This window comes from Blennius ocellaris (assembly GCF_963422515.1).
Source record: "Blennius ocellaris genome assembly, chromosome: 21".
NCBI lineage: Eukaryota > Metazoa > Chordata > Actinopteri > Blenniiformes > Blenniidae > Blennius > Blennius ocellaris.
In genome coordinates this window covers 11166117-11227064 of record NC_137670.1, presented here as the reverse complement: position 1 = coordinate 11227064, position 60948 = coordinate 11166117, and the positions used below count along the sequence as shown (strand labels likewise).

General features: G+C 40.9%; 5 protein-coding genes across 5 annotated transcripts in view; 4 read left to right on the top strand and 1 right to left on the bottom strand.

Moving 5' to 3' along the window:
- Positions 1-618: 618 nt before the first annotated feature.
- Positions 619-6069, bottom strand: LOC308145586 (alpha-N-acetylgalactosaminide alpha-2,6-sialyltransferase 1-like; the record flags this gene model as incomplete). The annotated part of the gene is made up of 8 exons (XM_080517051.1): positions 619-822; positions 913-1012; positions 1668-1751; positions 1993-2096; positions 2179-2317; positions 3884-4046; positions 4233-4395; positions 5845-6069. 8 exons carry the CDS (start codon positions 6067-6069, stop codon positions 619-621), a joined length of 1182 nt encoding a protein of 393 aa, XP_080373177.1.
- Positions 6070-17157: 11088 nt separating this feature from the next.
- On the top strand, positions 17158-33595 carry LOC308145584 (uncharacterized protein; the record flags this gene model as incomplete). The annotated part of the gene is made up of 18 exons (XM_080517049.1): positions 17158-17261; positions 17360-17582; positions 17730-17892; positions 19685-19847; positions 20309-20447; positions 20544-20647; positions 21464-21547; positions 22234-22333; positions 22713-22915; positions 26810-27029; positions 27225-27387; positions 28890-29052; positions 29690-29828; positions 29922-30025; positions 30133-30216; positions 30430-30529; positions 31627-31748; positions 33532-33595. 18 exons carry the CDS (start codon positions 17158-17160, stop codon positions 33593-33595), a joined length of 2442 nt encoding a protein of 813 aa, XP_080373175.1.
- Positions 33596-37141: 3546 nt separating this feature from the next.
- LOC308145583 (alpha-N-acetylgalactosaminide alpha-2,6-sialyltransferase 1-like) lies at positions 37142-44651 on the top strand (the record flags this gene model as incomplete). The annotated part of the gene is made up of 10 exons (XM_080517048.1): positions 37142-37150; positions 38627-38695; positions 38928-39090; positions 39652-39814; positions 40447-40585; positions 40679-40782; positions 40890-40973; positions 41473-41572; positions 42670-42791; positions 44588-44651. The coding sequence occupies 10 exons, from the start codon at positions 37142-37144 to the stop codon at positions 44649-44651; spliced, it is 1017 nt and encodes a 338-aa protein (XP_080373174.1).
- Positions 44652-45912: 1261 nt separating this feature from the next.
- On the top strand, positions 45913-57603 carry LOC308145582 (alpha-N-acetylgalactosaminide alpha-2,6-sialyltransferase 1-like; the record flags this gene model as incomplete). Its single annotated transcript, XM_080517047.1, has 10 exons — positions 45913-45921; positions 51234-51302; positions 51535-51697; positions 52259-52421; positions 53033-53171; positions 53265-53368; positions 53476-53559; positions 54067-54166; positions 55260-55381; positions 57540-57603. 10 exons carry the CDS (start codon positions 45913-45915, stop codon positions 57601-57603), a joined length of 1017 nt encoding a protein of 338 aa, XP_080373173.1.
- Positions 57604-58865: 1262 nt separating this feature from the next.
- The window catches only part of LOC308145581 (alpha-N-acetylgalactosaminide alpha-2,6-sialyltransferase 1-like), a gene marked incomplete at both ends in the record, with an annotated part of 6450 nt that continues 4367 nt past the window's right edge, over positions 58866-60948 (top strand). The window contains 3 exons of the mRNA XM_080517046.1: positions 58866-58874; positions 60280-60348; positions 60581-60743. Of these exons, the coding sequence (XP_080373172.1) occupies positions 58866-58874; positions 60280-60348; positions 60581-60743 (241 nt within the window). The remainder of the gene's footprint in view (positions 58875-60279; positions 60349-60580; positions 60744-60948) is intronic.

Sequence of the window (60948 nt, the reverse complement as noted above, 5' to 3'; positions counted from 1 at the left end):
AAATCATCGTGCATATATTTGCATCCATGCATGCATCCATTAATACTGTATAAACAATAAACAGTGTATCTATAGACACTATAACAATAGAAAGGCTGCTGCATGTGTGTCACAAAGGGACTACAAATACATTTCTTTGTCGTCGTAACTTCAATAAAACAGGAGGTGGTGCTGTTTTTCTGGATAACTTTTAATAATGAACCACAACCCCATGTTAAAATACTGATTATATATGCATTCAGGTTATAGCATGAATTAATTAAATTGATTCACTGGCTTAAATAATGATAATAAAAAAAACCCTTTGTGATTGTGACGCTTGATCATTGTCTTTAATTAATATTCTATACATTTTGCATCGTGCATGTATTTAATTCATTTAAACCCTGCGCCTGTTTGAATTGTGTGCGGTTTATTTTTGATTTGAGGAGAAATTATTGCAAGTATTCATATTACAATCAGCCACACAGACTTTCTGCTACAACAGTGACATAGATCCATCACTGTAAAACTAATTGATCACACACCAGCCCCCCTAAAAACCTTTTCAACTTCCTAAAATGCATGGAAACACACTTAGATTGATCTCAACGGTATCCAAACAAAAGCTACTCCAAGTTACTTTAACTTCTCTGTCCCTGTGTCTGGTTCATCTGCCTTATACAGTCTTATTATTTTTCTGTCATGAAGTTGTTTCCATGTACTTTTCTCCATGTGGTAGTCGTGGTTGGCGTAGAAGATGACTCTGGTTTTGACCAGCTTCTCCACGTAGTAGTTGGAGTATTTCTTGTGGTCTTCAGTGATGAATCCGTACGCGTCCACCTGGGCAAGAAAGTGGAGAGAAATATGACCAAAAAAATTATACAGACAATAACAAAAACAGTATTTTCTTTGTTTTCACAAGTAACTCACAGTGTCGCAGGTGTGCAGTGCCAGGAAGAGGGTGAAAGCCCCGTTTGTCGGTCTCACTATTGCCCAATAGGTACGATTCAGATTCGGGGACTTTAAGAACCTGTGAGCAAAGAGGAGACGCGCGAAGCTTTCATTTAAACTGAGCAATCCACCTTCAGAACCCCATTTGTCCATATTCAGGTCACAGCGAGTACGAGCCTGTCCCAGTTCGCAACGAGTCGTTTGTCTTTTCCACAACTTACTGTCGTCTTTTTAGTCGAAAGATATGATCTTTTATTTTAGAGATTGGGATCCGTCGGCAACTCTCCTGCTGTTTAGATGCTTTAAACATGTGGTGAGCCTTTATTTAACAGTCTGTCATCGCTGTTATACTTAATAAGTTATCATTTCTGATTTATCATCATTGCACTGCTAATGACGTCAGTTCTAAAGATGTGTTTGAAGGAAATAACAGTTGAAAATGGTAGCTCCTTGAGCTCCTTTTTTTTAAAGAATTTTTTTTGTTTTGTTTTTAGATTTCAAACCTTTTTCGTGCTTTTCTTCAGACTTCAGCTGACATGCTTGTAAATTGTTATTGTGCAAATGAACAAACGCCCTCAAAAGAATGAAAAGATTTCCTCTTTTCTTGCTCATCTTCGATTTAGAGATACTCTTGATAAATATACATACATACAAATGAAAGTACAGGTGATAACAGCGCTCAGGTTTTTCTTTTTGCCTTCATTGCTCGTTTGGGATTGTGACACGACGCTCACCTGTTCCTGACGTATCGGAGGAAGTCCTGGTGGAGAACGTAGAAGCGGCTCTCGTTGTATTGCCCCGAATAGTATTGTCTTGGCCTTGGAGGATTAAAACGCAATCGATAAACACAATGGCGGGGATTTGTCTGCCAGCTCTATTTACTGTCGCTGTCAGATGTTAATATGTTGCATCAGACGGTGGATAAATGTGATTGATCACATTCACGTGACTTTTTTTGAATAAACTAAATGGAGTGCATTCCACACATGCAGACACTTGCGGTGTACTGCACCTAAAAACAGCAATATTCCATAAACCTGATACGACATTGATATTTACTCTCTGTTGCGGTATGGGCCAGCGGACACTTTCTGATCTTTAAGAAGACCTTCGAGCCACTGGTAGTCCCTCATCGCCTCGGGGATCACCACATACTTTATGCCCTGAGAAAGAAAGAGAAAAGGATGGAATCGACGCCAGTTCGTCAGGAATATAAACAATATAAATGCTGTTCGGCTTCAGTACCTCGTCGTGGGGCGCGGCTTTGTATCCGTACTTCTTGAGCAAATAGAGCGAGGAGGTGATGGAGTGGGCTGTGTGGACGTACACCGATGTCTTGTTTCCTACGTCCTCCTCGTAGCCCCGGGTGATCGCCCCGTTCATCCTGTCGCACATGAGAACAGGAGACTTTTCAGGAACGTGTTTGCAGGAAACAAATCCCTCTCTCACCGGATCTCCATCTATGAATCGGACATAAGTGATCAGCAGCCATCTTTGTTTAAATTGTGGCTTCATCCATCTAGAAAGAAAAGCAACTGTCACAACAGTAAGCTGCTTGCAAATGTTCCTGCCGATGGTTTTATTTGACAAAGGAATAACCCGGAGTTTGTTGGCTGCTGTGTCATCGATCACAGTGGTGAAGTTCAGCGTGACTCCCTCTGCAACCGTGTGCGGCTTTTTTGCGCCGTGCCACTCGGTGGGCAACGACACGCTGTTTCCGAGTTTCTGTCTGGAAAAAGTCAACTGACTCGTCTTTGTGCTCTGGATGTTTTGTCTCCATGGCTTGCGAGGCTTCAAACTGTCAGGGTACAACACACTGCGGCCTCTCCTCATTACCCACTGTTGTGTAGGTGAAGCCAAAGGCAAGATACGCCTGGTCATATGTTCTACTCTTTGGCTTGGAAGGAAGTTGGTTTGGAAGCATATTTGGCAATGCTTCCCTCTCTGCTTCGCGTTTACGCCGGAGTCCAGTCAAAAACCCAGTCTGTTATGCGAGCAGGGAACCACTGGTGACTCTGAATTCACCCCCTTGATATGTATAGAGGTCTAACGTTCGGAGCACCACAAAAAAAAAAAAAAACATGTTTGAGGAAACTATGTACAAAAATCTACAGAATTCCCGACAAGAGCATTTCTGTGACATTAGCAAGAAGTCATTTGAAGTATTTTCTGCCCTCCATCCAGGTCTCACCCTCCAGTCAGTCCTGATTATCCAGTCTGACCAGAATCCCCCCCCCCCCCCCCCCCCCCCCCCCCCCCCGTCTGATCTCAGTCTGGTCAGGAGAGGTTTGGGCTTTGGAGGAATGCAAGTAAAAGGAAGCACAGAATGCAAGAATACCGGCAAATCTGATTGAAGTTCCTGCAATGCGTACACTCATAGTGCAATCGTACTAAACGTTCTGCAGATTTCGACCCCAGTTACATTTACACAGCAATAATACTGGTGTTAAAGGTTTGGCATCGGAGTGTTGGTGTTACTTTAACAACATATACTGCTATAAAATAACATTACTGGTGTTCTTCATTAATTTTTTTGCATTTTCATGTTGTCAAACTGGAGTGTTGAGTAGCTGGTGTTTAGAATAGAATAGAATAGAATAGAATAGAATAGAATAGAATAGTTCTTTATTGCCAATCTTAAAGCAAAGTGAAGACAGTGTTGCATAGTGGAGCAGTGGTTCATGCCTATGAGAAGTTCATGGGTTTGAATACCACTTGGGGTTGGTATTAATATGATATTAATACGAATTTATGAAATGTGACTTTAACACCAGCTCGTCTGGACATATGAAAACACTTTTGTGGTGTTAAAATTAACAATATGGGTGTTAAATGGGTGTTACAGAAAACACTTCCGTGGCCTCTGCAGCCACAACAGCTGCAATGCAGATGGCCGGGTGACGCAGTGTGTTGGTTTTGGAGGTTTATTGTATAGCAGGTGTGCTCTTACCGGAAAACGTAATCATGTGCATCAATCTCTTCCCCCATTCTGGAGCCATTTAGGATCCCTGACGTCCCCACCACCGCACAGCGGATGCAGCCATCGCCGCCTTGTTTTGGGACGAGGAGGGGCTCATTTGGCTTCGGAATGTGTTTGAACGAGGCTATAACATCTGTGGACACGAGTAAACGCACAGTTACGCAATCTACATTTGGTGAAGAGCGATACGTTATTGCCCTCGGAGCAATTGCAGTGAATGATGACCATGAAAAAGGCAGTTAAAGAATAATATTTGTACCACTGCCTTAAAAACGGAAGCCGGTCCACCCTATCAGCTAAGTTCCACGGAGAAACCCACCATCATACTTGTAACCCATGAAACCAAAAGGATTGTTGAAATGTGAGAGTCGGTTCCACTCGCTCATGTTGAAGTTGTCTTTGTGGAGATACAAGCGGATGTTGGGGAGAAAATTCTCCCTGAAATGTTTGTCTTTTGTGTTCCGGAGGCTCTGGGCACATGTCTGAAAGTGATGGAGGCAGATCACAACAAACACACAAAAATGAACATAAATCATTTTGTAGAATAACATTACGTCAGGCAAAGAGGAACGCACCGAAATCACCTTTCGGAATTTAAAGTGTCCTAAAAGCCTGCGGGTCATTTGTTAATTACATCGTCTGCTCTGACTTCAGTCAGTCAGACGGTGGAAACAAATACTCATGTTTGTCAGTGAAGGCATCAAAGAGGAAACTTGTTTACAGGGCGGGAACTGTGGTCGCATATTTCAGAGTTTCACCATGTAGGATTTGTTAAAAATTTGTAATTATATAGTCTTCACAGAATACAGCATTTGTAATTAATGAATTCATTTGTAATTGGTTTGATTGGATGATATTTGTCAATGGAAAAATAATGGGGTGAGAAATATACACAACTCAGCAGGAACTTTCAAGACTTAAACTCTAGACATTTCCCTCTGTACCTTTAGGTTCATACTTTGAATTTCTGCCAGACGAAGGCACATAAATACTAAAAGCACTGCCACCAGCCACAATAATCAGCTATGAAGCAACACAGAGGAGCCCGGTTCACACACTAATGGTAAATCAAACTCATTTACTGGATATAATTACATCAATGCTGACTGTTCTTGTATTTGCAGGGGTGGAGAAAGATTTTTAGACATTTTATTTATTATATTAATACATTTGCAGGTGGTCTATCACCCGACAGGTAGCGTTGTAGCCCCTCTCCCAACAATCATGTGATATTGGATAAAAAGCTTAATTAGCATCAGACAACATGCATAGGTTACATGTATTTACAATTGGGTGAATTAGACAATTGTCAAACAAAGATCGTTTAAAATAACTCAAAATATAAGCAATATGGAGTTATGAAACAATTATAAGCAAAAAGTCAAACATAGTTATTTTGTCAATATGGGCAGGCTGCCAAGTCTGTTTAACAGGTTTTTTGCATGAGAATGCAGCCACTAATTTTTTTTTTTTAGGTTAAACTCGTCAAACGGGCTTAAAGTCAGAGCAAAAGTTTCACCAAACCTCGAACAAAAGGTGGGAAACTGCTGCGTATTTAGGAAACGCCTTCTGTCACACTGAGTAAGGATAATTCAACTAAATCAAATAATTAATTCAATCAAATGGAAGTCGTGAAAGGATGGGAATGACTTTATTTTTGACTTTTAAATCTTTTCTTATTAGAAGAAATATCAACACGGTAAAAACGCAAAATAACATTTTTTTTAACACAAACGTTGGGTAGGTGAGAAATCAAATTATTCAAATGACGCACGTGATTTGTTCTGGGCGCAGTCGAATGTGGGATTCAATCAAAAGCAACTGGCACGTATTCCCACTTTTTAATTAAATAAAAAAAAAAACGCACATAAACGTAATACACTTTACGATTTCATCCAGTTTGTTTGTGTCTGATCCTGAGGATGACTTACTGTTGGTCGAGGTGGAGCATCCTGGTTATAAATGTCCTCAAAGTCCCACACGGGAAGCTTCTTGAAGGACTTGACACTGAGGATGGGCATGGGGGTCTCCTGCTCACGTGCAGGAGTGGTCTTCTGCCCTTTCTTGGGCTTTGCTCCGCGGCGTGTTGTGTTCACTGGACGTGCGTCTGTGCGCGCGGCAGAGGATCCACTGAGGTTCACCCTCTTTCCAGACATCTCCTCAACACTGTCTTCGTTCTTATGGCTGTGAATAATCACCAGGATGAAAAAAACGTAGAAATTGATTCATTGTTATTATTAAATTTTTTTTAACTCCAAGGAGAGAATGCAGCTTACCTGATGTCTATTGACAGATTTGTCCATGATAACATAAGGACCACCAAGCTGACTGATAAAATAATAAACAAATAGGATTTCATTTTGCATTTTAAAAAGTGGAATACTCTGGAACCCATTTCTGGAAAGAAAAAAATATATATATATATATTTTTTTTTTAACTAATTAAAACGCAAACAAGTGTTTGTTCTCCTCTCTGGAACTTGAAGTGACTTGAAATCCACCTGAAGTGAGGTGACCTGTGGGGATGGGCCACACCCCACTTTTCTTTTTTCTTTTTCTTTTTTTTCCCAAACTCAACACACGTCTCACACGCACGCGCGCAAGCATATTTTTTGAGCCATCTAACTAAGAGGGGCGTGCACAGTGATGTAGCGGCGAAAGCTCCGTCTCGCCATGACGTCACTGGTTTGCGGGCGAGTGCCTTTTTGTGTACGACTGTCTGCACGCCGGGCAGTGGGGCAGTAGTAGGCGCTCTCATCTCACAGCAAGAAGATCTTGGGCTCAGACACCGTCTGCGGGCAATTCTAAGGTTGAGTTTGCTTGTTTTCACCACGCATAAATATTTATACATACAGTTGGGGGTTAAATAGTTGACTTGGAAAAAGATTAAAGAAAAAATAATTGGTCTTTTTTTCTGTATGGCCTGTGATTTACCAGTCACCTGTCGGCTGAGTTGAACTAAAATAAAGTATAGATGAAACGCTCCATGAAACAAATCAAACGTTTTACAGATAATAACATCCTCCATCAGATGGAGTGTAAACACTCTATACTCTCCAGACTCTTTTTAAATCCTTCACGTCATCCTCCAGTTTACTCAAAATCCTTCGATTTTGAATTTGTTGCTTCATGTATATTTGAGATGGGCAAATTATTCACTTGTGAAATAGAAGGGAATTCAAGCCACTAATCACGGGAGCTGATTATAAGAAAAATAGCAAAAAGGTGAAACGCCCCGCATTGTAAGACAAATGAACGTCAGTTTGTGGTTACCAGGTTAATGAAAGTGCAATCGTATGTTTCTGTCAGTGTGGATCAGCCCAGCCTTACGTAAATACAGCCATAAAAGGTTGTGTCTACATACTGCAACCACACCTGCAGGATGTCTTGTCATGGAGTGGGATATGTAAAAAAAAAAAATTATATATTCAAAAGGAGGGGCACGTTCAAGTGTTAAAGGTACGAACGTTAAATAAACAAGAGGTTTGTGGTTTGCCCTGAAGTGCAAACCACAGCAACAAATCACAAAACGCAACAACAAATTGAAAAACACAACAACAAATTGGAAAACACAACGACGACATTAACTTTAAAGAAAGAGGTAAGCACCTGTCGGCAGCAAGAGATATGGCAGTACATCTTTTGAACTGGAAGTTATTCTGAATTGTCTTTATTAGACAGTGAGCCTGTAATGCCACACATAGATATTCTCAACGTTGCATTTTAATACCAATACTAGTGTAATGCTAATGTGACACCCAGTAGCATTGGATGTCAAGAATAACGGATATTACTGTAAGTCAACAGAAAATGGATGTCAATCTTTTCACACTTGAGGTGATATGTCTTTATAACCAGCTCGTGCAGACCCATATAGACACTTTTGTGATGTTTAAGTTAACAATAAAGGTGTTGAATAAACAAAGGCATTTTTTAATATGAAGGATTGGATTCCTGAATAAAATAATTTTCTTTTTGCTCAAGGAATTGTTGTTTGTGCGTTGAGTGGTCTCCTGTGATAAAGTTTGCTGGAAAAAACTACACCCTTTAATTATATTTTACCATAGTTGGTACTGTCAATAAACAGGGTTCACGTCCTTGAAAACTTCCAATGGATGGATTAGATTATGGTGTCAACAAATTCTCAGGAACTTGTGATTATTTATTTAGATTGTCCGGAGGCCCCGCGGTGGGTCAAGAAAAGCTGTGGACCCCTTCTCCAATACAGCCAGAACAAATGAGGTAGTTTGTGATCTCTGTTGGAGGAGTCAGAAAATATATTATTGTGGTTTTCGTTTCTATTAAAATGTAATCCGATAAACTCAAGAATCTCAACTCTTTGCTCTCTGCTGTCCCCTAGATGCAGTTCTCCTCCACAGGTTTCAATCCACTGCATTAACTGTCTCTACCACATGGTGACACTGTAACACAACAAAATGACTGCGCTGCTGTCAACTCCACCCCAAACCTGTTCGCCATCACTCAGGAACTGCAGGTGAGGGAAAACTGAAAAACTGAACAAATCTCATCTCGAATCAGATTATTTTTGCAGCACAGACACATTTCAGTGGAGAGGCGCTGTGATTCTCACTCGTTCCGTTTTGTAGTTTTTTTTTAAAAAGATAGATGGACTGACATATTTGTAAACATTGTATATACATTAGATGGATTACGTGTAATGAAATCAACAGACGTGATGTGTACAAGTCTAATCACACTTAAGCACCTAAATCCATATAAAACTAAAGTAGAACGTTGATTTTATATATTTGTATTTTTATATAACGTGCAATGTGTCTGTCAAATTTGCTGCTGTGAACAGTCGACCTAACTGCAGCCATGACTAGAGATGTACTGTGGAAATGCAGAGAGGAAAAATAAATGAAATCTGTGGAGTCGTGGGAAGCAAACATTATACAATGCATGTGTGCTTTACAACACTGCTAAATGACTACTAATGTAATCACTTACCTGTTAAACAGGGTTTATGTGTATGATTGCTAGTAGTGTTGGGTAGAACACTACTGTATGAGTCTCTTAGCCGGAGGTAGCAAAAGTACCTTTTTTATCTTTTGTTGTTCTTGAGCTAAACTCACACAGGTCCGTCTTAAGGAATGTCTACAGGCTGTCAAATCAAAACTGCCTTGATTATTTTTCTGAGCTGCTGTGTAGCACCTGTGTTTACTATGTTGTTTGGTGATTTTACGTTTCATGTGGTCAAATTAACAGGGATACCAACAAGGTACATCACTGAAAACACCACTGATCAGTTTATTAATTTCACTTTACTCATACGTTTGGTCCGTATACAGAGTGTAGATGAGGTTTCCATCATGTAAAATATCAAACCCCGTCCAACTAGTTTGACTCATAATGAACCAGGTGTTCCTGAATGTAGTGGATAATTTCTGCTCCTCAGTGACGGCCGGAGGTTTGGAAAGATGACGTGAGACACAGGGTGAGATGCTAAGGGTGGAATTTATTCAGACGTAAAGCTGGAGCACTCCCACACCTGACAGACAAAGACACATTCCATAAAACATCTTCACACACACACAGACATGCACATTCTGACCCCCACCCTCTGACTCCGTTGTATATAAAGTCGTTTCCCTGTAATCTCATCCCCCAAGGCCAGTTGCTGGCGCCACCAGTAAAAACAACCTTGATTAAGGGGCTCAAATCAAACAACAACGTAACCGGCCTGGGGTGGCAGTGACCTGGCAGATGGCGTAATTATCAGTGAATACGTAGGCCCGAAATCAAACAGATCTTAGATATTCTACAACACTGAAGGAGAAGATTAAAAAAAAAAAATTACACAGATTTCTGGCTCAAAGAAATTCCTTCGATGTCTTTCAGTCAGGGTTTCGTTCACACAGTAATACACAGAAAGCGCTTCTTAAAGTGTTCAATCACAGACTGACGAAAAGGAGAATCTCAGTTCAGGTTTTACTTGATCTCAGTTGGTGTTTTTGACTCTATTGATCATGGCATTGTGTCAGACTGACGAGAACACTGGAGGGGCTTCTCTGCCACAGCACTGGGCTGGTATCAATCCTATCCAGAGGATGGGGAACTTCTGTGTGACAACCGGTCATTTCAAGTCACAAAGCTCAACAAAGTGACATGAGGAGTTAATCAAGGCTCTGTCCTGGGGCCACTTCTATTTAACATCGATATGCTGCCACTGGCGAGGATTTTAGAATTTTAGATCAAATGTGCTATCATAGCTATGCAGATGACACTCAAATTTACACCACTCTCTCATCAGGAGGCCACGGTCCAATGAAAACACAGCCTGAGTGTATTGAGCATGTCAAGTTTTGACATCTCAGCTCAGCGGAGACAAAGGTGAAGTCGTGGCATTAGGAGCTGAGGAGGAGCGATTAATAGCTAGCGCTCTTCTCTAATCACTCCAGTCCAGTTCTCACGTTTTGCACGGGCTTCTTGTCCTACAAAAAGAATAGATTTCGAAATTGTTACTGCCTACAAATCTCTCTACAAATCTCTCAATGTTTTAGGCCCAAAATACATCTCAGATCGTCGGTTATGTCACGAGCCACCCAGACCTTTCAGGTTGTGTGGATCAAACATGCTTTCTGTGCCCAGAGTCAAAAACAGACACGAAGAAGCTGATTTGAATTTTTACGCGCCAAATATTTGGAACAAACTACCTGAAAACTGCAGGACTGCTCCTACTTTAAGCTTATTGAAAGCCAGGGTGAAAGATGGTTTGCTGCCGGTAAAGACATAATTGGTTTTATGTGGCATTGTATCTTTAACCCTTGTACAGTTTTCTTTATTCTTGTTTTTATCAAGCTGTACAAGTTGCATTGTTGCCGAAATGTGCTATGCAAATGAAGCTGCCTTGCCTTTTACTGAGAAGAATGCAGTTATATGGTGAACATATTTGCATGTTTCAGAGACAGAGGGATATAATAAGACTCCTACAGTGACAACAGGAGGCACCTTGAATCATCTGTGACCTGGTCACAGGTCTTGTTCAAGCTCAAGGTCAAAGTGGCCATCAGTCATCAGTCAAAAAAACGCTGAAATGCATAATTTTTTTTAGGACATTCCTCTCATGCCTTGTTCTAGTTTTGGACTTACACTTCTCTTTGTAGCTGTTACGATCTCCAACTTTTCATATTTTCATGCCACGCTGATGAATTCTCTCTCCGTGATGGACGTGTCACAAAGTGTCCTCCCGACTTGTGTTTACAAACGTCCCTGTCGTTTCACTCATCTGCTTCATATTAGAACAAGTTTGAATGATTTTAGTTAAATCAAGTGTTCCAGTTTCCTTTTGTTGTTTGAAGAGGCGGCTCCACCGGTTCACAGACTTTTTTCCTCACCATGCTCTTTTTTTTTTTTTGTGAGGCCTTCTCACATTTGCATGAAATCATTTTCTTTACTGTGCTGCATTCTTCACTGCTTGTGTGCAGAGTCACTTTGATCACGATTTGACAATGTAGGAAGAAAAAAAAATGCAAATAGACCACTTAGATAGTCACTTCAAAACTTTGTGTATTCTTTGAGAGTGACTTGAAAAAGATCCAAAAGTTGTTTTGGTTTTTGCTTATTCATCTATTTATTTATTTGCAATGCATGGAATATTCTCCATGCAACTTGATTTGTATCATATATTTCAGGCATTTTAAAATGCTTCACATTAACATACATAAACACTGAGACAAATACAGAACAGGAGGGGTGATCATGAGAGATGAAAACTTAAGAATGGTTCCGTTTACTGAATATATATGTGTGTAACGGTGTCAGTCGATAAATTATCACTAGATAATTTAAAACATTTGTGAGCAAATGTTTTAATGAGGTGTTTCAGAATCAGCTCACAGAATGAAGATGAGCACAACCGTCGAATCTTTCTTCTTTTGCTCTAAAAACACCGACGTCGTCAACCTGATGAACGTTGTTCTCTTGCCAAAGGTTGAGCTCTTCACTACATTCAGTATGTTGACAAATCATTCAATGTGTAATGTTTATTTTAATACATTTTTTTAAGCCATCCTCAACGTTATTGCACTGGAAGTGGAGGGGCTCCTCATCCAAGATGGCGGTCATGTTGAAGTTCCACATATTGAAGAAAATGCATGTGTTTTTCTTCTTTTTGTGCAGAACCAACATACTGTTGGTATGTGCCTTTATGAAATATTGGTAGATTTTTCAAGGTTGTCTCAGTTTGAGCCATAATTTATCTCTTTTTTTCAAACGTGTGATGTCGTTCTGATTATTCACAGTCTGACAGCAAGAAACCATCAAAGGAGAACTTGTGTGGCGTTTTTAGCACACCGGTGTGGATCCTTGGAAGACTATGTACCGCATAATTCCCAATAGAAGCGCAATGTGCGAATGCAAGCCACTTGGGTGTGCGTCTATTGGGAATGTGCATTGTTTTAGGCAGCGAAGCCTTTTAAATGCAAAAATTATTATCACAATATTTGGCCACTCCAGCCCACTCAAGAATGAAACTGGACTATATGTGGCCCCTTGTAGTAAACTTTTATGATAGTTTAAATAGTGTGTGGATACTGATACAAGGTCTTCATGTGGAGAGCTCAGGTTGTAAATCAGGAGTGGCGGCTTTACCGTTCTCTCAAATAACGTGCAATCTCATCGCATATTCAAAGGTGCAAGAGCTTTTTATTGTTATTGTTCCACCACAACTACCAGGAAAAACAACAAAAGAAAACGCAGGACAAAATAACGTGGCAACTTTTCCAGTGACTGGCTGCACCAAACACTTAGTTGAATTCATTGGTTGATAAACTGAATGAGCCTGTGAATAAGCTGTATTCATTTTATATTGTTTGACCATGGAACAATATAGGAAAAACATTTGGGGTTGTCTGACATAATCACAGAGCTTTTAGAATTAGAAGACAGGTCAGCATGTGAAATATGTATAGCAGTATACCCTTTTCACCAGAATTGAGAAACATTGCCCAAAGGGGCAAACAGAGGGTGTGGTTTGAAAACATCCCATAATGAGCTCTGACAGCCAATGTACCACAAATATGCAAAATACAGGAAGTTATTGCAAAACTTGACAGATCATTACCTACGCTTTTGTTTAATCTTTGCAAAAGCTGTTGAAGGGTGAAAAAGTTGGACAAAATGACAAAAGTTGGATTCAAAACTTGTTTTTTCATCCAAAAACCATCCAAAGACAAGATTGCAAAAATATATAAATTTTCAGCACGTATAGTCAGAAAGGTTTAAGTTTAAAGGTTATTGTAGTACTATTTGATCAATCAGTTAGAATGAGATTGGGTTGTATGTGACATCTGACCTAAAATGTTTTTGTTTGTTTTTTTGTTTTTTAGCAGCTTGGGCATAACAAGACATATAACAAATGATATATTAGACTAGAGTTTGCGTAGGCAGACTGGGCCAGTTTAGGAAATCTTATAGTGGGATTCTATCGTGTTTTATTGTGTTTGGAGGGTTAATTAAAGAGTTTGAAGTCAGATCTTACACTCTCAAGTCCTGCATTCCTTTTCAGGTTTTTGATCCCTCTTTTTGGAATACAAGTACAGATTCTTACAAAAACACCATCAAAATCTTGTAAATCGTAGTTATGAGTACCTTGCTAAGAAGGCTATGCCATCCCCAGCAAATTGAATGTCTTAGGTTAAACTGATGGAAAATGTGCTACTATGAGTCAGCTCTATTTTCTTACACAAAGGTTTTCCAGTAAATCCAGTTTTGGCGTGTGGAATCTTCTCCGATGACCTGTGAAGTGTTCAGAGCACAAAGAAACGTACGTAACTAGAAGAAAAGTGGCGTGTGGTATTTGGGATGACGTTTCATCTGAGTGGGCTGTGAACTAAAATAGACAAGAAGATGCTCCTCTGGCCCCCAGGGCCTTGCTGCACCTAACTGAAGAGAAAAAGGTTTACTGGAGTACGGTTGTGAGGTTGAAACACGGCTTCAACTATTTACGGCTTTAATATGTTTCGTATTTCACATCCGGAAATGTGTCCGCAATGCGATTTTTTTCATTTTTTGCTCGGGGCCTCAGTTCAACCAGTGGCAGGCCAGAGGTTCACACACATCTTGTTGTCTTTTTGACTGACAAAGCAGTTTGTACAAATATGGAACACATTGTTCCCGTACATAAAATCCCACACTTTAGGGCAGGCCATCCTCCAATGGCGGAGGCTGCTACTTCGATTCTCATCTCCACCTGTCCACGAAGCAAAATGACCTCAGGCAAGGCAACAGTGTTGAATGTTTGTGGCGACTTTAGAGGGCTGTAGGGACGTGGAAAACATTTGTAGTTCCACTGTGAATGGTTTCCATATAGTATGGAGCCCATGATGAAATAATATTGGACCCACACTGTTGTCTCACAATCAGAATCCTTTTATTGTCATTATGCATATGCTTCCATAAACACGATGAAATTGCAATTGTTTTCGAAACACAATAAAACACAATAGAATCCCACTGTAGGATTTCCTAAACTGGCCCAGCCTGCCCACGTTTTGGTCCACGGGCTTTATGTTTGACACCCCTGATCTACTGTAAAACACCCCACATTTTTACATCTGAAATTCCAACATGTGTTTCCGCGCGTCATCTCATCTTGTCTTTGGATGAAAAATAAGTTTTGAAAAATTCAACTTTTGTACTTTTGTCTAACTTTTTCACCCTTCAACAGCTTTTGTAAGGATTCAACAAAAGCGTAGGTAATGATATGTCAAGTTTTGCAATAACTTCCTGTATTTTGCATATTTCTGGTACATTGGCTGTCAGAGCTCATTATGGGATGTTTTCAAACCACACCCTCTGTTTGTCCCTTTGGGCAATGTTTCTCAATTCTGCTGAAAAGGGTATACTGCTATACATATTTCACATGCTTACTTGTCTTCTAATTCTAAAAACTCTGTGATTATGTCTCCGTGGAAACAGAATCTGTTTATTCCTATATCCAGTAACTTTTTACTTTAAACGACTGACACCAATTTCTGCTCTTATAATCTTAAAATGAATTGTTTTGATATAGATAACATATAAATACACACACAGACTTCAATCATCCATCTTCATCATAGATCAGGATTAGAAAAATTGCAACTTATAACCTTCAACTTAAGACAAGTCCAAATGTTTGTCCTATATTGTTCTCTGTTCAAACAATATAAAATGAATACAGCTTAATTAACAGGGTCATTCAGTTTATCAACCAATGAATTCAACTACGTGTTTGGTGCAGCCAGTCGCTGGAAAAGGTGTCAAATTATTTTGTCCTGATTTACAACCTGAGCTCTCCACATACAGGCTTTTTATCAGTATCCACACACTATTTAAACCAGTGGCGGCGTTGGAAACTGGCGACACTTTTGTCAATTTCACCTCTTCAACCAGGAATAAGTTAAATTTGTGAGCGTGCTCAGTGTTTGTCCTTTTCCCACCTGAGAGAAAGAAGCATCCTGAAGCAGATTTTAAAGCGCAAAACATGTTCTGATTCCTAATTTCTCAAACTTAAATCATGTTTCTTGTGGATCTCTGTAGATGCATTTCTCTGCTTAGATTTAGCAACAATAGTCGGGAAACCTTTTACACTGCATTCCTGCGCCTGGTATGTATAAATTCTGGAAGGCATTAGCTTGAAAAAAAAAAAAGCATGAAATGCTGATAACAATGTAAAACATGTTACCACGGTGTACCCGGGGCCCCTCAGGGTAAAAAAACAAGAGAGCAAAGCTGCTTTGAATATTACTGTCATTTATGGCTAAAAAAAAAAAAGGTTGCTGTGGTTTAAGGGTGTTTTGTCTTTAAATACATCGAGAGAAAAATGTTGAATTAACTTTCTTGATCTAAACGAATGTCAAAATTTATTTGAGAATTGTCAAAACTGTGAAGTGACTGAGGAGTCGTGCCAGAACCTCTCCAGCATGACAGGATCCGGGTGAAAAGTTTGAGTTTTTATGATTTCCACTAAAAGACCAGGATGCCTGAGCAGATTGAGTAATGTTCTTGTACTGTGTGACTTTCACTCATAAAGAAAATCTACATTTTGTCTTTTGTGTTTTTTTTGTTTGTTTTTATATTCAAATATATAAAAGATAAGCAAATGATCTCATATTAGTTATCAGTAATAACAACAACAACAACAACAACAGCAATATATTGACTGCATGTGAGTAAAGGACTGGGAAAATGTCCATATGTTTCAATCCCACCACTTCTACCAACACTATTAATTCTCCTCTGGAGTCATCAAGTCCCATTGAAACCACATTTTTAGATCTCATGGACATTACAAAAAAATAATCATACATTCCTGAAAAGTTAAGGTTTGTGAATATTAGTAAAATTGATCACTTGTTTCCTCATTATAGGCCTGTGCAATTTATCTTTCTGAAGAATATATATATATGTATGTAAAGGTTTATTTCACACACTTCCCTAATGCTTTCAAACACAACCAACATCCAAATTCCAATATTTATCATTTAATCACAAAGCAACATGTTACTGATGTAATAGCATTCTTAAATGGGATTTTGAGGGGTTAAAAGTGTTAAGTATTTTGTATGGCTAGTGAGATTCACAAATGGTTTTGATGAAACACAAAAAACTCTGAATTATAATACATTAATAACATTTGTTATACAGAAAATAACACAAGATCGGCATCAAACTGACATTTTCAGGATTAAGATTTTGATAGTTATTCAATATTTGATCATTTTTATCTGGAATTAGATCCCAAAAGATAACACAAAACAGCAGAAAAATATATATTTGTACTATTTTCAGGAATAGGAGGAATGCATTAAGAGGGGGATCATTTTATTCCAGTGTTGTATTGATTTATTATAGCATTAATTACAAATTAAAACACAGACACAGTGATGCTGTGAAAAATAGGGGGAATATCCCAGACGACGCCTATCCATCATTGTTATTCTATTTTAACAAGTTAATGTTGAGAAATTTAATGTGTTAATACGAAGTTTAAAACAATTTTGAGCATGGATCAGTTGCTTCTGCATAACTTCTCTTTTCATTGGACAATAAAGCGTATTATTGTCAGGATGCCTGTGTGGATAAATACTTTTCATTCTTTACCTCTGCATAGCTGTGCAGAAGCCACACCTCTGCATTTAAGTTGAGGAGCTTCCCCCCTATGCGAGAGCACATTTCAGGAGGGGAAGCAAACACCCGTTGGTGTTTACAAGAGCAGCAAAATCCTCCACTTCTCAGTTATGGTTACACAAATCTCAAAGATCTTCTCTCTGCTCACTGTGGTCTCAGTCAGCATGATGCTCTGCGTCATATCATGGGAACACTTGTCATCAAAAGTCATCAGGTGAGTGCCGCTTCTGTGCTTCTTTTTTTTTTGCCCCGAGAGGCGAGGAGGGGAGGGTGAGATTGTTTGGCGTCACATTGGTTGTTCTGCTCCAGCAGGACGGCATTTCTAAGGACCCTAACGGAAGAGAATCAGTTGCATAAAAGCAGCGATACATGGTGGGAGAGGGAAGAAGACAAGAAACCATCAGGTGTGACCGCGGGGAAGCCGAAGAACGAAGATGAGACTCCTATACCTCTCCTGTCCAAGAAGGGTTTCAAGACTCTTCCGTTGTGGGATTTCGAGGATATCTATAATGAGGATGCCGACCCTCTACCTGATGTAAGCAGGCACGGCTGTGCAGAAGCCTTCATTTGTTCTGGTTGTGATCAATCGTCTTGTCTGTACTTTAATGTGTAACGGCATGCTCGCTCCTCAGTTCCACCAAACCACCTCGTCTCACGCGGTGACATTTATTTGTTTTCCCAGACGTGCGCCGCCTCCCTGCGAAAGTCAAAGGACAAGAACTTCACGAAGGCCTTCCTGCCCAACATCCGCCTGTTCCTGCACAAAGACAACATCAACATGAGCGAGTGGAACCGACTCTCACATTTCAACAATCCCTATGGCTTCATGGGGTTCAAGTACGACGGTAGGTGCACGTCAGAGTCTGAGATAACGAAAAAGTGAGAAATACATATAAAACTAGCAGTGATGGACATTCATTCAATACCTTTATGGATATGGACTCAAACACAAGTGTGACTGGGGGGCCTGTTCCCACCCAGAGACCCTCAATGGGATACAAGCAGTACAGAAGCTGGATGGATGGATGGATGGATGGATAGATAGATTGGCACGTGGCACAACTTTTCCACAGCCTTGATTTCTCAGATTTAGCAAGCGAACCTGTCATTGTCATCGACTGTATTGACAAGGAAACTTGTAATTACTGGAACCTGCACTATATAATCATTTTTATCCCCTATTATGTGTTGAGGCTGAGCTGGTGCTCTCCCATTTCAACCAGTAATTTTGTCAGTGTCCATGGGAAAGATCCTGAAGCCCCAGGTTGGTCCCAATAACCTGGCAGCAGTAGCCATTACTGTGTCTTCTACCTTCTACCATGCTTTGCACTACTACTTTATGTGATTCTGGTAGTGAAAAAGTGTGAAAAACAAACAAACAAACAAAAAAAAAACCATGACTTTTGATCAGAAATCTAAACTTACAAAGAAAAATCCTTTTCGAATGAGTGACATAGTTCTTTTCACCCTGTTGGGACCAATTATTTCAAGGAAAGCACATAAATGTGTGTGTTTCTTAATTGATTTTCCAACATCGCGTCAACACCACGGGGACAATTTTCTTTTATTAGCAACGCAGCTATGACAAACTTTTAGACTGAAAAGACTCCCCTGGAGGAACATGCAGCTGTACATTTAAACCTGCCGAAATGTAACAGCGAATGAAGTGACAAAAACAACCGCAACAATTCCAAATTTTACACCTCTTAAGTCAACAATTCCTCACATTAAAAAAACCAGACACATTTGACGTTTTTATTGAGTCCTTGTAAGTCAGCCCAAACAGGTAAAGCTGGAGTAGTCAGCTGTGTTTTTCAGTCTCAGCCTCCCAGCTCGGTGACGCTCCTTCATTTTTGAGGAGTTTCTACAAACAGTTGAAAATTATTTTATTCATGTTGAATGAGATGTTGGTTGGTTGTTATTGTTGTTGTTGTTGTTGCTCTTGTTGCCTTCTGTATAAAACATAGCACATTAATAATCTCATGGCTTGTGTTATGTATTCTCAACAATTACTCCTTTAAATTTGTCTCATTGAGCACCGGTCAGCCGTAACATTGTGACCACCACGATGACACCAAGTCCACAAATTGCATTTATGTTCCAACAACTTGATATTTTGATATCAGGTGCACTGCCTTCATACCAGGGGTATCCCCACTTTCAACAAGACACACGAATAAAACTTTTTAAAAGAAACTTTTAACATGTTTTATAAAAGCTGTTGCTGAGTTCTAGTAACACTAAATGCATTTTTGTGCATGTTGTGTAAGTTACACTGCAGAATGTAGCTCACAAAACTTGCCCCTTATTGGTGTTTGGGCTAATGAGTAAAAAAATACATAAACCATTAAATTCTCCAGTTCACAATCTAATTGTTCTTCTTGGATAAACATACAGAAAAAAACATACCGGATTCCACAAGACATCACAGCTTCTATAATTTACATTTAACAGCTTTTAACTGCAGTAGGGAAGAGAGTCCTTGAATAAACTCAGATATTTGTTCTTCTGACAATGACAATGAAGCATAGTCTAATCCTGATTCTAGAAATGTTCTTGACCTCGAGCCATTAATTTAAACCAAGAAACCTTGAGAAAGAACTGATTGTGTATTGTCTGTCCTCTTTCCTTTTGCAGAAGTGATGCCTGCAGTGAATGTGATCCCAAAGCCTATAGGGCCCCTGCTGCTTCCAAAACCAGGCGGCGACGGCTGCGTACGCTGCGCTGTGGTGGGAACCGGAGGAATCCTCTACGGCTCAAAAAAGGGGGCTGAGATCGATGCCCACGACTACGTTTTTCGGTAAGAGAAGTGGGCCGCTGTGTTTGGTGGTGCTCGGGGGTCGGGACCTCCTGCCGAGGCTTTGAAATCAACAGTAAATACTTGTAATACTCAGTTTTGTTGTATTTACGTCACGTCACGGTGAGCGAGATGTTTGTGGAAGGACTGAGAGTTCTATCGTCAGTTGTCATTTTTAACAGGTTGTAAAACTTCCACAGATAAAAAGAATTACTTTTTTTTTATTTTTTTTATTGAAACTGCAGATAAATCACAACTTGGCTTCAAACTCAAAATAGAATTGCTTTTTCTGCAAAAAACAGAAGTGTCCCACATGTCAGAGTGATTCAAAGGCATCTACATGGCCCAAGAGAACAATGCAACTCTTTCACGTGCTTTTTGTAAAGATGCGTCTTATATTGAAGGTCTGATGGTGCCACTTGTATCACGTCTTGATGGCCCACTTTGGCCTGTTTGTGTCCCAGGATGAACGGCGCAGTGATCAAAGGCTTCGAGGAAGACGTCGGACGCAGGACGTCCGTCTACGTCCACTCGGCACACTCCATCACCAAATCGCTTCTCTTGCTCAAGACATATGGATACAAATCCGCCCCTCACGACGAGGTACCGACACTTAAAAAAAAAAAATCACAGCTGTCCAGTACTGTTCACCGTCTCCGCACGCGATGACGATAACGTCTGACCTGCGACTTCCGACAGGGTATAAAGTATGTGATGATGGCCGAGGGGAAGAAGGATTTTCAGTGGCTTGAGGGTCTCTTCAAAGGACAACGAATCTCTGCTGGACCGTATCGTAACAAAGAGTGAGTAGCAACTCTGCATAAGTGATTGTTGAGTTATCCTCTAGACCAGTGCGTCAAACCTGGTGGTTTCATCACAAAAACAACCAACAGCAGCTAACCCGTATAAATCGACATCGTTTTTAAAAGGTTGCCGTGTAAAAGGGAAACTTTAGTGAAACGGAAAAGCAACATTGATACGTTTTTCACCTGAAGCAATATCATGTAAATGGAACCTGAATAGGAGCCATAACAATCAGCTCTCTAATTCTTGGAAATAATATACTGTGAATGGCTGAAGGCTGCAGAAACCATGTGTCATTAGAAGCATCACAATCATTTTTTTGCAGCTTTGGTTGAATTTTTGCTTTAAAAGGAAATATTTGCCCAATAGAAAAGATGATATGATATTTTATATTATTTTACACCAAAATGCCTGTTTATTTTGTATTTGTAAAATACTTCTTTTTCAGATTTTGTAAAAACAAAAAGATTTTCAATTCCATTTTTATATATTTGTATTTAATGCACCAAAACCAACCTTTCAGTCTTAAACTGATCAGGCCCATGCAGGAACACATTTGACTGAAAGGAGTTTGACCCTAATTTACACAAAACACGAACATTCCTTCAGAAGCCATAGTTCATTAATTGATTAATTAATTTGGCAGAAAACTCCTTCAGAAGCCCTTCAATCATAATGACTTCTTGGACATTTTACAAGAAAGCTGTGCTCACAACTGCTCACACCATTTGTTTTTTGACATGATTTTCTCACCCTATTTTGCCTCAAACTCTAACAGTTTCTTTCTTTTTTTTATTTTTATTTTAACCCTACAGCCCAAAGACTTACTATTCAGGGCAGTACAACGAGACACGGTTCTATGTGCTGCACCAGGACTTCCTCCGATATCTGCGTAACAGGTGAGACTCATGTCAAATTCCTATTACAGATTTAAATATATTATATACATACAAATATACTATATTTTCCTAGAACACTTACATGCAGTTTGTGTTCATGAATGCATTTGTGTTGTGTCTTTGGGAGTCAAAACTGAGAGCAAGCAGCTAGTCGTTGGTAACACTATGAATTATGTCGTTAAAAATTATATTATTCAAACTGATTTATTGTAGTCTAATATAGATGATAAAATTTGCTTGACAGCGAATCCATAAGTGTAATATATGACAGTTGCGTATTATAAATGAAGAACTGCTAATCTCTAATTTTCCAGATTATAAATCACATCTGTCAAAATATGCAATGTAAAGGAAAAAAAAGCCCTTAAACATCTGGTTACCTCACATTTAGCCTTCTTAGTTTATGGGACGTTCCAAGCTGCTGCATATTTCATATTTCTTTCGTTAACGTTCTGCTGTGTCGCTTTTTCTTCTACTGGAGTGGCATTCTGTTGTTATACAGTGACATCTAGTGGCTCCTGGCGGTAACATGACCAACCAAACAACTAAAATAAAAAAAAAACGTGGGACTTATAGTTAGAAAAACAAAGTATTTAACATTGAAAGCGTTGACCTGGCAGATAAAAGAAATCTGCTTAATAATTTGTTATTTCAGGATGTTATTCAACAGTCTTCTTTGTCCGCAGGTTTTTAAATTCACCAAGACTGAACAGCACCCTCTGGAGGAAACACAGGCCCACTAACGGGGCCTTCACTATCTTCCTGGCTCTGCAAACCTGTCACAAAGTAAGATGCACAGTGTTTTTGTTTGTGTCTATTCATGTGCTTTTTTTATTTTTTTATTTTTTTTTAAACTAGCAAATTAAAAGTTTCTGCCCTGATAATGGAGAAGTACAGCCGTTTACTCTGGAAGTTCATCAGTATCATCTGATTTTATAGATAAACAGATAATTGTTATCATCTGCATAGTGGAGATTATAATAATAATAATAAAAAAAATAAAATAAAAATAATAATAATAATGATAATAATAATAATAATAATAATAATAATAATAATAATAATAATAATAATAATAATAATAATAATAATAATAATACCTACAGGATGATGTTATAGTAAATCTGCTTCTCTTCTTTAAACCTTTTTATTCCGTCTTTTTCAGGTCAGTGTTTATGGATTCATGACCGACGACTATGAGAAATACGCCAGCTACTACGTTCACAAGAACACGAAGAGTGAATTCTTCTTCCGCATGAGCCACGACTTCCTCATGGAGAAGGAACTGTGGAAGCACTTTCACGACAGCAAAATAATCAAGCTCTATCAACGGAACGAGCCGAAAACCGGGAATAAGAAACCCCCGAAGCACTGACATGCCGCCGCGCCGCAAAGAGACTGAGTCACAAGGTTTTCCTCCCCGAGATTGAAATTCAGCGATGATGCTTTGTTTGGAGAAGAAGAAAAAAAAAAAGAAAAGTAGTCATAATTATTCATCAGATGAGAGGCGGCGTGAGGAAGTCTGGAAACTTCAATATTAGTGTTTGTTCCATGAACAGCTTAAGAATGGCTGTTCCTTGCTTGACTGTGACTGTATGAAGCGTGTGGAGTCGAGACCGCGACGCTTCAGTACAGAGAAGTTTTAACGTTTTAGGAAGGCAGAGATTATTTAATTGATTAAAGAGAGCTCGAATTGTTGAGGGGACAATTGTGGGCGAGGGTCTTTCTGTGTGGTTTTACATGCCTGTGCTGGCGAGGGAGCTCTCAGGAGACTTCAGCTTCCTCCTGCATTCTGATGGCGAATCAGCATGGGAATTTTCCGGGTCTCTGGGTGAACTCTGCGACGGATTCGTTTACCTGTATGTCTCATATTGACTGAGCCAGCTGAAAGAGGGTCCAGTCTTTGTAACATTGCGTTGGTTGAAGTTTTTACCGTGGAGTCGTTTTGCACTTTTCAGAAGCAAAGGTTGATTGTTAGGCTTGCATGTTCTTTGTGTGTAAAACTTTCCTTCAAGTGCTTGAGCTCATACAAACTCGTTTAAGTGGATTGGTGACTCTAAACTGCATTTAAGTGTGAATCCTTGCATTGCCGATTGTTGGTCTTTCTTTCTAGGCCTGTATCCCAATATTGAAACGTTTGTGGAGTAATCTGCCTTTCTCTCAATTTGAACCGCGATCCGGCTTCTTGTGACCTTACTCTGTGTATACGTTGGACCTGGATGGATGGATATTGTTACTGAATAGTGATGAAGAAGGATTCCAAATGAGCCTGCCATATGCAAACAGTTGTATTAGTGTTCGTCTTTTATAGCGACTCAGGAAGAGTTGTTTTAAATTTCTTAATTGTAACAGCAAATATACAAATAATCAAGATGTGCCCATTTTAAATTAAACTTAAAAAAAGAAAAAAAGATTGGAACTGTTGGAATGTAAATAGTAAATTAAAAAGAAAGAAAGAAAGTTTTTAAGAAAAGTTATAAGGACTTGAGTTGCTCTACAGTTGAGGGTCAGCTCTCTTTGTGGTTTCATAGTGCGTTCCAGTCTGGACTGCAGGCAGGCCAGTCGCCCCTTCAGATTCTTTTACTTCAACGACATGCTGTAATTTACATGCATGTTTGCCATTGTAATCTCTCAGATAACAAAAGACTCCCCCAAAAGTCATGGTCTTTACGATTCCCAAAAGCTTCCATGTGCAAAAAAAACCAACCAGTTATTCAATTATTTCCACATTTTAAATACATTATCGGAGTTTGTGAGCAGCAGCCAATCACAAGACACACCTTCTATTTCCATGACATCAAATTAACTGAATAAAACCAAATCAAGCAGCAAAGTGATAAAAACACTAAATGTTCTTCTTTTTTTTTTACTTGACTCTGTAAACATGAGGAGGAAGATGCTAATCGACTTTAAAGTAAACTTATGTCTTTTTACTTTCCTAATCAAAGCACTTGGTTTTCTGATTCATCATCTGTTTATCTATCAGGGGACGTTGCACATCCTTTTTGTGGATATATGTATTTAAGCTCTCCTCATGTCATCTTTTCTTTTGTATTATTCCATCTATGAGTAAATTTACAAGGCAGATTTTATTTGAATAATACATGAATAAATAATGTGTTGTTATTTATTGCACTTGGGTATATTTGCAATTTTGTGTTACACCGAAGAGGGGCGGATTAAGATATTGATGAATTTAAACTGCATGTGCACCATTCAAGTGTATGTTTTGAATAAATGTAAATATTTTTAAAATTTTTCTCTTAATGACTTTCATATTCGCATCTTATAGGGATCCAAAATATAAGATAACACATTGTTTAGCTCAAATTTGTATGAGAATATAATATTAATGAAGAAACTTGAAATTTGCAGGTTTACATTCTTTATTTTTTTGCTGTATTACAGGAGATTTTAGACATTTATATACTGTTTATTCATTATAATGACTCATTTTGGTAATTATATATTTATTATATCATCACATTGTGGTTGCTGTTATATGTTTATTAGATCGTTAAAAAGAAAATCACACACCAGCAGAAATGCCACAAACAGTTCCATTGTTCAGTTAGACTGTTAATTATAAAAAAAGTAATAGAAAACACTTGTCATTGTCTGTACAGACAATAGAATGAGGTAGAATTAGTTTACAAAGCGAATACAGTATGCCCATTGATACTGAAGGCAATTGAATGTTTATAGTATGATAAATATACAAAATTGTATAAAATATGTAACAGGGTTTTAAAAAAAAGGCTTTACGAGAAAGTCAATGAAAGGAAGTCACTGTAATCTGCACCTCCGGCTGCAGCCAGGTCTCAGACCAACGGGTTGCACGACTCAACACAAATTTAGAGACAATAGGAAAAGAAAACAGGCCTTGCGGATGCCTGTACGCTAATATACTATTACGATATTGAGAATTGACGTCTCACTTTTCAGAGGCCGTCGTTGAATGGAGTATTCAGTAATCCCCAGCTCAGACCAGGACTGACTGAACAGGAACACAAACCCAACAAACCATCTGTCAAGAAAACTTGCTTTTCCACTGCTTTTCGGAGAAAACAGAAATCCCCCCTGAGGCAATATGCAAATGCCCCCCCCCCCCCCAAAAAAAAAAGAAAATCATGGAATGCGACTTCAGGGGGTTCAAATTACCGCAAAGCACACTGGCTGATCCAGTTCAGGCTGACGAACGACGCATGGTGGACGACAAGAACTGCGACAAAAATGCTAATTGCAGGTGTTGGACAAGAATGTAGAGACTTAAAAGTTTGTCTTATTTGGCCACAGCGTCATGCATAGTGTTAAATCAGTGTAGTTAAACGTTAACCCTCAATTGAACAATAATACTAATACTAATAATTACGGACGACCCGATTGATTTTTGATTGCCGGTTAATCTTGCCGATCACCTCTTAGGTTGCCAATTTATGCAAACGATTCCCTTATCGATTCCAGTGGGGGTGGATGACGTTCAACGTTTTTGAATGACAGTCGATAAAGACCCGAATCTCTAAACACAATCAGAATTGGAAACACATATTCCCGTCCCTATTAGCAATCCAGCGGCTAACATGTTAGCAGATCACAGATTATTCTTTACAAGACCACAATGAGTGGAATTGTGATTTTCTTTTTTTGTTAAAATAAGTTCTTACATCATTCTGAGAAAAACTTTCATTCTATAAGTGAGTTTTACTGCAATTCTCGCTCTGCAAAGCTTTTAGCTTCAGACAAGTTAGTAGCTGCTATAATTTGATATAGGCATATTTGCAATAGAGCAAAAGCAATGTAAGCGTTGGAGTGGGATATCTATAGTTTTTTTTTTTCTTAGAAAAAGTGAAATCCTCAGACTGGAGTATCCTACTGCAGATACGTGCTGTTCCCTCTCTGCAGAGGTCACACCCAGCGTGACTCGTACCTCAGGTGCTTTTTTTGTGCCTGTCGGTTCATTTCAGTAGAGGGAGGAAACACACTTTCGTCTGCGCGCGTTTGTCAACACGGCAAATGATCTCTTTGTTTGGTATGGCCGTCCTAATAGCCAGGCTGTTTTGTTTACTCACCTTGATATCGGTGAGCTCCATGCTCGTTTTTGTGACGTGGGGACATTTCTCCAAGCCGGACACCAAGAGCAGCGTCAGGTAGGTTTTATTTTTGGAGGACGATGTCCTGATTATCTTGTTCCGTAAGTCTTCTTTGCAACGCATGTTTTCACTGTGCCGATTCTCCTGTGTTGCGCCGATTGCTTGAATCCAGGTGGGGGGCTCTTTTAAACAGGCACAGACTGCAGGAACAATTATTGAAACGTGGTTTCACATGGTGGAAGCGAAGAGAGAAGTCTCCTCCACTGCGCGCCTCGACGGCCCTGCTGCCCGCTGAGACGGCCATGCCTGTTTTATCCAAGAAAGCACACAAGAAGCTTCCTCAGTGGGATTTTGAAGGAGTTTATAACCAGGATGCTCCACCTCGACCGACTGTGAGTCACCGCAAAGTCATGGAGAAATAAGCGTTACTAGATGAGTATCACGCATGCAGGAATATGTTCTTCGCGTGTCTTTACCTTGAATTCAGCTAAATACTGAATGCACGTCGTCATTCTAACAATTTGATCCCGCTTCCTGTTCCTTATAAATGAGACTTGTTATTTTTTTTTCTTTCTTCCTGTCCTCAGACGTGTGCAAAATCTCTGCGAAACACAAAGGATGAAAATTTCACGAAGGCTTTTCTCCCCAACATCCGCCTGTTCCTGCACAAAGACAACATCAACATGAGCGAGTGGAACCGACTCTCACATTTCAACAATCCTTTTGGTTTCATGGAGTTGAAGTACGACGGTAGGCGACAGTGCCTCAGGCCTTTCTGTTGTGATACTGGATTGCTTGTTTCATCGCTCCCAAGGCTTTTTGATAATTGTGCTGAAATAGCGCTCGTTCCACGGGAGGAGAATGTGAATCATTAATTGTTGCAAACTTAATGACAGTCGGAGACTCAATACTCAGCCAAAACATGTGGTAATGTTTAGTTTCCTGTAATACCAGGTAATGATACCACATGCTGACTAACTGGATAATCACCTTTAAATCTGGATTTCCTGAAAAGGCCTTTCTGCACTGGGATCTGTCTTCTGATGCCATATATTTTACATTACCGGGGAAACTTTCCAAAAACCATTTTCAGTCTTTCTTTCTTTTCCTTCAGAGAAATGAAAACTCTAAACTCCGACTTTATATTAGATTATACATTTGTTTGATTAATCCCACAGTGAGGATTGTTCAGATACAAAAAAATACTCTATATGATATAGTATCTTCATTTATTTTAAGGGCAAAATACAAAAAAAAAAAAAGTAATTTATCATTCAAAAAAGAAAATCCCCTCTCATTTTGGCGAAATGTTTCGTAAAGTTTTTACAATCGACAGTGAAACAACACAGAGAAGCTTTAAGACTAAGAAAAAAAAAACTAAGACGGAAACAACATTCAGTTTACATTTCTTGGAAATAACATCATGGAATGTTTTCTGGGGTCACGACCTTTTGTTCAGAGTGTCTCATAGAGCGCAGACGTGCAACATTACTGCCGTGATAAAGCGAACCGATCGCCACAGGTTGCTCAACTGTGGCATGAAAAAAGAGAAGATAAGCATCCATTTTTCAACATAGGAGGATACTTCGATCGTTCGCTGAGGTTTACAACAATAAATGCAGTGTTGAAACAGGACTTCAAGATCATTTAAAGTATTTGTCTGGCCCTCATGCATGATGTAACAGACAGGATGTGGCTGATTTATTACTTCAACCTGTAAAATCTTTCTTCACATCAACATCTGTGGAAATATCTTCTGACCTGGTTCTAAACAATGTGACTGATGTATTTTCATGGTAACACATTAGTATTGATTGCTGTTAGTTTAGATGAATGTCGCGTCAATAATTTAACTTTTATTGTGTTTGTTCTGTTTTCTATTCTGTGTGGAGCATCGCAGCTGTTCCTGAATCTGTTTCTTTTTTTTCTTTTTTAAAAATCTTTTACTGATTATTGGGTTTTCTATCTTCTCCAAACACAAGAGCACATTGTGCCAAAGTGCATACGGTCGACCAATTATAGTCATCGAACATGGACAGTTTCTCAAATAAAGGTGGAGAAATCCATCAGCAAAGAAAGAACTGAACTGGAAAATCAAATCAAACGAAACACATTTAAAAGGGAAAAAGGGGGAAAAGTGGAATGTGTTTTGCCCTGCAGTACCAAGCCCACCTGTACTTGATCACATATCCTTCGGCTGGATCTACAAAAAGACTGAGACGCTTTGTTAACCATATTAATTTTGCTTGCAGAGGTGATGACTGCAGCCAAACTGATCCCGGAGACGTCAGAGCCGCTGGTGCGTCCCAAACCAGGCGGTGACGGCTGCGTGCGCTGTGCAGTGGTGGGAACTGGAGGGATCCTCAACGGCTCCAAAGTGGGCGCAGAGATCGACGCCCATGATTACGTTTTTAGGTAAGAAAAAAAAAAGAAAATACAATTTTGTATTTGTTACAAATCAAGAGTCATTCAAAGGTGAAGTCATACTGTCTGATGTCCAACAACAATCATATCAATTATATAATATAATAATAATAAAAGTAATAATAATAATAATAATAATAATAACAATAATAATAATAATAATAATTATTATTATTATTATACGAATAAGAATACAAATAAGAATAATATTTTATTATCATCATTGTTATTGTTGTTGTTGTTGTTGTTGTTGTTGTTGTTGTTGTTGTTGTTGTTGTTGTTCTATTATTACTATACTATTATGACCACTACTGATTCTGCTCACTTCAGGCCACAGCGTCCCATTTACATCCCTATTGTATTGTATTGTATTGTATTGTATTGTATTGTATTGTATTCAACTGGAACAGAGCTAAAAAAAAAAAAAGAAGTCGTAATTAGAATGATGTAATTCAGCCATACATGTGTCCTCGGAGCCTTCATTGTGCAGGTAAATGTTTAATTCCCACCACGGAAACTCCAGGAACACAATCAGGACCTTTCGGTAATATTGCTGGAGCTGCAAACAACAAGTCAGCCGCCACTCAACACCTGAACAGCCCCTTTCAATTCTGCATTTCTTTGTCAGGATGAACGGAGCAATCACAGAGGGTTATGAGGAAGACGTCGGCACCAGGACATCAGTGTACGTTCACTCGGCACACTCAATCATCAAATCACTTTATGTGCTCAAGAAGTACGGATACAAATCCGCCCCTCATGACGAGGTACTCCAACGTTAAAGATGACGCTGTCATACCGTCTGTCTTCCCCACGCTCAGAGTACGTGACGTGAGATTGTTCTCTCGTGACGTTTGCAGGGTATAAAGTACGTGATGATGCCGGAGAAGTTGAAGGATTTCCAGTGGCTCGAGGGTCTTCTCAAGGGAAAGAGGGTTGCCGCGGGCCCCTACAAGAACAGGACGTGAGTATGGACTGTTTACGTTTCCATCCATCATTCCATGCATTTCTTCACTTTTCACGCCACATATGAAAATAAGAGCTAAACTCATTTGTGTGTGAACCCGTCAGCCCGAGGCTTTACTACTCGGGGCAGTACAACGAGAGCCGCTTCTACGTTCTGCATCAGGACTTCCTGCGCTACATCAGGAACAGGTGAGCGCCGCCTCCTCCACATGACGTCACCCGAGCTTTGCACGATTGTGCGGTTTATGCAGAACTCTCATTCCAAGACACAGCCCAGCAGTGGACCTACTACCAGTAATCCTCCAAGCTTCTGATAAAATGCACAAATTAAGTGGGAAAAAAAACAACCTTACCGGATTTCATGCTCGAATCATTGGAATCTTTGGTTTTCTTTGCCTCCAGGTTTCTGAAGTCGCCAAAGCTAAATACCAGACACTGGTCCTCGATCCGACCCACCAATGGAGCGTTCACCATCTTCCTGGCTTTGCACACCTGTGACACAGCAAGTTAACATTGCTTTATTATTATTATTACTATTTTTTTATTTTTAAAACACCGATTAAGCACTAATATATCATTTGTAACATAAAAGCAAATTGTGGGGGGGGGGGGGACCCCTGTGGTCAAAAGTTGTGCCGTCCCCAGTGTGGAAGGCCCAACATGCGTCCCTTTCCTCACCTTAGTCTTCGGTGCCCTACCATGTCTCCATATCACTCGGCATGTCTTCACTTATGTGTGTGTGTATCTGCATGTGTGCGTGTGTGTTCATCTGCTTTTTATTCATCTATTTTATCTTTGCACTGTTTTAAATTCTTGTTAAAGCACTTTGTGTTACTTCAGTGTATAAAAAGTGCTATATAAATAAAGATTGGTTTGATTTGATTTGAATACCAGCCTAATGGAAGCAATGGAAGCTTTTATATTTATTACCTCTATTACTACCATTAAAACTATCATACACCTGTTTCTACCTCTACAATTACCACCTGCATAATAAAATGAGATAAGAATTATCTAGCATCTCCAGTTTACTTAACTAATAAATGTGTGATTATACTGCACTGTTCTTGTGATATAGCTTTGGATAAATACAAGAACTTTAGTAGACGGTGGTAAACGTTTGTGGTTTGGATTTGTTTTTTTTTGCAGAAAACAGGGCTCTTGGTCTTGACTCTACCCCGACCTTAAAACCTTTTTTTAGATATATGCACACGTGTGGTTCTCACCGGCAGATTTAAAATGCTTATTTGATGGAAACAAACAAAAAGCAACATCTGAAAAAAGTCATGTGACACAACCTCATATGTCAACCATGAAGTAGTTACTTTACTTCTATAGCATCATTTGGACACAAGGCAATTTACAGTAAGCGATAAGGATTATGAAAAAAACAAAACATTATCACAAAGTGATTCAGAAAGCCATAAAATGGATAATATTCCGTAATATTGACAGATAACTCCACTAGTAAGGTCACTAATTGAGTGTTAATCTTAGGTTACATGTAACATGTGTGACATCACTTTTTTTTTTTTTTTAGTATGAATACAAGCTGAAATGAAAGAATTTGTCTTATTTATCTTTCTCTGTCACCTTCAGGTGGATGCGTACGGATTCATGACGCAGGACTTTCAGAAATACTCCAACTACTACGTCCAGAGGGACATGAAGACAGACTTCTATTTCCACCCCAACCACGATTTCTTGCTGGAGAGGGATATGTGGATTGACTTTCACAAGAAGAAGATAATAACACTATATCAAAGGAACGACACACAAAAAGTCGAGCAGCATTGAGACTCTGAGGCTCTGGGGACGTCACGCCGCCGAGTATTAAAACAGACTGGAGCACCAAAACAAGGTGGAACTGGAGGGAATTGAACCTTAACAATCAATAGAGGGAACATTTCCTTGGACACAGAACTGATCTCTATGCTTCTTCATCAAATGAAGATGACTGTCTTTTTTTTTTTTGTGGAAACAGCAGATGCTTTCTTGTTTGTTCTGTTACTTTCTTCTACTTCTCCTTCACATTTTGATGACAGATTTGTCCGTCCAGCTATGATATAGCATTGAATAATTCCCGGAAGACACAGGGTTGAAATCTTGGATATGTCAGTGTTTGTTGTAACTTAAGTAAACAGAGACATGCACCCGGACTTGCCAAGGACAAGCAGTTTTAAAGATGCACCAGTAGAGGGCGTAATACCTCTACTGTTGAACGTGTTGGGTGAACGTGAGGTCCATGTTGCTTCTTCTTTTCTCTTTTTTTTTTCCCCAACAGAAAATGAGGAGAAACCGGTGTCTCACACATTCACAAAGATGATGACTTGCATGTCAAACAATGAAAGGGAGCAATTTGATGGAAAAGGCATGAGGACAAATCCTCTCCTCTGGTCCATGTGTTCCTGTCAAATATATTTTTTTTACACAAACATACTGCTCTCAGCTCTCACAGACTCACAGAGAAAGAAAAGTTTCAGGATTTTTCTTCATGCAACTTGGTTTGTGTTTAATGTGTCCTATAATATATTGTATTTATTTCATTCGCTCCCACCTCACAGTGAGAGTCCTTCCTGTGTGGACTTTGCATGATCTTCCCGTGTGTCGGTTGATTTGCGCTCAGCCAGTGATCCAGTAGACAGGTAGGGAGAGATAGTTCTACAGTATATTTATTGCACTCACCCTTAAAGTGGACAATGTTTCTCATAGAAGTCACTTGTCAGCAACAGGACTCGTTGTTTGATCATCTTTTTGTGTGGATTAAAAGTAAAGAATGGTGGGTGATGCCAACTTAATCACAAGAAGAAAAAAAAAGTGCAAAATGTTATAATAAAGTTATTGTTATACCACCGTTTAATATTTACGATGCACTTTTTTTTTTAGCCCCTTGTCCGGGGCAAAATTAAGATCTGTCACTTTTGCACTCTCAGAGCCTTTGTCAGCAGTATTGAGGATCAATCCAAGTTTTCTGTTGCCCCCAGCACTGCCCCAGAGAAACCAGTATCCCTAATGAGTGGCTCCTCAAAGCAACATCTTTAATGGCTGCCACACTTTACATTCATCCTCAACACAACTCAAAAATAAATCTCAGGGTGACCATGCATTCTCCACCAGGGCCCCTCGACTTTGGAATGACCTGCCCGACGAGACAAGGCTTGCAGAATTAGCGGCTTCTTTTAAATCTATTTTAAAATCCTACTTTTATAGACTCGCTTTTAATTGAAACTTAATTTTTAATAAAAGTGTGCCCATTTGATCTTTTTTATATGCTCTCTCTTTAAGCCACCTCGGCCAGTGGTGTTTTGTCATCAATAATAATAAGTTTTGTCTAAGATTTTCCATTTGATTAATTACTGCCTATCTGTTTGTTTGATTGCTTGTCTCCTCTGCCTATTATTATTATTATTTTTATTATTATCATGACGACTGACCTTCAAAAACACGACTTGTGGGGCCGTGTGGTTGAAGTTTTTTGTCCTCCGTGTCAAAATATGTTCACAGTCACATCTACATACACAGATACGTCAGTGGGCGTCAGCAATGCAGCGAGGAACTCCGAGAATGAGGATGACCACAATCATGTGTCTATTAGGAAACCCAATGGGAGGATGTGTCCGTCTCTGACCACGGATACTCTTCAAATTTATTACTTCACCTGAAGCCCCGTACATCTTCGACACCTTCGATGTTGGTTTTTATTAAAGAAATGGTGACGTTGTGTTGCTATGCTCATCCCAAAGGAACAGTGTATTGAGCCAGATGCACTTTACACAAAGTGTTGGATGCCTATTCACATATTCTATTGTGTAAATATTTGACGCACAGACCTGCACGAAGACTCGTTATTGTGACGTCAAGACATCTTAAAGTTTCTTCACTTTATCAGCATGTTGTCACACTCTTGTTGTGTCCGTGAGCGTGTTTTATCTGGCGATGTCTTTTTATAGAAAATCTTCATAGAAAAGACAGAAGCCGCAGAAAATATATGTATTTTTAAATGCCCTCTGTAGGGATTTCTTTCCTCATAAGGATCCCTATTTATGTTTTGGTTGGCTATCGATAATGTCTAAGTCTGTTTCCTTCGAATCCGCACAGACAGGGAGTGACAATCTTTCTCCCCAAGGAGAGAGAAAAGGATACACAGTGAGTTATAAACCTACAAACCTTGAGAATGGATTAACACAGGAGTTTATTACATAAGACAGAAAAAGTACCGGCCTTTACAAGAATATTCCCGGGTTCTGAAGCATGGCACCACGAGAGGATTTTGCTCCAGAACCACGTCAGCAGAGAGCGACAGAGAGAAAGAGAGAGAGAAAGAGAGAGTGTGAGACTCTGAGAGAGAGTCTGAGTGAGAGAAAGAGCTCGCGCCGGAAATGCTGCCTATATTCTTTCTACTCCTAGTCCCCGCCTTCTTGTGGCTGTTTGATGGGGGGCTGCTTGAGGGCTGTTTGATGGAATTGTTTGAGGGGGGGCTTCACACAAACAAAGAGCTACACTTCACTTTTGTTGCAGCCCAGTAATTTTCCACCACCCAAGGCTTAACTAAAGGCTGGCTTTAGTCACTTTTAACAATAATGATTAATAATTATCAAAGATAGTTATTAATAATGTTATTGAAATTTAATCTGATCTGTATCAGATACCTCGGAGCACCACCTGTCTTAACAGGAAATGATAGCAAATTCAGTTATATCAGTCTCACAAGATATACTAGACAGTTAATCAGGAAGTTGAATTAATAGTTAAATTAATTACAATTACCAGAATTAACCGTAAAGATTGAAGGATTTTGGAGTTCTTGACACAGAAGAGGTCGACATTTCATTCACCTTTGTGAACATTAAAAAAACAGCAAGCATGATTCCAAAAATTATATTTATTTACAATGAAAACAAAAAAAACACATATTCTAACTACCTATATACAGCTGGGTGTGTGTAGGTGTGTGTGTGTGTGGAGAGAGAGAGAGAAAGAGAGAAAGAGAGAGTTGGAGGGAGTGTGTGTGTGAGACGTGTGATGGAACTACAAAACAAGATGGCGGATCACATGAAACTACATTCAAATGGAGGTTATCAGAGAGCAGGAGGTCTGTCCTGAGTCTCGGCCATGTGCTGGGAGCAATGGAAGCTCCTGTGTGTCTCTGCTAGAGGACCATTTCTAGAATGAGTTTATGTGAATGCGACTTGCTCTGTAAAATGTCAGGAGTCATCAGATGGTGTTCGGTTACGGTATGATGTTGTCTTTGATGTGATATGTGTAGGATTGTGAGTTAACAAGTTAGTAAAGCAAAGATTAACATGCAGACCCTGTGTCTGTGGCAGAGCTAACGTTGGTTTACAAGTTGATAACGGCTCCTAATATCATTATCAAAAGAACACAATCACTGTAACAGAATCAACACATCTTCATAAAAGTTAAACAGTTCTATGCATAGCATAGCAACTAGTCTCAGGTAATGCCCAGTTGTTACCACTTCCTTGAAGGAGTTTGGTTGTTGTCCTGGCAGGAGGGAAGCTGGTGTCTTCTCCTGTAGTTAGCACCTCCTGCTAACTGTGGTTTGCTGGTTCTGCAGGCCGAGGAGAAGAAGATGGAGTTGGTGTTTCAGGAGCCGTCCTTCTTTACAGCTCCTGGTTGTCCCTTTTGTCCAGACTGAGGAGCTGGTCGCTCAGGTCTGTGATAGTTTTCCTGCTGGTTGACGAAAACACAAAGAAGTTCTGTGAGGCGTCGTTTCCCTGGTCCCGTCCTGGAGGAACCGGTTGGTTTTCCTTGGTTGATGGGAGAGCAGACTCTAGGCGCTGGTCTCCGGATCAGGGGAAGGTCTGACCCGCGCGGTCGGGTCAGCAGAGGAGTTGAGGAGTGAAGGCCCCTGGTTGCAGGCCTCTCGTGTTAGCTGTCTGCTAATGCTGGGTGAGTTGAGCTGCTGGAAAGCAGCTCTTCAGCAACCCAGCTACTCGGGGTCCAGTCTTGCAAGAGAGCGAGTAGACTGGCTGAATGCCTTTTGTTGCACGAATGTTGATTCGGAGGTGAGCTTCAACCAATCAGTGGCTGACTGAGTGCATGGGGGGGAGCGTCTTGTGATCAGAAAGGGGGGGAGGGTCTTGCAGAAGCCCCCCCCCCCCCCCCCCCCCACTGGGTGCAAAAGACAATCACATTCCTGGGTCAGAATTCATATGTCATGACTGCGTATCATGACAAATGAATATTGTCTTTCCCCAGAAATGAACAAACTTTCTGTGGTCCTGTGAGATCCCAACACCTCCAACAGGTGAATTCTCCGTCTCTGTATGACAGCACACAACCCACATTTCCACTATATGAATGTTGATACGCCTCCGTGCTTTTATTGCTTTTCATAAAGCCGCTCCATCAACCTCTATTGACAGGATGAAATCATTGAAGGTGTTACGTAAGTTACTGCTGGCCACTTCCTCGTGAAAATTGATGATGGATGAGGCAAAATGATGCCGTCTAATCCTCGTTTGTTCAGTGCCGCAACTTGAACGTTTGGTGGAATGACTGGAGAGGCCAGTTGATGTATTTGCACTTTGGCCACTGTTAAGAAAGAAGTGGAATTTTTCAGTCTGTGTTTCAAAATGACCTGTGTCAACACTTTTGTAACCTCTGTGCCAATTTTGAACATCTTCTACTGGGTCTTTCTCAATAAACAATTTAGTTCTCTCATGCCTCATTGTTACACAAACTCCTGGACACCCGCTAAAAGGTTGTACTTTGACATTTGCTCATCTTGCAAGAATAATGTCATAAAACTCTCTTGAACTTTATAAATGCTCTCAGTCTGATTCCTGTATATAATGTGTCCTGAGATTTGGTATAAAATTCTTATGAAGGGCACAATAAAGGATTGTTTATGGCAGGAAGAAGTGGTTTATGGCTATTCTTTGAACATCCAGCAGTGACCGGAGTGGTAAATGGAAGGCAGAGGTGAGCCATGTCAAACTGGGGTTGGTGAATGATCCACTCCTTTGTTCAATACTGTGGACACTTCGTGTACATCTGCTGCTATAAAAGCTATAAAAATGAAGCAAAAGCCCCGAGCTATTTTAAAAATAGCAACTTCCACCAAAAATAGAAGGCATGTTTGGTCTTCATGTCGAGAGTAAGTGTACCTACGTGGAGTGACCACTTTTTCGACCAGGATAGACTGGTGACTTCTGAAAGTGGATCAGACCAACAGTGGCTGGTTTGGGGCACTCTTGCACCAAACAATCATGGACAACAAATTTAAAAAGCACAAGGAAGAAGAGAATCAGGCTCTTTGATTGGCCAGGGCTGAAAAAGGAACCATTCTGTCCTATCAGTTTAAAAACATTGCTCTTCTGTGTGGCGACAACAAACCACAATGTCTTGACAAGTGGCTCTTCATAGCCTTCCAGCATTTCCCACAGTAAATTAATTGCCCCATTGTTCACCTGCAAGAGAACGTCGACCCACGTTTGGTCCGTATACAGAGTGTAGATGAGGTTTCCATCCTGTAAAAACAAAGCAGGACAAGCTTTGCTTCCAAAGCATGTTTTTGACTTCACGGTTCGGCTTGAGCCATTTGGGAGTGGCAGAAGAGTCAAGTATGCACTTTGTCATTTTGTACCATGACCATTGATTCCTAATGGCCATTTGTGTATCTGTTAAACTGCACTCATCCCTCTTGAGAACCATTTCACTTTGCTTGGATTTGTAGTGAGCTGGCCGAATATGTCACCACTCCATCACAACGCAAACTGTATTTAATGGCTCCAGGGTCCACAGTGATATTGGAGATATTATTATTATTAACTGGTATGGTATGATCGCCACACCACTGATGTTATTTAAATGACAGTACATTAACTTGGTTCTAATATTAACTTTCACATTCACACTTTTTGTAGTTACGTCCATAGATAAATGAAACTTGCCTGGATCTCTTCTCACGTGCTAAATATTCCTTATAGGTCTTCTGCAGAAGTCAACATAAAGGCTGATTCTGGTTTACGCTACTTAAAAAAATAAAAAAAACAAACACACACATGGAGATCCCATTTAAATTCATGTGACCTTTCACACTTTACTTTAGGAGTGTGCAGTAGCCACTCCCTCATGGGGCATACCCCTGATGCCTTCCCACCTGCGAACAGATGCTTACCGGTGTTTAATTGAGCCACACATCTTCCTCATATGAGGTATGGGTGTCCGTGTCCAGTGCTTCAACTGTCTGTTAGCAGTGATACTAACCAGCACGGTGCTCATGTTTCTTTCATGGGATCATTTGGTAAAAGTAGACGTCCGGTAAGTGGTTGCTTTTATATCATTGTGAACTTGTGACTGCCATGTGGAGCGTTAACTTCTGTCTTGCAAAGAATTGTAATTTACACTTTTGATGAATTCTACCATTTCTTGCATTGTTAGCTGGATGTCTTTCCCGAGGAAACACAGAGGTGGAAACAGATTAATTCAAACTAACTCCACTACTTCAGAAAAGGGAAAGCCTGAAGCTCCACCAGCTGCTGCGTTCCCAACGCATAAAACAGAAAAGGCAAATTTAACAGTAGAAGAAACAGTGAAACCAGAGACTCCCATTCCCGTCTTCATCGTGAAGTCCTTCCAGAAGATTCCTCAGTGGTACTTTGATGACGTTTACAATGAGGACGCTCCACCCTGGACAACAGTAAGCACAGATCAAACATATCTCACCTTTCCTGGATGCATGGCTTCTTTTTAGCAAACCTTCAAAACATTTCTTTTGAAATAAGGGAAATTATTTCTGTGAATGTATGCATTTATAGTTTCTCCAACATGAGATTGTTTGCTCTTCCTCTGTAGGCTTTTGTTAAGACCAATATGACCAAATGAATAGTTTTCTATTCATTTAGATTCACGCTTTGTTTTCTCCTTCACAGAAGTGCAAAAAGTCTGTGCGAAACTCAAGGGACGGGACGTTCAGAAAGGCTTTTCTGCCAAACATACGTTTGTTTCTGCACAAAGACAACATCAACATGAGCGAGTGGAACCGGCTCTCACATTTCAACAGCCCATTTGGATTCATGGGGCACAAATATGATGGTCGGTGGATGATTTTGTCTTTCATAAAACTCTGGGCGATTGAGTGACATAAATGCATAAATCACTCGATGCAATAATGGAAAACTTGCCTTTTCCTCTGGATATTTGCCTTATGAAGCATCACACTGATGAAATTCTTGCCCATTTCTAGACGAGCTAGAACATATTTGTGTACATAACATAATCCATTCTGTTTTCTATTCTGTGTGGAGCATCGCAGCTGTTCCTGAATCTGTTTCTTTTTTTAATTTTTAACTTTGATTATTGGGTTTTTACCTTCTTCAAACACAAGAGCACATTGTGCCAAAGTGCATATGGTCGAACAATTATAGTCATCGAACATGGACAGTTTCTCAAATAAAGGTGGAGAAATCCATCAGCAAAGAAAGAACTGAACTGGAAAATCAAATCAAACGAAACACATTTAAAAGGGAAAAAGGGGAAAAGGGGAATGTGTTTTGCCCTGCAGTACCAGGCCCACCTGTACTTGATCATATATCCTTCAGCTGGATCTACAAAAAGACTGAGACGCTTCGTTAATCATATTAATTTTTGTTGCAGAGGTGATGACTGCAGCCAAACTGATCCCGGAGACGTCAGAGCCGCTGGTGCGTCCCAAACCAGGCGGTGACGGCTGCGTGCGCTGTGCAGTGGTGGGAACTGGAGGGATCCTCAACGGCTCCAAAGTGGGCGCAGAGATCGACGCCCATGATTACGTTTTTAGGTAAGAAAAAAAAAAGAAAATACAATTTAGTATTTGTTACAAATCAACAGTCATTCAAAGGCGAAGTCATACTGTCTGATGTCCAACAACAATCATATCAATTATATAATATAATAATAATAATAATAATAATAATAATAATAATAATAATAATAATAATAATAATAATAATAATAATAATAATAATAATAGGAGTAAGAATACAAAAAAGAATAATAAAATAATAATATTTTATTATTATTATTATTATCATCATTATTATTATTGTTGTTGTTGTTGTTGTTGTTGTTCTATTACTACTATACTATTATGACCACTACTGATTCTGCTCACTTCAGGCCACAGCGTCCCATTTACATCCCTATTGTATTGTATTGTATTGTATTGTATTGTATTGTATTGTATTCAACTGAAACAGAGCTAAAAAAAAAGAAGTCATAAATAGAATGATGTAATTCAGCCATAAATGTGTCCTCGGAGCCTTCATTGTGCAGGTAAATGTTTAATTCCCGCCACGGAAACTCCAGGAACACAATCAGGACCTTTCGGTAATATTGCTGGAGCTGCAAACAACAAGTCAGCCGCCACTCAACACCTGAACAGCCCCTTTCAATTCTGCGTTTCTTTGTCAGGATGAACGGAGCAATCACAGAGGGTTATGAGGAAGACGTCGGCACCAGGACATCAGTGTACGTTCACTCGGCACACTCAATCATCATGTCACCTTATAAGCTCAAGAAGTACGGATACAGATCCGCCCCTCATGATGAGGTACTCCAACGTTAAAGACGACGCTGTCATACCGTCTGTCTTCCCCACGCTCAGAGTACGTGACGTGAGATTGTTCTCTCGTGACGTTTGCAGGGCATAAAGTATGTGATGATACCGGAGGAGTTGAAGGATTTCCAGTGGCTCGAGGGTCTTCTCAAGGGAAAGAGGGTTGCCGCGGGCCCCTACAAGAACAGGACGTGAGTATGGACTGTTTACGTTTCCATCCATCATTCCATGCATTTCTTCACTTTTCACGCCACATATGAAAATAAGAGCTAAACTCATTTGTGTGTGAACCCGTCAGCCCGAGGCTTTACTACTCGGGGCAGTACAACGACAGCCGCTTCTACGTTCTGCATCAGGACTTCCTGCGCTACATCAGGAACAGGTGAGCGCCGCCTCCTCCACATGATGTCACCTGAGATTTGCACGATTGTGCGGTTTATGCAGAACTCTCATTCCAAGACACAGCCCAGCAGTGGACGTCCTCCCTCCCCAGTAATCCTCCATAAGTACCATGACGTATTATAAGATTATGATAAAATGCACAAATTAAGTGGGGAAAAAAACAACCTTACCCCATAATAACAAATTGTTATTTTATCAGAATATATTAGAAATAACAAGATGATTGCTATATTTTAATGTACTTCAGATGGCTGATAAGCACATTTATTATAAATGGGCATATTGAATCATTGAACATTAAACCTGTGGCAAAAAAATGAATCTCTAAATACCACAAGACCTCCAGAGTTACTTTAATTGGCTTTCCTCTGAGTTCTGATGACATTAAACCAGTGGTCAAGACTTTGTCTTCATGCCTAAAATCTCTCAGCGGATTTCATGTTCGAATCATTGGAATCTTTGGTTTTCTTTGCCTCCAGGTTTCTGAAGTCGCGGAAGCTAAATACCACACGCTGGTCCTCGATCCGACCCACCAATGGAGCGTTCACCATCTTCCTGGCTTTGCACACCTGTGACACAGCAAGTCAACATTGCTTTATAATTATTATTACTACTTTTTTTAAAACACCGATTGAGAACTAATATATCATTTGTAACAAAGAAACAAATTGTGGGGTTTCCATGAACTTGGTCCATATTACTTTTAGCGCTATTTCACTAAACTCCTGTCGACTGAAGGTGATTATTGTTGAACTAACTCAATCGTCTGGGAGGAAACATATCGAATGTTGCACGGTAAAACATTAATATTAGCTGGTAAATACATAACCCGCCTGCAGGATGTTTATTTTAGTTGATGTCAACTGTTTGTTGACGCTTTTGTCTCGTCATTCGTTCATAAATAAGAAACACTGAAATCCAGAGGATTGAACATCTTCCTTCCACAATGAGAGCTCAGAAACACTAAAACAATACAAACGTGTGCACGAAACTAATACCGGCCTAATGAAAGCAATGGAAGCTTTTATATTTATTACCTCTATTAGTAGTACTAACACTATCATACACCTGCTTCTACCTCTACAATTACCACCTGCATAATAAAATGAGATAAGAATTATCTAGCATCTCCAGTTTACTTAACTAATAAATGTCTGATTATACTGCACTGTTCTTGTGATATAGCTTTGGATAAATACAAGAACTTTAGTAGACGGTGGTAAAAGTTTGTGGTTTGGATATGTTTTTTTTTGCAGATAACAGGGCTCTTGGTCTTGGCTCTACCCCGACCTTAAAACCTTTTTAAAGATATATTTAAGCAACATCTGAAAAACGTCATGTGACACAACCTCATATGTCAACCATGAAGTAGTTACTTTATTTCTATAGCATCATTTGGACACAAGGCAATTTGCAGTAAGTGATAAGGATTATGAAAAAGACAAACATTATTGCAAAGTGATTCAGAAAGCCATAAAATGCAGAATGAATAAATCTTTTTTAAAACCATAATATTAAGTAATATTGACAGATAACTCCACTAGTAAGGTCACTAATTGAGTGTTAATCTTAGGTGACATGTAACATGTGGGACATCACTTTTTTTTTTTTTTTTAGTATGAATACAAGCTGAAATTAAAGAATCTGTCTTATTTCTCTTTCTCTGTCATCTTCAGGTGGATGCGTACGGATTCATGACGCATGACTTTCAGAAATACTCCAACTACTACGTCCAGAGGGACATGAAGACCAAAGTGTATTTCCACCCCCACCACGATTTCTTGCTGGAGAGGGATATGTGGATTGACTTTCACAAGAAGAAGATAATAACACTATATCAAAGGAACGACACACAAAAAGTCGAGCAGCATTGAGACTCTGAGGCTCTGGGGACGTCACGCCGCCGAGTATTAAAACAGACTGGAGCACCAAAACAAGGTGGAACTGGAGGGAATTGAACCTTAACAATCAATAGAGGGAACATTTCCTTGGACACAGAACTGATCTCTATGCTTCTTCATCAAAGGAAGATGACTGTCTTTTTTTTTTTTGTGTGTGGAAACAGCAGATGTTTTCTTGTTTGTTCTGTTATTTTCTTCTACTTCTTCTTCACATATTCACTTTTGATGACAGATTTGTCCGTCCAGCTACGATAAAGTATTGAATAATTCCCGGAAGACACAGGGTTGAAATCTTGGATATGTCAGTGTTTGTTGTAACTTAAGTAAACAGAGACATGCACCCGGACTTGCCAAGGACAAGCAGTTTTAAAGACGCACCAGTAGAGGGCGTAATACCTCTACTGTTGAACGTGTTGGGTGAACGTGAGGTCCATGTTGCTTTTCTTTTCTCTTTTTTTTTTCCCCAACAGAAAATGAGGAGAAACCGGTGTCTCACACATTCACAAAGATTATGACTTGCATGTCAAACAATGAAAGGGAGCAATTTGATGGAAAAGGCATGAGGACAAATCCTCTCCTCTGGTCCATGTGTTCCTGTCAAATATTTTTTTTTTACACAAACATACTGCTCTCAGCTCTCACAGACTCACAGAGAAAGAAAAGTTTCAGGATTTTTCTTCATGCAACTTGGTTTGTGTTTAATGTGTCCTAAAATATATTGTATTTATTTCATTCGCTCCCACCTCACAGTGAGAGTCCTTCCTGTGTGGACTTTGCATGATCTTCCCGTGTGTCGGTTGATTTGCGCTCAGCCAGTGATCCAGTAGACAGGTAGGGAGAGATAGTTCTACAGTATATTTATTGCACTCACCCTTAAAGTGGACAATGTTTCTCATAGAAGTCACTTGTCAGCAACAGGACTCGTTGTTTGATCATCTTTTTGTGTGGATTAAAAGTAAAGAATGGTGGGTGATGCCAACTTAATCACAAGAAGAAAAAAAAAGTGTGCAAAATTTTATGATAAAGTTATTGTTATACCACCGTTTAATATTTACGATGCACATTTTTTTTTTAGCCCCTTGTCCGGGGCAAAATTAAGATCGGTCACTTTTGCACTCTCAGAGCCTTTGTCAGCAGTATTGAGGATCAATCCAAGTTTTCTGTTGCCCCCAGCACTGCCCCAGAGAAACCAGTATCCCTAATGAGTGGCTCCTCAAAGCAACATCTTTAATGGCTGCCATACTTTACATTCATCCTCAACACAACTCAAAAATAAATCTCAGGGTGACCATGCATTCTCCACCAGGGCCCCTCGACTTTGGAATGACCTGCCCAACGAGATAAGGCTTGCAGAATTAGCGGCTTCTTTTAAATCTCTTTTACAATCCTAATTTTATAGACTCGCTTTTAATTGAAACATAATTTTTAATAAAAGTGTGCCCATTTGATCTTTTTTATATGCTCTCTCTTTAAGCCACCTCGGCCAGTGGTGTTTTGTCATCAATAATAATAAGTTTTGTCTATGATTTTCCATTTGATTAATTACTGCTTATCTGTTTGTTTGATTGCTTGTCTCCTCTGCCTATTATTATTATTATTTTTATTATTATCATGAAGACTGACCTTCAAAAACAAGACTTGTGGGGCCGTGTGGTTGAAGTTTTTTGTCCTCCGTGTGAAAATATGTTCACAGTCACATCTACATACACAGATACGTCAGTGGGCGTCAGCAATGCAGCGAGGAACTCCGAGAATGAGGATGACCACAATCATGTGTCTATTAGGAAACCCAATGGGAGGATGTGTCCGTCTCTGACCACGGATACTCTTCAAATTTATTACTTCACCTGAAGCCCCGTACATCTTCGACACCTTCGATGTTGGTTTTTATTAAAGAACTGGTGACGTTGTGTTGCAATGCTCATCCCAAAGGAACAGTGTATTGAGCCAGATGCACTTTACACAAGGTGTTGGATGTCTGTTCACATATTCTATTGTGTAAATATTTGACGCACAGGCCTGCACGAAGACTCATTATTGTGACGTCAAGACATCTTAAAGTTTCTTCACTTTATCAGCATGTGGTCACACTCTTGTTGTGTGCGTGAGCGTGTTTTATCTGGCGATGTCTCTTTCTAGAAAATCTTCATAGAAAAGACAGAAGCCGCAGAAAATATATGTATTTTTATATGCCCTCCAACAGGAGAATTCTCCGTCTCTGTATGACAGCACACAACCCACATTTCCACTATGTGAATATTGGTACACCTCCGTGCTTTTATTGCTTTTCATAAAGCCGCTCCATCAACCTCTAATGACAGGATGAAATCATTGAAGGTGTTACGTAAGTTACTGCTGGCCACTTCCTCGTGAAAATTGATGATGGATGAGGCAAAATGATGCCGTCTAATCCTCGTTTGTTCAGTGCCGCAACTTGAACGTTTGGTGGAATGACTGGAGAGGCCAGTTGATGTATTTGCACTTTGGCCACTGTTAAGAAAGAAGTGGAATTTTTCAGTCTGTGTTTCAAGAATGACCTGTGTCAACACTTTTGTAACCTCTGTGCCAATTTTGAACATCTTCTAATATATCTCCAGTGCAGGAAGCATCTGGGTCTTTCTCAATAAACAATTTAGTTCTCTCATGCCTTATTGTTACACAAACTCCTGGACACCCGCTAAGGCTTGTACTTTGACATTTGCTCATCTTGCAAGAATAATGTCATAAAATTATCTTAAACCTTTTAAATAAATAAAGGATCACAATAAAGGATTGTTTATGGCAAGAAGAAGTGGTTTATGGCTATTCCTTGAACATCCAGCAGTGACCGGAGTGGTAAATGGAAGGCAGAGGTGAGCCACGCCAAACTGGGGTTGGTGAATGATCCACTCCTTTGTTAAATACTGTGGACACTTAGTGTACATCTGCTGCAATAAAAGCTATAAAAATGAAGCAAAAGCCCCAAGCTATCTTAAAAATAGCAACTTCCACCAAAAATAGAAGGCATGTTTGGTCTTCATGTCGAGAGTAAGTGTACCTACGTGGAGTGACCACTTTTTCGACCAGGATAGACTGGTGACTTCTGAAAGTGGATCAGACCAACAGTGGCTGGTTTGGGGCACTCTTGCACCAAACAATCATGGACAACAAATTTAAAAAGCACAAGGAAGAAGAGAATCAGGCTCTTTGATTGGCCAGGGCTGAAAAAGGAACCATTCTGTCCTACCAGTTTATAAACATTGCTCTTCTGTGTGGCGACAACAAACCACAATGTCTTGACAAGTGGCTCTTCATAGCCTTCCAGCATTTCCCACAGTAAATGAATTGCCCTATTGTTCACCTGCAAGAGAACGTCGACCCACGTTTGGTCCGTATACAGAGTGTAGATGAGGTTTCCATCTTGTAAAAACAAAGCAGGACAAGCTTCGCTTCCAAAGCATGTTTTTGACTTCACGGTTCGGCTTGAGCCATTTGGGAGTGGAAAAAGAGTCAAGTATGCACTTTGTCATTTTGTACCATGACCTTTGATTCCTAATGGCCATTTGTGTATCTGTTAAACTGCACCCATCCCTCTTGAGAACCACTTCACTTTGCTTGGAGTTGTAGTGAGCTGGCCGAATATGTCACCGCTCCATCACAACACAAACTGCTTTTCGACTCTCCAAAGTCCACAGTGATATTGGAGATCCATCCATCCATCCATCCATCCATTTTCTGCTGCTTATCCGGGGCCGGGTCGTGGAGGCAGCAGTCCGAGCAGAGTTGCCCAGACTTCCCTCACCCCAGACACTTCCTCCAGCTCCTCCGGTGGCACCCCAAGGCGTTCCCAGGCCAGTCGAGAGACATAGTCCCTCCAGAATGTCCTGGGTCTGTCCCGAGGCCTCCTACCAGAGGGACATGCCTGGAACAACTCCCTAGGGAGGCGTCCGGGGGGCATCCGAAACAGGTGCCCGAGCCACCTCAGCTGGCTCCTCTCGATGTGAAGGAGCAGCGGCTCTACTCCGAGCTCCTCCCTGGCGACTGAGCTCCTCACCCTATCTCTAAGGGTACGCCCAGCCACCCTACGGAGGAAGCTCATTTCAGCCGCTTGTATCCGGGATCTCGTTCTTTCGGTCATGACCCATAGTTCATGACCATAGGCAGGGCCGCTCCTGGCCAAGTGGGGGCCCTAAGCAGGATTTTATTTTGGGGCCCCCCTTCCAATAACATAATAATAATAATAATTATTATTATTAATAATAATAATAATAATTATTATTATTACTATTATTATTGTATTGACGTTTGGAAGCCATCTCTCTCTCTCTCTACTCTCTACCTGTAAACAACTGCCTGCCGGCCCATCTGACCGCTGATTGGTCAGATGGTGATGCTTCGGGCTCTTTTTTTTTTCTCTCTCTCCTGCCTCGGGCTGACTTGGTGGCGGTGCTCTATGCGCGCCTCTCGGCAAAATGCACACGCATCCTTTGCGCATTTGCAGAGAATGATGATACTTTATTGATCCCGAGGGAAATTGAATTCACTTGCGCAAAATGGGGCCCCCCATGGATCGCGGGGCCCTACGCACAGCGTGTGTTCTGCGTGTAGGGAGGGGCGGGCCTGACCATAGGTGAGGGTAGGAACGAAGATCGACCGGTAAATCGAGAGCTTCGCTTTTTGGCTCAGCTCCTTCTTCACCACCATGGACCGATACAACGTCTGCTTAACTGCAGAGGCCGCACCGATCCGCCTGTCGATCTCACGCTCCATCTTTCCCCCACTCGTGAACAAGACCCCAAAATACTTGAACTCCTCCACCTGTGACAGGGGCACTCCACCGACCTGGAGGGGGCAAGCCACCTTTTTCCGGTCGAGAACCATCGCCTCGGATTTAGAGGTGCTGATCCTCATCCCAGCTGCGTCACACTCGGCTGCGAACCGCGTCAGTGCACGCTGAAGGTCCAGGCTTGATGGAGCCAACAGAACCACATCATCCGCAAATAGCAGCGATGAGATCCTGTGGTCCCCAAACTGGACCCCCTCCGGCCCCTGGCTGTGCCTAGAAATTCTGTCCATATATATAAGGAACAGAATCGGTGATAAAGGACAGCCCTGCCGGAGGCCAACGTGCACTGGGAACAGGTCCGACTTACTGCCAGCGATGCGAACCAAACTCCTGCTCCGGGAATACAAGGACCGAACAGCCCTTAACAAAGGGCCCTGGATTCCATACACCCGGAGTACCCCCCACAGGACATCTCGAGGGACGCGGTCAAACGCCTTCTCCAGATCCACAAAACACATGTGGACTGGTTGGGCAAACTCCCATGAACCCTCAAGCAACTGGTGGAGGGTATAGAGCTGGTCCAGTGTTCCACGACCAGGACAAAAACCGCATTGTTCCTCTTGAATCCGAGGTTCAACTAACGGCCGGACCCTCCTCTCCAGAACCCTGGAATAGGCTTTCCTGGGGAGGCTGAGGAGTGTGATCCCTCTGTAGTTGGAACACACCCTCCGATCCCCCTTCTTGAAGAGAGGGACCACCACCCCGGTCTGCCAGTCCAGAGGTACCGTCCCTGCCCGCCACGCGATGTTGCAGAGACAAGTCAGCCATGAGAGTCCCTGCACATCCAGAGACTTAAGGAACTCTGGGCGAATCTCATCCACTCCCGGTGCCTTACCACCGAGGAGCTTCGCAACAACCTCGGTGACTTCAGCTTGGGTAATGGACGAGTCCACCTCTGAGAACCCAGCCTCTGCTTTCCCAGCGGAAGACCTGGTGGTGGGATTGAGGAGGTCCTCGAAGTATTCCTTCCACCACCCGACGACATCCCCAGTTGATGTCAACAGCTCCCCACATCCACTGTAAATAGTGTTTGTGAAGAACTGCTTCCCCCGCCTAAGGCGCCGGACGGTTTGCCAAAATTTCCTCGGGGCCGACCGAAAGTCTTCCTCCATGGCCTCTCCGAACTCCTCCCAGACCTGAATTTTTGCTTCCACCACAGCCCGGGCTGCGGCTCGCTTGGCCTGCCGGTACCTGTCGACTGCCTCGGGAGTCCTATGAGCTAACAATGCCCGATAGGACTCCTTGTTCAGCTTGACGGCATCCCTTACTTCCGGTTTCCACCACCGGGTTCGGGGATTGCCGCCACGACAGGTGCCAGAGACCCTGCGGCCACAGTTCCGAGCAGCAGCTTCGACAATGGAAGTGGAGAACATGGTCCACTCAGACTCAATGTCTCCAGCCTCCCTCAGGATCTGTGAGAAGCTCTCCCGGAGGTGGGAGTTGACGGAGGGCTCGGCCAGGTGTTCCCAGCAGACCCTCATAACGCGTTTGGGCCTGCCGAGTCTATCTGGCCTCTTCCCGGTCCAGCGCATCCAACTCACCACCAGGTGGTGATCAGTTGACAGCTCTGCCCCTCTCTTTACCCTAGTGTCCAAGACACGCGGCCGGAGATCAGATGACATGACCACAAAGTCTATCATTGACCTAGGGTGTCCTGGTGCCATGTGCACTTATGGACACCCCTGTGCTCGAACATGGTGTTCATTATGGACAAGCTGTGACTGGCACAGAAGTCCAATAACAGAATACCGCTCGGGTTCAGATCGGGGAGGCCGTTCCTCCCAATCACCCCCTTCCAGGTCTCACTGTCATTGCCCACGTGGGCGTTGAAGTCCCCCAGGAGAACAATGGAGTCCCCAGTTGGAGCACTATCCAGCACCCCTCCCAGGGACTCCAAGAAGGTTGGGTAGTCTGAACTCCTGTTCGGTGCATAGGCTGAGACAACAGTCAGAGACCTGTCCCCTACTTGTAGGCGTAGGGACGCAACCCTCTCGTTCACCGGGGTGAACTCCAACACATGGCGGCTGAGCTGTGGGGCAATAAGCAAGCCCACACCAGCCCGCCGCCTTACACCGCGGGCAACTGCAGAGAAATGGAGTATCCAGCCCCTGTCGAGGAGCTGGGTTCCAGAGTCCAAGCTGTGAGTGGAGGTGAGCCCAACTATATCTAGACGGTATCTCTCAGCCTCCACCACAAGCTCCGGCTCCTTCACCCCCAGCGAGGTCACATTCCATGTCCCGAAAGCCAGAATCTGTGTCCAGGGATCGGGTCGTCGAGGCCCCTGCCGTCGACTGCCACCCAATCCACAATGTACCCGACCCCTATGGCAGCCTCTGTGGGTTCACAGGAGGATGAGGAGGAGGGGCCCGCGTCATTCCTTCGGGCTGAGCCCGGCCAGGTCCCGCGGGCAAGAAACCAGCCACCAGGCGCTGGCATACGAGCCTCGACCCCGGGCCTGGCTCCAGGGTGAGGCCCCGGCTGCGCTAAACTGGGCGACGTCTCTGCTCTCCTCGTGTGTGTGTTCATAGGGGTGTTTTGAACTGCTTTTTGTCTGACCCGTCACCTAGGACCTGTTTGCCTTGGGAGACCCTACTGGGGGGCATAAAGCCCCCCGACAACATAGCTCCAAGGATCATTCGGGTGCTCAAACTCCCCCACCACGATAAGGTAGCAGTTCAAGGGGGAGATATTGGAGATATATTAATTATTAACTGGTATGGTATGATCGCCACACCACCGATGTTATTTAAATGACAGTACATTAACTTGGTTCTGATATTAACTTTCACATTCACACTTTTTGTAGTTACGTCCATAGATAAACGAAACTTGCCTGGATCTCTTCTCACGTGCTAAATATTCCTTTTAGGTCTTCTGCAGAAGTCAACATAAAGGCTGATTCGGGTTTATGCTACTTAAAAAAAACAAAAAAAAACAAACACACACATGGAGATCACCATCTAACCATGTGACCTTTCACACTTTACTTTAGTAGTGTGCAGTAGCCACTCCCTCATGGGGCATACCCCTGATGCCTTCTCACCTGCGAACAGATGCTTACCAGTGTTTAATTGAGCCACACATTTTCCTCATATGAGGTATGGGTGTCCGTGTCCAGTGCTTCAACTGTCTGTTAGCAGTGATACTAACCAGCACGGTGCTCATGTTTCTTTCATGGGATCATTTGGTAAAAGTAGACGTCCGGTAAGTGGTTGCTTTTATATCATTGTGAACTTGTGACTGTCATGTGGAGCGCTAACTTCTGTGTTGCAGAGAATTGTTATTTAAACTTTTGATGAATTCTACCATTTCTTGCATTGTTAGCTGGACGTCTTTCCTGATGAAACACAGAGGTGGAGACAGATTAATTCAAACTAACTCCACTACTTCAGAAAAGGGAAAGCCTGAAGCTCCACCAGCTCCTGCGTTCACAACGCATAAAACAGAAAAGGAAAATTTAACAGTAGAAGAAACAGTAAAACCAGAGACTCCCATTCCCGTCTTTATCGTGAAGTCCTTCCAGAAGATTCCTCAGTGGTACTTTGATGACGTTTACAATGAGGACGCTCCACCCCGGACAACAGTAAGTACAGATCAAACATATCTCACCTTTACTGGATGCATGGCTTCTTTTTATCAAACCTTCAAAACATTTCTTTTGAAATAAGGGAAATTATTTCTGTGAATGTATGCATTTATGGTTTCTCCAACATGAGATTGTTTGCTCTTCCTCTGCAGGCTTTTGTTAAGACCAATATGACCAAATGAATAGTTTTCTATTCATTTAGATTCACGCTTTGTTTTCTCCTTCACAGAAGTGCAAAAAGTCTGTGCGAAACTCAAGGGACGGGACGTTCAGAAAGGCTTTTCTGCCAAACATACGTTTGTTTCTGCACAAAGACAACATCAACATGAGCGAGTGGAACCGGCTCTCACATTTCAACAGCCCATTTGGATTCATGGGGCACAAATATGATGGTCGGTGGATGATTTTGTCTTTCATAAAACTCTGGGCGATTGAGTGACATAAATGCATAAATCACTCGATGCAATAATGGAAAACTTGCCTTTTCCTCTGGATATTTGCCTTATGAAGCATCACACTGATGAAATTCTTGCCCATTTCTGGACTGGCTAGAACATATTTGTGTACATAACATAATCCATTCTGTTTTCTATTCTGTGTGGAGCATCGCAGCTGTTCCTGAATCTGTTTCTTTTTTTAATTTTTAACTTTGATTATTGGGTTTTTACCTTCTTCAAACACAAGAGCACATTGTGCCAAAGTGCATATGGTCGAACAATTATAGTCATCGAACATGGACAGTTTCTCAAATAAAGGTGGAGAAATCCATCAGCAAAGAAAGAACTGAACTGGAAAATCAAATCAAACGAAACACATTTAAAAGGGAAAAAGGGGAAAAGGGGAGTGTGTTTTGCCCTGCAGTACCAGGCCCACCTGTACTTGATCACATATCCTTCAGCTGGATCTACAAAAAGACTGAGACGCTTCGTTAATCATATTCATTTTGCTTGCAGAGGTGATGACTGCAGCCAAACTGATCCCGGAGCCGTCAGAGCCGCTGGTGCGTCCCAAACCAGGCGGTGACGGCTGCGTGCGCTGTGCAGTGGTGGGAACTGGAGGGATCCTCAACGGCTCCAAAGTGGGCGCAGAGATCGACGCCCATGATTACGTTTTTAGGTAAGAAAAAAAAGAAAATACAATTTAGTATTTGTTACAAATCAACAGTCATTCAAAGGCGAAGTCATACTGTCTGATGTCCAACAACAATCATATCAATTATATAATATAATAATAATGATGATAATAATAATAATAATAATAATAATAATGATAATAATAATAATAATAATAATAGGAGAAAGAATACAAAAAAGAATAATAAAATAATTATATTTTATTATTATTATTATTATTATCATCATTATTATTATTGTTGTTGTTGTGTTCTATTACTACTATACTATTATGACCACTACTGATTCTGCTCACTTCAGGCCACAGCGTCCCATTTACATCCCTATTGTATTGTATTGTATTGTATTGTATTGTATTGTATTGTATTCAACTGGAACAGAGCTAAAAAAAAAAAAGAAGTCATAATTAGAATGATGTAATTCAGCCATAAATGTGTCCTCGGAGCCTTCATTGTGCAGGTAAATGTTTAATTCCCACCACGGAAACTCCAGGAACACAATCAGGACCTTTCGGTAATATTGCTGGAGCTGCAAACAAGTCAGCCGCCACTCAACACCTGAACAGCCCCTTTCAATTCTGCGTTTCTTTGTCAGGATGAACGGAGCAATCACAGAGGGTTATGAGGAAGACGTCGGCACCAGGACATCAGTGTACGTTCACTCGGCACACTCAATCATCATGTCACCTTATGCGCTCAAGAAGTACGGATACAGATCCGCCCCTCATGACGAGGTACTCCAACGTTAAAGATGACGCTGTCATACCGTCTGTCTTCCCCACGCTCAGCGTACGTGACGTGAGATTGTTCTCTCGTGACGTTTGCAGGGTATAAAGTACGTGATGATGCCGGAGGAGTTGAAGGATTTCCAGTGGCTCGAGGGTCTTCTCAAGGGAAAGAGGGTTGCCGCGGGCCCCTACAAGAACAGGATGTGAGTATGGACTGTTTACGTTTCCATCCATCATTCCATGCATTTCTTCACTTTTCACGCCACATATGAAAATAAGAGCTAAACTCATTTGTGTGTGAACCCGTCAGCCCGAGGCTTTACTACTCGGGGCAGTACAACGAGAGCCGCTTCTACGTTCTGCATCAGGACTTCCTGCGCTACATCAGGAACAGGTGAGCGCCGCCTCCTCCACATGACGTCACCTGAGATTTGCACGATTGTGGGGTTTATGTAGAACTCTCATTCCAAGACACAGCCCAGCAGTGGACGTCCTCCCTCCCCAGTAATCCTCCATAAGTACCATGACGTATTATAAGATTATGATAAAATGCACAAATTAAGTGGAAAAAAACCCCAACCTTACCCCATATTAGAGAACAAATTGTTATTTTATCAGAATATATTAGAAATAACAAGATGATTGCTATATTTTAATGTACTTTTAATGATGGCTGATAAGCACATTTATTGTAAATGGGCATATTGAATCATTGAATATCAAACCTGTGGCAAAAAAATGAATCTCAAAATACCACAAGACCTCCAGAGTGACTTTAATTGGCTGTCATATGAGTTCTAATGACCTTCAACCAGTGGTCAAGACTTTGTCTTCATGCCTAAAATCTCTCAGTGGATTTCATGCTCGAATCATTGGGATCTTTGGTTTTCTTTGCCTCCAGGTTTCTGAAGTCGCCGAAGCTAAATACCACACGCTGGTCCTCGATCCGACCCACCAATGGAGCGTTCACCATCTTCCTGGCTTTGCACACCTGTGACACAGCAAGTCAACATTGCTTTATTATTATTATTACTATTTTATTTTTAAAACACTGATTAAGCACAATATATCATTTGTAACATAAAAGCAAATTGTGGGGTTTCCATCAGCTTGGTCCATGTTACTTTTATCGCTATTTCACTAAACTCCTGTTGACTGAAGGTGATTATTGTTGAACTGACTCCTGGGAGGAAACATATCAAATGTTGCACGGTGAAACTTAATATTAGCTGGTAAATACATAACCCGCCTGCAGGATGTTTATTTTTGTTGATGTCAACTGTTTGTTGACGCTTTTGTCTCGTCATTCGTTCATAAATAAGAAGCACTGAAATCCAGAGGATTGAACATCTTCCTTCCACAATGAGAGCTCAGAAACACTAAAACAATACAAACGTGTGCACGAAACTAATACCGGCCTAATGAAAGCAATGGAAGCTTTTGTATTTATTACCTCTATTAGTAGTACAAACACTATCATACACCTGCTTCTACCTCTACAATTACCACCTGCATAATAAAATGAGATAAGAATTATCTAGCATCTCCAGTTTACTTAACTAATAAATGTCTGATTATACTGCACTGTTCTTGTGATATAGCTTTGGATAAATACAAGAACTTTAGTAGACGGTGGTAAAGGTTTGTGGTTTGGATTTGGTTTTTTTTGCAGATAACAGGGCTCTTGGTCTTGGCTCTACCCCGACCTTAAAACCTTTTTAAAGATATATTTAAGCAACATCTGAAAAACGTCATGTGACACAACCTCATATGTCAACCATGAAGTAGTTACTTTATTTCTATAGCATCATTTGGACACAAGGCAATTTACAGTAAGTGATAAGGATTATGAAAAAAACAAAACATTATTACAAAGTGATTCAGAAAGCCATAAAATGCAGAATGAATAAATCTTTTTTTAAACCATAATATTAAGTAATATTGACAGATAACTCCACTAGTAAGGTCACTAATTGAGTGTTAATCTTAGGTTACATGTAACATGTGTGACATCACTTTGTTTTTTGTTTTTTAGTATGAATACAAGCTGAAATTAAAGAATCTGTCTTATTTCTCTTTCTCTGTCATCTTCAGGTGGATGCGTACGGATTCATGACGCAGGACTTTCAGAAATACTCCAACTACTACGTCCAGAGGGACATGAAGACCAAAGTGTATTTCCACCCCCACCACGATTTCTTACTGGAGAGGGATATGTGGATTGACTTTCACAAGAAGAAGATAATAACACTATATCAAAGGAACGACACAGAAAAAGTCGAGCAGCATTGAGACTCTGAGGCTCTGGGGACGTCACGCCGCCGAGTATTAAAACAGACTGGAGCACCAAAACAAGGTGGAACTGGAGGGAATTGAACCTTAACAATCAATAGAGGGAACATTTCCTTGGACACAGAACTGATCTCTATGCTTCTTCATCAAAGGAAGATGACTGTCTTTTTTTTTTTTTTTTGTGGAAACAGAAGATGTTTTCTTGTTTGTTCTGTTATTTTCTTCTACTTCTTCTTCACATATTCACTTTTGATGACATATTTGTCCGTCCAGCTACGATAAAGTATTGAATAATTCCCGGAAGACACAGGGTTGAAATCTTGGATATGTCAGTGTTTGTTGTAACTTAAGTAAACAGAGACATGCAGCCGGACTTGCCAAGGACAAGCAGTTTTAAAGACGCACCAGTAGAGGGCGTAATACTTCTACTGTTGAACGTGTTGGGTGAACGTGAGGTCCATGTTGCTTCTTCTTTTCTCTTTTTTTTTCCCCAACAGAAAATGAGGAGAAACCGGTGTCTCACACATTCACAAAGATTATGACTTGCATGTCAAACAATGAAAGGGGGCAATTTGATGGAAAAGGCATGAGGACAAATCCTCTCCTCTGGTCCATGTGTTCCTGTCAAATAAAACTTTTTTTTTTTTTTTTTTTACACAAACATACTGCTCTCAACTCTCACAGACTCACAGAGAAACTCTAAACTTCCATCGCACAAGTTTCAGGATTTTTCTTCATGCAACTTGGTCTGTGTTTAATGTGTCCTATAATATATTGTATTTATTTCATTCGCTCCCACCTCACAGTGAGAGTCCTTCCTGTGTGGACTTTGCACGATATTCCTGTGCAGGGCCGCCCCTGGCCAAGTGGGGGCCCTAAGCAGGATTTTATTTTGGGGGCCCCCTTCCAATAACATAATAATAATAATAATTATTACTATTATTATTGTATTGACGTTTGGAAGCCATCTCTCTCTCTCTCTCTCTCTCTCTCTCTCTCTCTCTCTCTCTCTCTCTCTCTCCGGCCTCGGGCTGACTTGGTGGCGGTGCCCTACGCGCCTCTCGGCATCCTTTGCGCATTTGCAGATTATGATGATACTTTATTGGTCCCGAGGGAAATTCAATTCACTTGCACAAAATGGGTCCCCCATGGATCGCGGGGCCCTACGCACAGCGCGTGTTCTGCGTGTAGGGAGGGGCGGGCCTGTTCCTGTGTGTCGGTTGACTTGCGCTCAGCCAGTGATACAGTAGACTGGAGGGAGAGATAGTTCTACAGTATATTTATTGCACTCACCCTTAAAGTGGACAATGTTGTTTGATCATATTTTTGTGTGGATTAAAAGTAAAGAATGGTGGGTGATGCCAACTTAATCACAAGAAGAAAAAAAAAGTGTGCAAAATTGTATAATAAAGTTATTGTTATACCACCGTTTAATATTTACGATGCACTTTTGTTTTTAGCTCCTTGTCCGGGGCAAAATTAAGATCGGTCACTTTTGCACTCTCAGAGCCTTTGTCAGCAGTATTGAGGATCAATCCAAGTTTTCTGTTGCCCCCAGCACTGCCCCAGAGAAACCAGTATCCCTAATGAGTGGCTCCTCAAAGCAACATCTTTAATGGCTGCCATACTTTACATTCATCCTCAACACAACTCAAAAATAAATCTCAGGGTGACCATGCATTCTCCACCAGGGCCCCTCGACTTTGGAATGACCTGCCCGACGAGACAAGGCTTGCAGAATTAGCGGCTTCTTTTAAATCTCTTTTAAAATCCTACTTTTATAGACTCGCTTTTAATTGAAACTTAATTTTTTATAAAAGTGTGCCCATTTGATCTTTTTTATATGCTCTCTCTTTACAATACCTTGGCCAGTGGTGTTTTGTCATCAATAATAATAAGTTTTGTCTAAGATTTTCCATTTGATTAATCACTGCTTATCTGTTTGTTTGATTGCTTGTCTCCTCTGTCTGCCCATTATTATTATTATTTTTATTATTATCATGACGACTGACCTTCAAAAACAAGACTTGTGGGGCCGTGTGGTTGAAGTTTTTTGTCCTCCGTGTGAAAATATGTTCACAGTCACATCTACATACACAGATACGTCAGTGGGCGTCAGCAATGCAGCGAGGAACTCCGAGAATGAGGATGACCACAATCATGTGTCTATTAGGAAACCCAATGGGAGGATGTGTCCGTCTCTGACCACGGATACTCTTCAAATTTATTACTTCACCTGAAGCCCCGTACATCTTCGACACCTTCGATGTTGGTTTTTATTAAAGAACTGGTGACGTTGTGTTGCAATGCTCATCCCAAAGGAACAGTGTATTGAGCCAGATGCACTTTACACAAGGTGTTGGATGTCTGTTCACATATTCTATTGTGTAAATATTTGACGCACAGACCTGCACGAAGACTCGTTATTGTGACGTCAAGACATCTTAAAGTTTCTTCACTTTATCAGCATGTGGTCACAATCTTGTTGTGTGCGTGAGCATGTTTTTTCTGGCGATGTCTTTTTTATAGAAAATCTTAACAGAAAAGACAGAAGCCGCAGAAAATATATGTATTTTTATATGCCCTCCAACAGGTGAATTCTCCGTCTCTGTATGACAGCACACAACCCACATTTCCACTATATGAATATTGATACGCCTCCGTGCTTTTATTGCTTTTCATAAAGCCGCACCATCAACCTCTAATGACAGGATGAAATCATTGAAGGTGTTACGTAAGTTACTGCTGGCCACTTCCTCGTGAAAATTGATGATGGATGAGGCAAAATGATGCCGTCTAATCCTCGTTTGTTCAGTGCCGCAACTTGAACGTTTGGTGGAATGACTGGAGAGGCCAGTTGATGTATTTGCACTTTGGCCACTGTTAAGAAAGAAGTGGATTTTTTCAGGCTGTGTTTCAAGAATGACCTGTGTCAACACTTTTGTAACCTCTGTGCCAATTTTGAACATCTTCTAATATATCTCCAGTGCAGGAAGCATCTGGGTCTTTCTCAATAAACAATTTAGTTCTCTTATGCCTTATTGTTACACAAACTCCTGGACACCCGCTAAGGCTTGTACTTTGACGTTTGCTCGTCTTGCAAGAATAATGTCATAAAATTATCTTAAACCTTTTAAATAAATAAAAGATCACAATAAAGGATTGTTTATGGCAAGAAGAAGTGGTTTATGGCTATTCCTTGAACATCCAGCAGTGACCGGAGTGGTAAATGGAAGGCAGAGGTGAGCCACGCCAAACTGGGGTTGGTGAATGATCCACTCCTTTGTTAAATACTATGGACACTTCGTGTACATCTGCTGCTATAAAAGCTATAAAAATGAAGCAAAAACCCCAAGCTATCTTAAAAATAGCAACTTCCACCAAAAATAGAAGGCATGTTTGGTCTTCATGTCGAGAGTAAGTGTACCTACGTGGAGTGACCACTTTTTCGACCAGGATAGACTGGTGACTTCTGAAAGTGGATCAGACCAACAGTGGCTGGTTTGGGGCACTCTTGCACCAAACAATCATGGACTACAAATTTAAAAAGCACAAGGAAGAAGAGAATCAGGCTCTTTGATTGGCCAGGGCTGAAAAAGGAACCATTCTGTCCTACCAGTTTATAAACATTGCTCTTCTGTGTGGCGACAACAAACCACAATGTCTTGACAAGTGGCTCTTCATAGCCTTCCAGCATTTCCCACAGTAAATGAATTGCCCCATTGTTCACCTGCAAGAGAACGTCGACCCACGTTTGGTCCGTACACAGAGTGTAGATGAAGTTTCCATCCTGTAAAAACAAAACAGGACAAGCTTTGCTTCGAAAGTATGTTTTTGACTTCACGGTTCGGCTTGAGCCATTTGGGAGTGGAAAAAGAGTCAAGTATGCACTTTGTCATTTTGTACCATGACCTTTGATTCTCAATGGCCATTTGTGTATCTGTTATCCATCACAGCGCAAACTGCTTTTAGACGCTCCAAAATCAACATGGATATTAGAGATATTATTATTATTAACTGGTATGGTATGGTCGCCACACCACTGATGTTATTTAAATGACGGTACATTAACTTGGTTCTGATATTAACTTTCACATTCACACTTTTTGTAGTTACGTCCATAGATAAATGAAACTTGCCTGGATCTCTTCTCAAGTGCTAAATATTCCTTTTAGGTCTTCTGCAGAAGTCAACATAAAGGCTGATTCTGGTTTACGCTACTTAAAAAAAACAAAACAAACAAACACACACATGGAGATCACATTTAAATTCATGTGACCTTTCACACTTTACATTAGCAGTGTGCAGTAGCCACTCCCTCATGGGGCATACCCCTGATGCCTTCCCACCTGCGAACAGATGCTTACCAGTGTTTAATTGAGCCACACATCTTCCTCATATGAGGTATGGGTGTCCGTGTCCAGTGCTTCAACTGTCTGTTAGCAGTGATACTAACCAGCACGGTGCTCATGTTTCTTTCATGGGATCATTTGGTAAAAGTAGACGTCCGGTAAGTGGTTGCTTTTATATCATTGTGAACTTGTGACTGCCATGTGGAGCGTTAACTTCTGTGTTGCAGAGAATTGTGTTATTTAAACTTTTGATGAATTCTACCATTTCTTGCATTGTTAGCTGGACGTCTTTCCTGAGGAAACACAGAGGTGGAGACAGATTAATTCAAACTAACTCCACTACTTCAGAAAAGGGAAAGCCTGAAGCTCCACCAGCTGCTGCGTTCACAACGCATAAAACAGAAAAGGCAAATTTAACAGTAGAAGAAACAGTGAAACCAGAGACTCCCATTCCCGTCTTTATCGTGAAGTCCTTCCAGAAGATTCCTCAGTGGTACTTTGATGATGTTTACAATGAGGACGCTCCACCCCAGACAACAGTAAGCACAGATCAAACATATCTCACCTTTACTGGATGCATGGCTTCTTTTTATCAAACCTTCAAAACATTTCTTTTGAAATAAGGGAAATTATTTCTGTGAATGTATGCATTTATAGTTTCTCCAACATGAGATTGTTTGCTCTTCCTCTGTAGGCTTTTGTTAAGACCAATATGACCAAATGAATAGTTTTCTATTCATTTAGATTCACGCTTTGTTTTCTCCTTCACAGAAGTGCAAAAAGTCTGTGCGAAACTCAAGGGACGGGACGTTCAGAAAGGCTTTTCTGCCAAACATACGTTTGTTTCTGCACAAAGACAACGTCAACATGAGCGAGTGGAACCGGCTCTCACATTTCAACAGCCCATTTGGATTCATGGGGTACAAATATGATGGTCGGTGGACGATTTTGTCTTTCATAAGACTCTGGGCGATTCAGTGACAAAAATGCGTAAATCACTTGATGTAATAATGGAAAACTTGCCCTTTCCTCTGGATATTTGCCTTATGAAGCATCACACTGATGAAATTCTTGCCCATTTCTGGACGAGCTAGAACATATTTGTGTACATAACATAATCCATTCTTGTGTTTCTGTCA